General features: G+C 47.2%; 3 protein-coding genes across 9 annotated transcripts in view; 1 reads left to right on the top strand and 2 right to left on the bottom strand.

Moving 5' to 3' along the window:
- The first annotated feature begins 3,407 nt into the window (after positions 1-3,407).
- CALHM2 (calcium homeostasis modulator family member 2) lies at positions 3,408-15,542 on the top strand. Of its 5 annotated transcripts, none has more exons than XM_046655402.1 (4): positions 10,533-10,833; positions 12,195-12,228; positions 12,893-13,607; positions 14,940-15,542. In XM_046655402.1, exons 3-4 carry the CDS (start codon positions 13,053-13,055, stop codon positions 15,354-15,356), a joined length of 972 nt encoding a protein of 323 aa, XP_046511358.1. In that variant the 5' UTR covers positions 10,533-10,833; positions 12,195-12,228; positions 12,893-13,052; the 3' UTR covers positions 15,357-15,542. The 5 variants fall into 5 exon arrangements, with proteins under 5 accessions (XP_046511359.1, XP_046511358.1, XP_046511357.1 ...); XM_046655401.1 differs by having other exon boundaries at positions 12,147-12,228; XM_046655403.1 differs by lacking the exons at positions 10,533-10,833; positions 14,940-15,542 and adding exons at positions 3,408-4,717; positions 7,138-7,631 and having other exon boundaries at positions 12,147-13,050.
- A 1,974-nt stretch (positions 15,543-17,516) lies between these two features.
- On the bottom strand, positions 17,517-61,437 carry PDCD11 (programmed cell death 11). Of its 3 annotated transcripts, none has more exons than XM_046653499.1 (36): positions 61,317-61,437; positions 59,852-59,964; positions 58,452-58,583; positions 57,290-57,457; positions 55,617-55,778; positions 54,179-54,299; positions 53,503-53,684; positions 49,028-49,135; positions 47,455-47,661; positions 45,521-45,645; positions 45,278-45,338; positions 44,478-44,624; positions 42,912-43,163; positions 42,198-42,332; positions 41,473-41,667; positions 40,492-40,662; positions 39,279-39,498; positions 38,333-38,482; positions 37,802-37,917; positions 35,960-36,501; positions 34,987-35,049; positions 29,984-30,092; positions 28,506-28,595; positions 28,193-28,295; positions 27,587-27,764; positions 25,520-25,576; positions 24,797-24,919; positions 23,244-23,366; positions 22,539-22,836; positions 22,198-22,314; positions 21,374-21,523; positions 20,903-21,153; positions 20,000-20,168; positions 19,270-19,423; positions 18,651-18,816; positions 17,517-17,903 (listed from the first exon to the last, which is right to left on the bottom strand). In XM_046653499.1, the coding sequence occupies exons 2-36, from the start codon at positions 59,951-59,953 to the stop codon at positions 17,732-17,734; spliced, it is 5,619 nt and encodes a 1,872-aa protein (XP_046509455.1). In that variant the 5' UTR covers positions 59,954-59,964; positions 61,317-61,437; the 3' UTR covers positions 17,517-17,731. The 3 variants fall into 3 exon arrangements, with proteins under 3 accessions (XP_046509455.1, XP_046509458.1, XP_046509457.1); XM_046653502.1 differs by having other exon boundaries at positions 20,903-21,150; XM_046653501.1 differs by having other exon boundaries at positions 61,217-61,396.
- Positions 61,438-67,024: 5,587 nt separating this feature from the next.
- Positions 67,025-70,478, bottom strand: part of TAF5 (TATA-box binding protein associated factor 5) — a 14,263-nt gene continuing 10,809 nt past the window's right edge. The window contains exons 8-11 of the mRNA XM_046654906.1: positions 69,565-69,729; positions 68,732-68,909; positions 68,372-68,549; positions 67,025-68,075 (exon numbers count right to left, since the gene is read on the bottom strand). Of these exons, the coding sequence (XP_046510862.1) occupies positions 67,858-68,075; positions 68,372-68,549; positions 68,732-68,909; positions 69,565-69,729 (739 nt within the window). The 3' untranslated portion in view covers positions 67,025-67,857. The remainder of the gene's footprint in view (positions 68,076-68,371; positions 68,550-68,731; positions 68,910-69,564; positions 69,730-70,478) is intronic.

Below are 70,478 nucleotides of genomic sequence, written 5' to 3'. Positions count from 1 at the left end.
CTGGAGGAGATAGGATAATGGGCCCCAAGGCCCCGCTCCTGATTGCTGCACCTGTGAATGTGTTACCTACAAAAGGGACTTTGCGGATGTGACTACTTTAAAAATCTTGAGGTGGGGGCACTATCCTGGGTTAGCTGGGTGGGCCCGATATAATCACACGTCCCTATAAGAGGGAGGCAGGAGGGTCTGAGTCTGACAAGATATGTGATGGAAGCAGAGGTCGGAGTGCTGCAGAGCCACGAGCCAGGGAACACGTGTGTCCTCTAGACACTGGAGAAAGCCAGGAAGTGGCTTCTCCCCTAAACACAGCCTGCCGCCCCCTGATTTTTAGCCCCTCGTGACCCATTTCAGACTCCTGACCACCCAGGACTATGAGAGAATAAACTTGTGTTGTTTTAAGCCACTGAATTTGTGCTAGTTCTCTACAGCAGTAATAAGAAACTAATACAAATTTTCAAAATGTGCTACTAAAACTCAGGTGCAGAGATGGTATTTCTTACTGTTACGGGCGATAAAACATCATCGGTTCCTGGGAGCACGCTGTGGGCATGGCCCTGTGCTGAACTCTTTCCCTGCAGCATCTCCCCGACTCCTCATGACAACCTGAGAGGTTAACTCTTCTATTCTCCCCACTTTACAGATGAGAAGACTGTGGACCCAGAGGTTAAATTTGCAGCCCAAGGTCCCAGCTGGTGTGTGGCAGGGTTGAGACCTGAACGCAGGTCATTGGTTAGGTTGTTCTTAACCACTCCGTGACATGGTTTCTTGCTAAGAAAAAGACTTGACTGTTCAGTGAAAGAAACAATAAGAGAATGGGTGGGACCTTGAAGTGGATGTGGGTGGGCAGATGGTATTCCAGGAGGGGGACAGCACAAGTAAAGGGGTAACGGTTAAGGAGTCTCCCCCAGGCAGCCTTGTCCCCCCTCTGTGGTCACTGACACAGCTGTGGGCTCAGCTGCTGTTCAAGAGGCCAGCCCGCCTTCTCCCTCGAGGCACCTGCCCCCGCCCCTCCATCCTTCAGAGGCAGAGCTCCTAACCTTCTGCACATCCCGGTCCATCGGTACATGACTCTGGGGCAAACTGAGAGGATCTGGAGACATTTTTATAGAGCCTGGCAGAAAAAAAGTTACGTCTTCTTTATCTTATATAATTATGATAAGAACGATGTAGTGCAAAGCATTAGAAAAGATATTAAACACTGAGTTGGTATAAAACATCCAAATGAAATCTCCCAGACCTCTTAAAATGAGAGCCTTGGGCTTGCTTCCATGAACACAACTTTTTAACATCAGATTTTTTGAATGAAATAACTATGGGCTATTCCTAGTCAAGATTTTTTTTTTTTGTAATTGAGATATAATTGACATATTGTATTAGTTTCAGAGGCACAACGTAATGATTCGATGTATGTACCTGTTGCAAAATGATCACCACAACAAGTCTAGTTAACATCTATCACCACACACATAGTTACAAATTTTTTTCTTGTGATGACAACTTTTAAGATCCACTCTCTTTGCAACTTTCAAATATACAAAACAGTATTGTTAACAGTATTGTTATGTATGGTCGCCACGCTGTGTGGTACATCCCCAGCACTTATTTATTTTATAACTGGAAGTTTGTACCTTTCGACCCCTTTCACCCATTTTGCCCACCCCTCACCCCTCAAGGCTCTTTAATGATCATCTCTTCAATTGTGTGATAAACATCACCCACAAAAATCTTGACCCAAGGAGGTGATAAATTTAAAACTAATTTTTACAACTATTCAAAAATTTACAGCTGTTGAAATGGTAAGTAAAGACTCTAACACTCATCCTTTCCTTTCAATAACTGTAACCAAAATTCTTGTGATAATGACAGTAATAGGTTTAGAATCCAATCAAATTATTTTATATCAAAGCATTTTAAAACAACGTCGAAGTTGAATTTGCAGAGAGTGTATATGTGGTTAAAGCAGGCCAGCTTGGGTGCTACCAAAGGGCCGTCCACAACAAACAGGGAGCCATGTCCCCTACAGAAGACAGAGACTCCAAGCGGCCCCTGGAGCCACACCCCTCCTGGGCTCCTGGCCTCCTGCACCCCCCCACCCCACTACTCCAGACCTGGGGCCGTGTGCCAGGCTCTGTTAGCAGCTCAGAACCCTTGTCAGCCATGCACATTGATCTGCAATAGATGTTCAGGGGTGGACACCTCCCTGGCGGGATCTCCCTCATCCTGCTCTCCACCTGTGGGTGCCCCCCTCAGGAGTGCCCAACAAGGGTCCTCTAGATGTCCCAGCCTAGAGGCTTCAGTTGCCCCAGGGCCAGCCTGAGGGCCAAGGGATGCACTATCCTTCTCCACATATATCCTATTTGTGACACAATAGAGTTTCAACCCGGTCCAGTAGAACTGTAGAACCTGATTCAGCCGGAGGAGAAAAGCCAGAAAACACTTCCCTGCCTCCTCCTCCACCACCCCTACTCCCACCTAGCCTGGGTTCAAATCCACTCTTCCACCTACAAGCTGTGTAACCTCTAGCTAGTAACTTAACCTCTCTGAGCCTCAGTCCCCACCTCTGCAAAAGGGGACAATAGCACCTATCCCATAGATTGTAGGAGGATTACACGAGGTGATGTATGTAGAGTGTTGGCATAGGGACTGACACAGGAGAAGCCCTGGTCAGTGCCAGTTCTTGTCGGTCATATAGAGACTCATAGACACAGGACCACTCATGTGGTTACATGCACACATGAGGATACACAGACACTGAGGCCCAAGGCCACAACGAGCTCACACGGGGCACGCACAGGCTGCACAGATCTGAGGGCCCCCGGGAGTCTCCCTGTCCAGGCTCTTGCTCTGCTTCAGCCCCAGCCCCACGTGCTCACCTCAGGCCGGAGCTGTCTGGGTGGGGCTGGGTCTGACCTGCTCTTCTGGGAGAGTTGGCAGCATCAAAGGGAGCACTGTAAGCTCCTCCCCACTTTGATATGCCGAAGGAGGGGCCCTGGCCTGGTTCCCACAGGCTTTCTGGAGGCCTGAGCTCCAGGCATGAAAGCCCACTGCCCCACCCTTCAGTTTTTGATCTGGAGAGCAGAGGTAGGAGGTGGAGCCAGGAAAGGATTTGTCATCCACAATCCACAAACACACAGACATACCCACAGAGACACAAGCAGATGGGACACAAATGCACCTGCGTTATGCCTGGCAGGGATGGGACTTGGCCACCTCCTAAATCCAAATCCTCTGACTCCAAATTCAGTGCTTTTTACTCTATGCCATGCCACATTAGCACTATCTCCAACACCACCACCACCACCATCCCCGCTGTGAGCAATATCCCCACCACCATCACTACCACATCACCAGCATTACTGCCATCCTCACCACCACCACCACCACCATCACCACCACCAGCATCAGCACCACCACCACCATCACCATCACCAGCATCAGCACCACCCCCACCACCAACATTGCCATCACCATCACCACCACCAGCAGCACCTTCACCTGCATCAGTGCCATCAGCACCTCTATCACCTTTACCTCCAGCAGCAGCATCCCCGCCTCCACCATTATCACCCCCATTATGGCCACTACGCTGCCATCGCTTCATCGTTATACCATCTGAACTGATAGAGGAGACCTCTTCGACACTGATACAACATGGAGGAAAGACTCGATGGGAAGGGCAGAAGGAAGACGACATGCTTCCTAGGAGCCCAGGGGACAAGGCCCAGAAGCACAGCCCTCTGCAGCAGGCCTGGATTCTCCCAAACACCCACCCTGCTGGAGACAGTGTCTCACAGCTGTGTCTCAGCCTCCTTGCCCTCTCTTTCCCATCCCCCCGCCCCCCTCCCACACCCACAGAGAACTCGTCCCCACCAGGTGCAGCCTTCGTGGTTTCCCAGCACCAGAGACGGCCGTGGAGAGAAACCCAGGAGAGGTGAGGAGGGGAGGGGCAGAACCCTGGCTGCACCCATGGGATTGGCCAACCTGCGCCCTCTCTGCCAGCACCTGACTAGAAGGTTTCTCAAAGAGACAGTGACCTTAGCCACCACCCTGAGCTCTGCCCATCTCAGCCATGAGGTGGGCACCCCGCATGCAGAGAGGGCCACAGGGGCCATCCTTGAGGCAGTGGTGAGGTGGGAGGAGGCCACCGGGCCCCGAGGGGGCCACGATGGACAAGTTCCGGATGATCTTCCAGTTCCTGCAGTCCAACCAGGAGTCCTTCATGAATGGCATCTGCGGCATCATGGCACTGGCCAGCGCCCAGATGTACTCCGCCTTCGACTTCAACTGCCCCTGCCTGCCGGGCTACAACGCTGCCTACAGTGCTGGCATCCTGCTAGCACCACCCCTCGTGCTCTTTCTGCTCGGTCTGGTCATGAACAACAACGTGTCCATGCTGGCAGAGGAGTGGAAGCGGCCGCCGGGCCGCCGGGCCAAGGACCCTGCCGTGTTGCGCTATATGTTCTGTTCCATGGCCCAGCGAGCCCTCATTGCACCCGTCATCTGGGTGGCTGTCACCCTGCTTGATGGCAAGTGCTTCCTCTGCGCCTTCTGCACTGCCGTGCCAGTGACTGTGCTGGGCAATGGCAGCCTGGCACCCGGCCTGCCTCCACCCGAGCTCGCCCGCCTGCTGGCCCGGGTGCCCTGCCCCGAGATCTACGATGGCGACTGGCTGCTGGCCCGTGAGGTGGCCGTGCGCTACCTGCGCTGCATCTCCCAGGTGAGGGGGCCAGATGACCTTGGGCTGGGTCTCCCCTCCCAGACCAGAGTCCCTCTGGAAGGGCCCAATCCCCTTACCTCTAGAAACGGGGTTCCTCAGGGCACAGTCATGTTTCCCCAACAGATGGGGACTCCCCAGACAAGTCTGGGTCTCCTCGCTCAGACAGAGCTCTGTGGGGCAGGAGCGTATTTTCCTGACTGAGGTGGGGGCTTCTGAAGGCAGAGCCATGTATCTTCCCTCAGATCAGTGCCACCTGGAGAAAGCGCCATGGCTACCTTAGTCCAGAGGACCGTGCCCTGTCCTGAGGCTCCCAGAGAGGACCCAACAGCTCAGCCAGCCCCACATCCTCCATCCTGAGCTCCAGCATGGAAGCCTGGGGGAATTTGCATCCTTTTCCTCTTCCAGGTCTAGGCAGTGGTGAGGCTGGTGGATGGCTGGGCCATTTGGGTACATTTCCCTGGCAAATGCCCCCAGCTGATGCCTCCCTGCTGGGGGAGCGGGAGCTCAGGGTCTGGGTGCCCCTGGAAGGGAGGGCTTGTGTGAGGGGGTGCATTGTTGGGATGTGCCCTAAAGGTAGGGTTGGAGGGCCCACCGAAGGGAACTCCAGAGCTCGGGTCCTCCCCAGCCCCACCCCCACATCCTCTGCCCCTCTGGGCCCTCACTCATGGGAGCCCCTCAGGCCTCCCCTACAGTCATTGCAGCATGGGGAGGCCAGCCCAGGCAGCACCCCTTGCAAACTGTGGACCGGGGGCTGTCAGGGGAGGCAGAGGGGGCGCTGGACCTGCCCTGCAAGAACTAGAGGAACATATACACTCTGCTCTGGCCAGTCCAGACACCCTGGCCACCCCCTCCAGCCCAGAACTCTCTCCCGTGAGGCCTGCATCACTGCCAGATGCCCTGTGTGAGTTTCACACTCTGAGTGTCCGATCTGAACGCTGTGTCACTCCCAAACCTGAGCCTCCTCTCCCATGGGCCTCAGGGCCTGGGGCAGCTGTCCCTCTACTTGATCTGTAAACATCTTTAGCATCATATCGGAAGCTAAAAGGGCCCCCAGTGGACAGCCACCTGGCCTATAGACATGTTTCATTTGGCCCTCAGAGTGTGAATTTGAAATTCAATTTTAGAATTAGTTAGCATCATCTAAAGCCAGAAATTTTCACATACAAATCAGATTTCTAGCTTTACCTGAAACATCGGGAGATCCAGCCCCACAGTGCTCACATTTCCTCATTAAGCAGCTTTGGGTGTGCCCCCGCAAACTGAGCACATGCTCTGCGGCCCCCCACTTGGTGTCTGCTCTGCCCTTACGCACTGGCCCCCATCACAGGCTTTTGGGTTTGCTCCTTGTCCACCATCCTGATCTGGCCAAATGCTTCTCTGTGCAGCTGGGGCTGACCCTGAAGCGCAGGTTGAGGGAGCATTCTGCCCTACGCCGCACAGGGAGTTACTGGCAGAACAGAGCTAGCCCCCAAGCATCCAGTGCTCTTCAGCACAGAGTTTGAGTGACTGTCGGATTTGTCTCAGTGACCCCTGAGGGCACAGCTCGGAGCCCACACAGAGGAGGTTTCATTTAGGGCTGGCGACTGAAAGGCAGACAATACCAGGAGCCAAAGGAGAGGTACAGAACTCAGAGGAGGAAGGGCCACTACGGTCTGGGAGGTCAAGGAAGGCTTCCTTGAGAGAGGTGAGGTCAGCGAGGGCCCATTGGGGTAATAACAATGGCTAACAGCTGCTAACCACTAACTATGTCCCAGGCACTACAGCACATTTACTGTCACAGTTAGTACTCACAGCAACTGTAACTATCTCTATCACTAGCCCCATTTTATGGGTGGGGAAACTGAGGCACAGAAAAGTCAGGGACCTTGTTCCAGCCAACTAGTAAGTAGTGGAGCTAGGATTCAAACCCAGGCAGCCTAATCCAGGGTCTGCCCAGTTGACTCCTGTGTGTTGAGTGCGAGGCCTACACTTGGGCCTTTTACTCACATGATCTCATTTGCATGAGATGGTATTTCTGTGCCCGTTTTACAGAAGAGGAAATGGAGGCCAAGAAGTGAAGTCATGGGGCTGGCCCTGTGGCTGAGTGATTAAGTTCACGCGCTCCGCTGCAGGCGGCCCAGTGTTTCATTGGTTTGAATCCTGGGCGCGGACATGGCACTGCTCATCAAACCACGCTGAGGCAGCGTCCCACATGCCACAACTAGAAGGACCCACAACGAAGAATATACAACTATGTACCGGGGAGCTTTGGGGAGAAAAAGGAAAAAATAAAATCTTTAAAAAAAAAAAAGTGAAGTCACTTGCCCAGTTGGTACTCTTTTCCCTAAAGGCCCTGCCGTAAAGAGTGCTTTGTAGGGTCTGGACAGGCTTAGGAGGCCAGAGGGCAGTGTCTCGCTGACTCTCTCTTCTCTCCCCTGCAGGCCCTTGGCTGGTCCTTCGTGCTGCTGACCACACTGCTGGCATTCATCGTGCGCTCTGTGCGGCCCTGCTTCACGCAGGCTGCCTTCCTCAAAAGCAAGTACTGGTCCCACTATATTGACATCGAGCGCAAGCTCTTTGATGAGACATGTACGGAGCATGCCAGGGCCTTCGCCAAGGTCTGTATCCAGCAGTTCTTCGAGGCCATGAACCATGACCTGGAGCTGGGTCACGCCCACGGGGCCCTGGCCGCAACCCCTGCTAGCTCTGCTGTCCCGGCTACCACCAAAGGTGCTGAGGAGGAGAAGGAGAAGCTGCGCGGCATCACCGATCAAGGCACTATGAACAGGCTGCTCACGAGCTGGCACAAGTGCAAGCCGCCCCTGCGGCTGGGCCAGGAGGAGCCGCTGATGGGCAACGGCTGGGCTGCGGGAGGGCCCCGGCTTCCACGTAAGGAGGTGGCCACCTACGTCAGCAAAGTGTGAGCCGTGGCCAGGTGAAGAGGCAGGAATGGGGCTGTGCGCCCACAACCCCTCAGACCCCCAAACCAGCTGGAACAATGAAGGCTGCAGGTGTTGGGCAGTAGGCCCCTGCATGAGCAGACCCACATGCCCATGCATTCACCTGCCCATTGAGGCAGGAAATTTGCCTCCAGCTGCTCTGGATGGCCCTGGGGCAGCGGGGCCATGAGCAGTATTTGTCAGAGGGTTCAGACCTGGCTTGGAGGGGACAAGTCCCATCTGCCCAGCCCCTCCCAGGCCACTTCACCCCTGCCCTGGCGTCCACTCTTGTCTGGGACTTTTTAGTACCTCTAAAAGGCCCAGAGATTGGGTGGGGGAGGTGCATCCAGCCGTCTCATGAAGCAAGAATCCTCTAATTTTGGCCAGTCTCCTGAGAGAGGCTGAGTGGGCTAAGGTGGGCCATAAGGACGTGACACCCAGCTTCACCTGGTGTGACACGCCTGGGTTGACAGGTGACGAGACAAGATGGCAGAAGTTAGGTCCATTCGGGAGAAGCCAGGTGTGTGGTCACCATGGAGGTCACTCAACAGTTGTCAAAGTGGACCTCACATTTATTTAGCACCAAACACAAAAGGCCTCCTGTGCCAGTCTGTTTGGACTGCTGCCACAAAATGCCACAGACTCGGTAGGTTATAAGCAACGAAAACTCGTTTCTCACAATTGTGGAGGCTGGGAGTCCAGGATCAGGGAGCTGGCCTGTTGAGTTCTGGCGGAGGCCTTCTTCCTGCTCCACAGCCAGGTCCTCTCACTGCTTCCTCACACAGCAGACAGACAGGGCTAGGGATCTCAGAGAGCCGGGGCTAGGGATCTCTCTGCAGCCTCTTTAATAAGGTGCTAATCTCATTCATGAGGGCTCTGCCCTCACAACTAAGCACCTCTCAAAGGCCCCGCCTCCTAATATCAGCACCTTTAGGGGTTAGGATTTCAACCTGTGAATTTGGAGCCGACCCATTCACACCACAGCACGTGTCACGGAAGGACGCTGGAGACCACCCTAACACTCCCCTTACATCCGGTCTCAGGGGAAAATCAGACCACCCTCAGGGCTTGAGCAGTTAGAAACAGATTCATTTTCTCAAACACCCCACCCCCTGGGGAGGGAGCTCCAAGTCTAAGAGGCTCTGCCCTGAGGTGGAGTTGACGGTGGAGGGTGTGAGAGGAGGTAACTAGAGCGGAAACAGCTCAAGACTCCAGAGACAGAACTGGGTCAAATGCTGGCTCTACCACTTTCCAAACTGTGTCCCTTGGGCCAGTTGCTTCATTTCCTGTGCCTCAGTTTCCTCATCTCTACAGTGGGGATGCGGACACCTACCTCGTGGGGTTGTGAGCATCAAATGAGTGAAGCAGATAAGCCCACGGCACGTGGTGGGCACTGAGCACATGGTGCTAACGTGTGTGTGGATTTCTAAACTGAGGGCTTAACCCCCTGCTCCTGGACATAGAGGAGGTGGTCATCAGGAAATGGAGCTATCTTTGTTGAGGAGGAGGAAGCAGGGCCAAGAATATAGGCTTCTTGCCCCCTCAGATATCTCTGAGATGTAAGTCCCACTCATCTAAGAACTCATTTTGATCTTGATCCTTACAACATTGTTTTAATAATTCCCACTCTTCTTTATGCATCCTTCCCTCTATTCCCACTTCTGAGACCTGGTCCCCCTCCCGTTAATTATTTGGGAAGAGGGCGAGCCCTGTAGGCCAAGGTGGGCTGGAGGAGCCTCCAGGAGACGGGACTCGATCTAGGCCCTGAATCAGGGGGAAGATTCAGATTAGTGAGGGCCAGGTATATATTGGTGGTCGGGGCTTCCGGTGGGAAGAAAGCCCAGAGGTATCGGGAGGCACACGTGTGGAGGAAAGAGCAAAGCTTTGGGTCAGGCAGACCTGAGTTCAAGACTAGAGCCGAAGGACCTATGGCAAGTCACCAAATCCCTCTGAGCCTCAGAGTGTCTGTCTATAAAATGAATGTTAAAAGACCTGCTTTTCGGGATTATGGTGAGGATAGAGGAGGGGAACTTTTGAGGAAGAATCTGGAACGGTGTTTGGCACATTAGGTAGGATATGAAAAATAAGCACTGGGCCTTTTCCTTCATTCTGCACATGGACAAGCCCAGCTCAGGGAGGCTCCCATGTCACTCAGCAGTTCCACTGTCATAGAACCACAAACATCACAAAGCTGACAAGGGTCTGGGGGGGTGTCCCCCTTGATCCTAAGGGTTATCGAGCCTGTCCTTGCACAGGGCTCTCCCCTTCAGCATTCTTGACCCATGACTTTTCAGCCTCAGCTTGCACAGTCCCGCAGATGGGGAGCTCATGACCACATTCTGGGACAGGCTGGGCAGCTCTCATCATTATAAAGGGCTTCCTTCAGAGACCTGCCACCTTGTAATTTCCACCCACCTGTCAGAGCTCTGCCCACAGGACCTCAGAGACTCCCTAGACCCCAGAATTCACTCGTCAGCCCTCCCGAGATTTGAAGCAGTACGTGGGGAGTTAGCTGACATATGGAGAAAAGAGCCAGTAGGGGGAGGGTTTGTCCAGTTAGTGGCTGGAGGCTCTGAGGGAGAAGGGCCTGAATAGGGGAGGGGGGCTCCTGGCCTTGCGTCTCCTGCTAGGAGTCAGCATCGTGACTCCTGCCCGTCTCCCGCCGGCAGCTTCCGTCCGGTGAGAATCAAGCAGGGGTGCTGTTAAAAGTGGCCTGGAGGGCAGGCCCAGGCCAGATCTCCCTGAAGGCACCCCCCACCCCACCCCCCACACCCGGCCTGGCCCCTGAACTGGTCCCGCCGGTGTGGAACCCCCGGCAGGCTGTCCCTGGCAGAGTGCTCAGGCACGACTTCCTCTCCTCTCGCACCGCCCTCGCCGCCCCCCCCTCCCCCTGCCTGGCGCCTGAGAGCTGTTTTTCCATTCGTTGGATGCGTGTTCCATCCCCTTGATTCTTCTTTTCTGGAGTTAAACTTTCCTGAAGACATCGTCAGTCCCAAGCCCTGCTGGTCTCAAGCGCCCCGCGTCTGTGCAGCAGTGGGAGGGAGCCCGCAGAGGGTACTGTGGCGGCACTTTGGGTGGGGCCGCTGCTCTACCGGGTGGCCCGCCCTGAAAGCCCAGTCCCGGGGCTCTGATGTCTGCGTAGCTCCAAGACTCCAGCCCGCGGAGGCCAAGGCCACTGGTGCCTGCAGCTGGCCCCAGGTAAGGAAAAGCTCCTCCCTGGGGCGTGCCAGGTGACAGAGGAGCATGGCAGGGCCACCTGAGGCTGCCCAGAGGGTTTGTGCTGGGGAGAGAGGCCCCTAGCTGAGGCCCCCCACTCTGGGCAGGGCCAGTCCGACCCCACTTTTCCAGGGCCTGTCTCTTGTTCTGACTGTTGTTGGAGGAAGTCCCACCCGGGCCGGGGGGACAGGGGCAGAAGTCTTAGAAGATGGCCTGGTCCCTCCTCTGCCCACCACCCACCACTGTTCAGGCAACTTGTACCCGACTTTGGGTGGTTTATGAACCCAGGGTCCCCATGGGGAGCTCATTAGGAGCCTCGAATCCAAAAGGGGAAGGGGAAGAGGGAGAGGGGGATGCCTTTAACCCCTGCATCCCCAGCAATATTACAGACTCCCTTTCCCAAGGAGTCAGACTGGAGCCCCCGGGCTGTGAGTTGGGGAAGAGTCACACCCTTCCTCCTCCTCCATCTCCTGGTGCCCCACGTGGCCACCCGCTCTGCCCGGGCCCATCTGGCAGTCTTGGCAGAGGCTGCAAGGGGTGGTGGTGTAGCGAGGAGGCACAGAAGGAAATATGGGGAGGTCTCTCCAGCTTTGTTTGCTGCCACCCCATCCCTCCACTCCCCGCTGCGGACTTTTGTTTTTCAACCCCGGCATGAGGAGAAAGACATGGGGCCACACCCTGGCCCATCTCTTGGCTTGTGTGGGTGGAGCCTGAGAAGGGAGTTGGGGCAGAACATGGCTGTAGCCTGAGATCATGGCCACTTCCTGGCAGGTGGCCAGCCCCACTGCAGCCCAAACCAAGGCAGAGACAGGCTCGAGATGGGCTGGTGGGCATGGCCAAGGCTTAGCCTTCACCAAAACTTTCTGTCGCTGGCAGGCTGGGTGCTTCCCGGGCCCAGGGACCTCGGTGGAACAGGCCTGCTAGGAGAGGCTGCTGGATAGGGACGGGGTTATGGGTGGGAAGGTAAAGGGGAGGTTCGCCAGGGCTCTCATGGATGGGCACAGAGCAAGGTCAGTAGGAGACTGAGAAAACGGAGGACTCAGCTTGACTCACCCTTGTCCACGTCCCAGGCCTCCTGAGCTCGTGGTCCTGTCCAGGCACCTCCATATTTGAATGGCCTCAAGTAGGGTTTATCCTCTTTAGGGCTTAGTTTCCTGATCTTTGCAGGAAGGAGAACCATCCCTCTGTGCCTCCCCTCTGGGAGCGGCCCTGAACACTCCACAGGGTGAGAGACGGAGGGTTTCACACATAGGACAATTACCAGGCATCGTTTATTCCCTTTCTTTTCCCTCCAGCATCCGTGAGGAGAGCAAGTTCCAGAACGATTTATCCTCTTTTCACAGATGGGAACACTGAGGCCCACAGGAAAGTCATGAAGTATGTTGAGAGCCAGAATCTCCTAAACCAGTCCAGAGCCTGAGGTTTCCAACATGAGAAGCTTCTTATGAACTCCACGGATGCTGCCCCAGGCTCACCACTGACTCAGGGCCCCTTCCTCCACCCCACCCTACATCACAGGGTCAAGTCCAAGCCCCTTATCCACTAGGATACCCACTCCAGCTTTTATACCCATAGGGCTAGAGGCCTTGAGGACACAAGCTCCAAAGAGTCCTATGTCCCTCAGTATCTAGGCACTACCTGGAATCCCAAGGGGAAAGCCAGTCAACATCCCACATTCCCCAATGCCACAGGCCAGTTCTAATCTCCGCCTCAAGGGAAGCTTGTGGTACTGATCTTCAAGAACTTAGGTGTCTGAGGGAGAGAGACCTGAGCTAGAATCTCAGCTCTGCCACTTACATGTGACCCTGGCAAGCCACTCACCCTCAGGAAGCCTCCACCTCCTCTACGCACACGGGGGATGTGACAGCTCAGTGCGGGATCTCAAGGATGGGCAACCAGGGGTGGAAAGCAACTGACGCAGAGTAGGAGCTCAGTGAACAGTGGCTGCCGTCATTCTTCCCGTCTCCATCCTTTCTCACCAGCCAGGCCTCAATCCTTGTTCTCAGAAGCAAACATTTATCAGTCATCTACTGTTCCACAGGGAGCGCCAGGCCAGCCACTGTAGCGGATAAACAGCAAGGCTGTGCCCTGCCTTTGGGTGCCCACCGGCCTGAGCTCCTTCCTCGTGCCACCAGGAACCATCGATCCCGGTCTCCTCCTGCCTCCACCCCTGCCGTCGGTCCCCCGGTCGACCTGTCACCATGGCAGCCCTGATCGCAGAGAACTTCCGCTTCCTATCGCTCTTCTTCAAGAGCAAGGATGTGATGATTTTCAACGGGTTGGTGGCTCTGGGCACCGTGGGCAGCCAGGAACTGTTCTCTGTGGTGGCTTTCCACTGCCCTTGCTCGCCAGCCCGGAACTACCTGTACGGGCTGACAGCCATCGGTGTGCCCGCCCTGGCGCTCTTCCTCATTGGCGTCATCCTCAACAACCACACCTGGAACCTAGTTGCTGAGTGCCAGTACCGGAGGACCAAGAACTGCTCGGCTGCCCCCAACTTCCTCCTCCTTAGCTCCATCCTGGGCCGTGCAGCCGTAGCCCCGGTCACCTGGTCTGTCATCTCCCTGCTGCGCGGTGAGGCCTATGTCTGCGCTCTCAGTGAGTTCGTGGACCCCTCTTCACTCACAGCCAGGGAAGAGGGCTTCCCACCAGCCCACACCACAGAAATCCTCGCCAGGTTCCCTTGTGGGGAGGGCCCTGCCAACCTGTCAGGCTTCCGGGAGGAGGTCAGTCGCAGGCTCAAGTACGAGTCCCAGGTAAGGCCATGTAAAAGGAAGCTCCTCTCCTTTCCTCCCTGGGTGGTGGCTGGAGGGGAAGTGCCAGGATGGCCCAGCGTTAAAGCCGGAGTTGGTCCTCAGGGCTGAGGTCTCCAGGAAAGCACTAGATTATCAGTGTCAGTTATCAGAGCTGGGTAATCATGGGTTAGTGCTTGCTGGGGCAATTCCAGTCCCAAATAAGAGTTTTAAACATTAAAAGAAACATTCTTCTGGCTCAGAGCCTCGATCCTAGTCGCAGATTAAACCCCTCACTCCAGCCAGAGTGAGCACGAACCTCTGCAAGCTTATGAAAAGTTTGCTGTTAGCCATGAGTTGATAATGAAGTGTGGCTGGCTCTGGGGACGAGCATGTTCCCACCCTGGGAAGGACCCTGGCCCAGCACTGAGTCGGCCTCGAGTATTGCTGACATAAGGGGAGTGCCTAGAGCCAGGAAGGGGTGTCGAAGCAGGAAGCAGCAGCTGCTGCCGGGATCCTAGCTTTGGCCTTGGCTTAGTTCTGAAGCAGCGGAGGTTGGTCAGGGGAGAGACAGCCCAGGGCAGAGACCAGGGCAGAAGCAGAAAAACAGCTGGAAATGTTCACCTGGAGAAGCAGGGGGTGAGGGGGAGAGCGGAAAGAGCACAAGATTTTCTAAAAGGCCTCTCAGGTACATAAGAAACACAAGCAGACAGAGAGGCAGGGCTGGAGACAGCACTGAATGAGATGGAAAATGGTAGACGGAGAAAAAAAGTTTACTTGATGATGATCAAATGCCCACAGATCTCCGTACAGCATGGAATGGGGAGGGGAAGATGACCTTGAGGGTCCTAGCCCTCAAGAGGCTCACACACAAGTATTTGAGACCAGCACACGAGTAGATTTCAAAACGAGGCAAAGAACAATGTGTAAGAGGAACCAGGTCATGAGGGACTCAGAGAAGGCAAGATTGCTCCCAGAGGTGCCTTTGCAGGCTTCCTGGAGGTGGCCTCTGGGCTGAGCCTGGCAGTTTGAGCTGGATTTTGATGGGCTGAGATGCCAGGGAGGGACGGCCCTTAGGGCTGCAGGAATGGCAGCAGAAAATGCAGGAGGCAAAGTCTAAGAACAGAGCAAGCATGAGTTCCAGGGAGGACAAAGAGGTGGAATCACAGCCAGAAGGGCCTGCTTCCCTTACAGAAGCAGAAGCTGCGGCCAGGCAAGTGCCAGAGCCAGGTCTCCGGGGGTTCTCAGGCCCAGGTTCGGCCCAGCCCACCGGCTCCGACCAGTGTCTTCTTCCTGGGGCAGGTCGGGGTCAGGCAGCTCCTTGACTCTCCTCAACCCTGACCCTTCTCTGGCCAGCTCTTCGGGTGGCTGCTCATCGGCGTGGTGGCCATCCTGGTGTTCCTGACCAAGTGCCTCAAGCATTACTGCTCCCCGCTCAGCTACCGCCAGGAGGCCTACTGGGCGCAGTACCGCTCCAACGAGGACCAGCTCTTCCAGCGCACGGCCGAGGTGCACTCGCGGGTGCTGGCTGCCAACAACGTGCGCCGCTTCTTCGGCTTCGTGGCCCTCAACAAGGACGATGAGGAGCTGGTTGCCAAGTTCCCAGTGGAAGGCACACAGCCGCGGCCACAGTGGAACGCCATCACCGGCGTCTATTTGTACCGTGAGAACCAGGGCCTCCCACTCTACAGCCGCCTGCACAAGTGGGCCCAGGGTCTGGTGGGCAACGGCAGGGCCCAGGACAACATAGAGATGGCCCTGCTCCCCTCCTAAGGGGCCTGTTCCCATGCTCTTTGCAAATGACAGTACTTGGTCCCAAATTGAACCCCACTGCCTGCTCACATCAACATCTGAAGACTTTTTTTTTTTTGAGGAAGATTAGCCCTGAGCTAACTAGTGCCAGTCCTCCTCTTTTTGCTGAGGAAGGCTGGCCCTGAGCTAACATCCGTGCCCACCTTCCTCTACTTTACATGTGGGACGCCTGCCACAGCATGGCTTGCCAAGCGGTGCCATGTCTGCACCGGGGATCCAAACCAGTGAACCCCGGGCCGCCGAGAAGCAGAACATGTGAACTTAACCACTGCGCCACCGGGCAGGCCCTGAGATTTTTTTTTTTTAACCACAGCTTTTTGGGGAAACAGGCCAGGTGAAAGGAACACAAAGTAACCTGGGGTGCGGAGGAGAAGGGTAGCAGACCATGTGGTCAGCTCAGACAGGAAGGCTCTCAGACCTGAAGAAACCCCTCTCCTGTTGCCACCAGCCACTTGGTCAACAGCTTTGGAGAAGAGACCCTTTCCCAGAACTGGTCCTTAATTAACTACGATGTGGATGACCTTTAGCTGGTGGGACTCCAAGGCTGGGAAGACCGGCCAGCAGAGCCAGGTGACAATGAAACTCACCAGTAGGCTCCTTGTATAGGATATTGTGCAGTTAATTTGTGTGTAATTGCACATGGACAGCGCTGCTCTGCTGCCCTCCAAGGTATGCCTCTAGCTTTCCTTTGTATATTTGAATTTTTGATAAAGTTTTTCTTGGTATAAAGGATGATCTTGCTGTCTGCATGATTGGGTGGGCCAAGACACAGCAGGCTGGGGGTCATGGGACAGGCCCAAATCCCATCCTGTGTGGAAGCAAAAGGGACTGAGACTCTGGGCAAGACTAAAATGGATGGATGGGAGGGCAGGGGTGCAGGGAGAGCCGGGTGCTCCTTCCCACACGTGGGAAGGCCCTGGGGCCCATGATCTCTTGGCAATTGCATCCCATTATCTGATTTGATCTGGGAGACAGATAGAGCTTGGCCCTTCTCAGAGGGAAGCTCAGCTTAAATTTCAAGAGCCGGGAGATCGTGCACTCAGTAGGGCAGACCAGCTCTTGTAACCTAGTGCCGATGACCAGGAACCAGGCCGGCCCCAGCTTTGCCTCCCTCCCACGCCCATCCTTGCCCTGATCACCTCCACCACCTCCAAAACTGGAGAGGCCCTCCCTTGTCCCTGTCCTGCTTCCTGGCTTACAACGCAGTCATTTCCCATGGAAAAGCTCTCCAGCCCTCAGGACATTTAAAGCTCTGCTAAAGAAAATGTTTAATTCCCTCAAGACCAAGCCAAAAAAGCACTGGCTTCAACAACTAACTGGGTCTGTGCTGGCCTCCAGGGACTCTGGAACACACTGGAGAGAGAACATCTTCCTGGGAATTTTACAAGGGTCACAGGGAGGTGTGGGTGTGGTGGGTCCATCATGTCCCCTCTCCCTCAGGACTCAAGAACCACCACCAAGCCAGTCGATGCCCTCTGCCCAGCAACCTCTCCCCAGAGGAGCTACAAGGAGACACAGAGAAACCGTGTCTCTCCCCAAAGCCACACAGCACATTGGTCTAGGTCCTCCCTGAGCCTCCTCCCTGCCAGGCCTGGCAGCAGCACCCAACACTTACGCTCTCGTTTAATCCACAGAACCAGCCTTCAAGGTAGGACTTTTTAACCCCATTTCACAAATGAGGCACCCAATTTGGAGAGGTGGGTAGTCTGGCCCTGGTGGGCCTGTGAGGAGACATCACCAGGTGGTTTAAGCCAATACCTGTGGCTTTCCTCTAAGGCGCTCAGGTTCCCCAATTTTCCTTTCTGGGCTCCACCTCTGTCCTCCTGTCCCAGCCTCACAGCCTCCACAAAAGGGCACAAGGTGCCAGCTGAGCTGAGGCTGAGGGAATGCCCAGAGACTCCAAGATCCAGGGCAGGGGGTCCGCTCCCTGGACCCTGCTGACCCCCTTCTGGCCGGACCAAGAGCCTACCAGGGCCAAAGTGGGATCCTGACCTCACAAGGCTCAGGAGTCAGCCCTCCATTCCTGTTCCCCAGGGAACTGCCATGAAGGAGAGACCCTCAAGTCTTCTGGGGGTCCAGGAGCCTGTTGCCTGCCACCACTGAGCAGCCTCAGACAAGAAAAAAGATGGAATAAATTGATACTTAAAACAAGCAAAAAGTAATTACAAGAAATCTCAAGTTCTTTTTTATCCTAACAGGATTACCCCAAGGGTGCTGCAGAAAAAGCAGCACTTAAATAGAGTCCTCAGGCACCATAGTTTTTCAACTGCCCCGGCGCCTGAGGTTCCGCTGGGCGGGCCTGCTGCTGACGGTGGCCGTCCGGAGCCCGCCTGCCACTAGTCCTCCAACACGGAGCTCTTGGCCTCCACGTACTCCAGGGCCTTCGCCTTGACTGCCTGCACATCCTTCTCAGTGCCGTGCTGCTTCTCGTAGTCCAGGTAGCGCTTGAAGAAGAATTTCATTCGCTTGGGGGCCAGGCTCAGGTGAATGACCCGCTCAAAGATGTCCCTGTGAGGAAGAGCAGGCAGCATCTGCCTCCTGGGCCCTGGACACACGATTCCCGCTAACCTTCCCCCACTTGCTTTCTGGCTCCGGAGCCAGGGACTCTGTTAGCCAGCACTCCCACTTCTATCTTTATTTTTATTACCGTTATAAACTCCCAGCATGAGCATGGGGAGAGAAACACCACCCTCACCTTCCAGATGAGCAGACAGACACCCACAGGTGCTAAAGGACTTACTGGCCTGAAGTCACACAGGGAATCAAGACAAAGCTACTAAGATAGGGGGACACAGTGAGGTACGGATCTGTGAGAAAAGCCCTGCTTAAAACTCACTGATGGATTTGGGCGAGGCACTAGTTCTTTCTGGACTCAGTCTACCCATCTCTAATCCCCCCCACCTCGTGGGGATGCTGGTGGACAGCACCAGGATAAGGCCTGTGAACACTCTCTACAACGAGAGCTGGCACAGGGTTAATCAGGAGGGAAACCCAAGCCTCCTGGCTCCCAGGCCAGGGCCAGCCACCTCCCACCCAAGGTGCCACACACAGACGGGAGGCTGGCCCCTGAGGCAGAAAAAGAAGGTGGAAAAGTGAATGCCATAGGACGTGTTATGTCATGTCAAAGCTGTTTTTCCAGATAGAGGAAGAGAACCGGGGAGGCTGGGAGCTTCTGTGGGGCTAAACCTCATCTGCTTGGCCCATGTCCCTAACCCCTCACAGGGAATTGAGCCCTGGTCTGTTTTCCCCTCTCACCGGACTTCCTTCTGGCTGCCATGCTTGATGATCATGTCGATGTAGACCGACCAGACATCCGTGCGCTTTGGGTAGGTGCTTAGCGTGTTCTCAAAAATGGCTTTGGCCCGCTCTGCATCCCCCAGCTGGAACTCAAGCTGGGCAAACTTGGCAATCACATCCACGTCTGCAGGGAGGGGACACACAAAGCAGACAGACTCGTCGCCACAAGAGAATGTGCTGCAAGGACAGTCACACTCACGACTCCCTATTCGTGGGTCCCAAGACCTTGGTGATGACAAGAGGGACAGTGGGGTGGGTTTAGGGCCAAATACACAGCTGGGCTCTGATCTACAACTCCCATTGCAGACACTCTACTCTCTGGGCCCAGAAAGGGGAGTGGGACAGGGACAACAGAGTTAATGCTAATTGCTTTTTGTTCCTCCATCTTTGGAGTTTAGCATTTTAAATGCAAAAAGCATTATGTTCATGAGCATATAATCAACAGAGAGAGAGCTATGTACCCTCCACAAGGCTTTCCTAATACCCGCCTCAGACGAGAAGACCTCCAATCCCTGTGACCAGATAAGAGAGCCTAACGTGTTCAGGAATGGGCCAGTAGGAGGGAGTGAGCACTCACGCTCTTTAACGGGCAGGCACTCGAGGGCTCGCTGCATCACACGGTGACTGGCCCCAGCCTGGCCCCTCCGCAGAAGAAAGGCACCATATTTGATCCAGACAGCTTTCTCCTGCCGGAAACGCTTCAGCATCCGATTGTAGAGTTCACCAGCTTCCTGTGGGAAAGACGAGGTAAGGTGAGATGATACGACAGAGGCAGCAACAATAGAGACAAGCAGCTATGCTTGTGGGAAGTTAGACTTGGGCTCACAGACTCCAGTCACTGAGTAGGCCCAACTCTAGAAGCTGGAGGCAGCAGGCAGGCTCAGAGAGATGAGGAGAGCACACGAGGAGGCCTGACACAATGGGGAGGCTCTCAACTAATCCTGTGCCTGTAAGGAGGCCCTAAGACTAGACGAGAGAATGACAAGTGAGTACAGGAGAGATGGAAAGGGGACACTGGGCTGAGATGTCACCTTCTGTCTGTAACACCCCTGTCAGCAGCCCAAAGGATACACACCAGGGGCCCAGTGTCCCTTCATTTCTCTCATCTTCACCCCACGTTCCTAAAGCGTAGGTGGGGAGAAATGACTTCTCCCACTTGGAAGATGAGCAAGTTAGGGCCCAGATGTCATGGAGCAGGACTGGATCCAGAATGTGGGGCTCTTCCCAGATGCCTCTATGACTCCCAGGAGTTAGTTTCGAGTGGCTGAGGACCCCCTGGCAGCAGGCCACCTGGCCCAGACTCCTACCTGGAATTTCTCTGACTTGGTGTAGATGTCAGCCAGATGGAGAAAGACCTTGAGAGGCTCGTTGTACTGCACAGCCCGCTCGAAGACCTTGGTCAGTGACTCCTGAGAGCCGTACATGTTTTCTAGGTTCAGCAGTGCCACCCACACGTTCAGCTTCTCCTGCTCCTCTCTAGAGGGAGAGCAGGCAGCCCATGAGCTCCACCATCTCAGCCCAACGAGCCCCTGATGCCCATGTGGGCATGTTGACTGAAGGTACTTCTTCCTCCCCAAGCTCCATCCTGTCCTCAGTTCCCACCCCAAGTGCTCGTACTAAGAGACCACGTTCCCTGCAGCTCACACAGAAGCAGGAACCCCGCCCCCTCCACTACTGGGTCTGGGGCTCCCCTTGTTTCTGCCTCCATTCCCAGGAAGGAAGCCTATCAGATGTTAAACTGGCCTGAGGGTGGGCTGGAAGGAGCAGAACCTCTGGTGTGCTTCTCTCCCCACACTAAGAGAATGAAGCAAAGGATCGCCATCCTCTTCCCTAGCCTTCAGGAAACTCACTCTACTCTCTGCCTGGAAATGGCCACCTAGAGGGTTTTCACCCAGGTGTGTGCAGACATGTTTCCTTGTTCTACTTGTGCTCTAAGTTGGACACCTTATTTAGTGTAGGGACTCTGGTAAATATTACCCTTAGCTATTTCAGTGAAGAGGACTATAAATTATAAATGAGCAGATCTGTTTCACAGATGGCCCCTCTAGGAGAGAAAGCCTGGGAACCCAGGGGCCCCTGGTGGCAGCCACTGAAACTGCTGTCAGCCTGCCGAGGAGGAAATGACCCATAGGCAGCAAGCCCTGCAACCTGGGGAGACACGGCCCTCCCTGTCGAAAGGGCCCTCCCTACGGTGGGTGCAAAGCCGAGACCTGAAGGAAATAGTCTTGAGAGCCCTCTCAGCCACAGCCCGGGCCTTCTCGATCTCCGTGGCCTGCAGGTGGAAGGCCATGTACTGCAGCCACAGGATGGAGCTGTTGGGGGAGCTCAGCACGAGTCGGTCAAAATCATCTGCTGACTCTGGCTGTCGCCCGGGATCCATCAGGGCCTCCTCGATGCGGGACAGCTCTTTCTCTGCCTTCTGCTTCTCCAACTCCCTTTCCTTCTTGCTTTTCTTCTTCTGCTGGGGAAGGAAGAAAAACAAGTGAGCAATCTGCTCCTCAGACCCTGGGGAGGTCTGTGGCAGAGACCATGAGTGGGCAGGGCAGTCCACGAGCTCTATAAATACTTCTTGGCCTGAGACCGCCCCACCCGCTGCAAGAGACACCCAGGCTCGGACAAAGCACAGGGACTGGCACCAAGGGGTCCCTGCACAAAGGACAAAGCCCTACAAAATACGACACCATGGATTGCTGTGGCTTCTCGTCCTCCTCGCTGTCGGAGCTCTCTCCTCGAAGTGGCAAGGCCGGGGTCAGAGAGTCTAGCCCCACATCCCAAACAAAGCCAGAAGACAGCTGCAGCCGGGGCACTTCTGCTGGCCTGGTCGGCTTCCCCTGGAGGATCACAAAGGCATGTGAGGAAGGCACTCCTGTTCCCCAGCTCCGTCCCACCTGGAGCAGGGACCCCCACCATGCCCGGACACCTTTCCGCTCCTCCCAGGGCCAGGCCAGGTCCCGGTCCACTGGGGAAACTTTATAGTAGTGACAGAAAAGCTTTCTTTGTAAATAAATTCATTTAGGTAACAAAGTTTCAGAATAGGTATGTGTGCATATACACATCTACACACGTGTATAAAATAACAGTAGAGCCAGGACAGAGATATGACAAACGTTCTGAAGGTGGCAGGGCCGTGAGTCCCTCAAGTCTGGGAAGTCCTTCCATACCCAGTCCCCTCAGTTCAAGTAGAACTGCTCTCCTTTCTTCAGAGGGGGACAGAGGCGCAGAAAGGCCAGGCCCCCTCTATCTGCCCACCCCACTACTTAATTCTGCTCCAGCCAGTAACACTGATTAGAGTTTATCTTATGCAGCCCACTCTATGGGTAAGACGGGGTCCCTGTCCTCAGGGAGCCGATGACCAACTGAGGAAACTAGTAGCCTCACTTTTCCTATTTTATAGGAAATGAGAGAGAAGAGGATGGGGCCGAAGACAGCCCAGCTCCGAGGCAGGCGACTGAGGACTTCCCTCCCCAGAGCTGCCTTCTCTCCCCGAGCAGGTGTGGTCCCTCACCTTGGGCAGCACACTTGTCTCTTCTATCTCCTCTTCTCCTTCCCGATAATACACCTCGACACCACTGTCGTCTCCCTCTGATGGAGCGGCTTTCTTTTGCTTCTTGTTCACTCTCTCCTGAGATGACAGGTGGGGAAAAATGCCAAGCCACCCTCCTTGCCCAGGAGCACCTCCAGTGGCCCAGGGCAATGCCATCCCCGGCCCCTCCTGGTACCACCCAGTGCCTGGCCTCCAAACTCACGCTGCTGTCAGTCCAAGAGAAGGCTAGGCCGCTGCCTGGCCGAGTTTTGAAGGGCTCTGCTTTTCACAAGAGGCGAGGCCACCCTCCCTGAGGGACGTACCTGTCCACTTTCAGACTCCAGGCGCAGCCGCTTGCCCTGCTTCTTCGCTTGTGGTTTCTGGGGCTCTTTCTTCTTGCTGGGTAGCTGCGCCTCCTCCTGCCCCTTCTGGCTCCTCTTCTCTTTCCTTTTCTGATTCTTCTTCCTCTCCTTCTCCTCTCCTTCGCGGTCTACCTCTGCCTCTATTCTCCTCTCCTCTGGCTTCAGAAGCGGCAGTCCTAGGGAGGCGGGAAACACGTCCGGCTTCCCAGTGTCACCCGGGAGGAACGACAGCTCTACCAGGTTCTTCTGGTGGTTCAGGCTACGACAGGGAGAGAGGGAGGTGGACAATGAAGACGACAGACTACAGGCACCGCAAGCAGCTTGGGCCTTTCTCTCCTGATCAGCCCAGAATTTTCTGGGCCCTGCCCCACTTGCCTTGGAATCCACTGGGTATTCTTAGGAATGGTTTGTACATTTTACCATGCTAAGCAGAAAAATAGAGGGGGTGGTCGTGATGGTCCCCTGCTTTGTCCCCAACAACAGGTGCCTATGCAGAAAGTCTCCACATTTGCTTTTAGGAGCTTAGGTAGAAGGCTCCAAACAAAGGGATTTCATTTATCTGAACATTGCATTCACCACTACGCCTACAGTTTACCTCTAAATCTCCTCCCCGGGGCTCCCAGACAAAGGGTGAGAGACAGAAGGAAAGAGAGCTAAGGCACCTACCTCAGGACCTTGGCTGTGAGCAGCTTCCCTTCGGGGAGGTGTCTGTTATAAAGGGCTTTCTCGGTCGGGCTGTACTGGGAGACATGTGGGTACTGGGCCAAACCCACAACTGAGGGGCCGAGGCTGACAAGAGAGAGACAAGGGTCCTGTGGTCACAAATACAAAAACAGAGTAACAGAGTCCCAGCCAAGCCTAGGGTCTCTACTTTCCCAGACACCCAAGTTGTGACAAGGATTTAAACAGACGTAAGTTCCTGGCATTCAACAAGATCAAGAGGGCTTTGTAAACTGGAAAAAATTATCAAGCCTAATGAAGACATGATTGAAGGCTATTTCCTCCCCGCCCACCGCACATGTGAGCATCAGTGTATAAATCACCAACTGCTAGAAAGACAAGAAGAAAACGAGGAAACGTGATTATAGCAGGGAAGGGTGTAAGATCTGGTGGCTGTGACCACCACGTGATTTCACAGGACATTTACAAATCACGATCATGGACATGACATACTCTTTGTTGAAAACACCAAACAAGAATAATTCAACACTTTTTTTAAAGTATAAAAAAACTTGGAATTTCAACTCAACAACAAACAACCCAATCAAAAAATGGGCAGGGGACATGAACAGACATTTCTCCAAAGAAGATATACGGATAGCCAATAGGCACACGAAAAAATGTTCATCACTGATCATCAGGGAAATGCAAATCAAAACTACACTAGGATATCACCTTACACCCGTTAGAATGGCTAAAATAACCAAGACAAAAAATAAATGGAGAGGTTGTGGAGAAAAAGGAACCCTCATACTCTGCTGGTGGGAATGCAAACTGGTGCAGCCACTATGGAAAACAGTATGAAGAGTTCTCAAAAAATTAAAAATAGAAATACCATATGACCCAGCCATCCCACTACTGGGTACCTAGCCAAAGAACTTGAAATCAGCAATTCAAAGAGACCCATGCACCCCTATGTTCACTGCAGCATTATTCACAATAGCCAAGAAGTGGAAGCAACCTCAGTGCCCATTGACTAATGACTGGATAAAGAAAATATGGTATATATACACAATGGAATACTACTCAGCCATTAAAAAAAAGGATAAAATTGTCCCATTGACAACAACATGGATGGACCTTGAGGGTATTATGTTAAGTAAAGTAAGCCAGACAGAGAAAGACAATCTCTGTATGACTCCACTCATATGTGGAAGATAAAGAAACACATGGACAAAGAGAACAGATTAGTAGTTACCAGGGGAAAGGGGAGTGACAGGTAGGCACAAAGGATGAAGTGGTGCACCTACAATATGACTTACAAATAATAATGTAAAACTGAAATTTTACAAGGTTGTAAACTATCATAACCTCAATGAAAAATAAAATAGAAAAAAAAAAACCCAACAACTTGGAATTTAAAAAACTGAGGGGAATTTAGACTCTCCTTCCTTCATATTCCGTTCAGAGAAGCTGACTGAGGGATGCAGTGGACCACAACAGGACGGGCCCAGGAGGGCACTGGGTCTGGCCCTGTCCCCAGGCCCCACCTCACTCACCCAAAGAGCACACCGTGCGGCTGGACGGACTTCACATAGCCTCTCAGCAGCTGCCCTTCCCGAATGTCCTTCAGGGAGTTAATCTCAGGATCTGCTATTTTGCTTTTTGTCTCTGGGTTTGTCCTAAAGGAATAAAAGGCTTACATACACAGATACCGATCCCCTTTTCCCCACTCTCACCCCCAGCTCACCAGGGATAATCAAAGTTTGTTTGTAAATATATGACTCTGGCCCTGTCAGTAGGATGTAACCTTTAGAGCCCAGCCCTACTCTCTCCTGAAGTCCTGTCAGCCGGGAACACGTGTCTGCGAGCTGGCTACGCAGAAACAGGGAGAGGCTGACGGAGCCAGAGGGAGGCCAAACCTAAAGCGCTGGCCTCATAAACAGCCATTTCTGACCAGGGCACAAGCTGACCTCAGGCCAATCCACTCCATGACACATTTACCCCTCCTGTGGAACCCAATCATCTCCCCTCACCAGGGCCACCGTCTGTCAACCTAGACCACCGACATTTGGACATCGAACCTTTCCCTGGGAAACAAGAACCTGGCAGAAAGGTTCTTCTAGCAATCTGAATGTCCTCAGGTTTTCTGGGTAAAAGCAGGGCAGGGTACAAAGGGGACAAGCAGAGAATAAAGGTGGGAAGCCAAGGTTCCATGGAGCCTCTCCTCTGTCCTCTGAGTGGGTTCTCCCCGCTTTTGTCCCAACAACACAGACACTCACCTGGACGATCGCAGGGACAAAGTCAATACATGGCCTGCAGTGGACAGGACATAACACCTGGAAGGAGAGCAAAAGAGAAGGAAACGCTGACTTTTCAGCACCTCGGGAGACAGCAGAGGGGCCCAGCTTCCTCTCCACAGGCTGATCAACCAACAGGCAAGAGTGAGGAGACATAACACCTGGGCTCTGGTTTTCTTTCTGTTGCAAACCTGCTGAGGGACAAGTCACCTCTCGGGCCTCAGTTTACCCGTCTGTCAAGTAAAAATAATACCACCTGTTCTTCTTACCCAAGAAAGGTACTGGGAGAAGAAAATAAGAGGAGACACGAAAGCGCCCTGGAAGACAGAGAGAGCCACGTGGTGAGTATTTAGGAGATGAAACAGCCCCGTGTGAGGACCTGGGTATGTGTGATCTCAGTGGAGAGAGAGACTAACCACAGGAAACTGTGACCAGGGGACGACCCATGTGCCGGTACAGACTAACAGCACTAGTTGAGGAGGCCGATCAGAGAGGCCTGAGCAGGGCAGCTTCCGGGAGGAAAGCAGGGTTTACTTTTTGGTTGCATTTCCAAATTTATTTCATGTAAAATGTCAGTTAGTAGCCCAAAGTTGCAAAGTCTAGAATCTTAGCGTAGGAAGGATCTCAGCAACAATACAGTCCAAATTTTCCCCACGACAGGTGCTTGCCTCTTATAAGATGGCGTCATAGCCCTTAAAGTGGGAAGGGACCTTTAGGCAATTAACTTATTACCCACATTTGACAGATGAAGGAATTGCAACTGAATGCTTCTCACAGGTGTGGCTATAATACAATGTATTTAAAATAAATACTTTGCTAAAAGTCACACTTGCATTTTGTAAGCCTCAAGAGACACAGCGGAGAGATCCCGGTCTCTCTGGGCAGTCTATTTCTTCTCCCAGGCCTGGGTATCTTGTGCTGTTTAGCTCTGACAAGTGGTGGAGACTTTCGGCAGGTGCCAGTGGCTGGAATACTCAAGATGGGAAGGAGCAATTACACTTTTCAGTCTCTGCCTCCTGAAGGCGTCCACTCCACTGTCAGCTAATTTTGATCCCCAGAAAAGTCTTCACTGCATCAGGCTGAAGTCTGCCTCTTTGATGCTAATTTATTCAGGCTATCAAAAGGGCTCAAAACTCTGAGGTAGTTCACTTTTGTGCATCGAAATAGTTCATAAAGAAAGCCCCCCAACTATAAAACGCCCCTTTCCTCTGACAGAACTCCTACAGATCAATTCTCAGAAAATTAAAAAGATGACTGCTTCAGTGTAAAAATGAGCAAGCAACTTGGACAAGCAAAGCACAGAACAAATGTCAACAGCCAATAAAGGGGGAAAACGACCAGTTAGAGAAACGCCAATTAAAATGAGAGATCAATTTTTGCCTATTCAATGGCTAAGATTAAAAATGAAGAATACCCAGGGTTGGTAGGGGTACAAGAAACAGAGAGTCACATTTATTGTTAATGAAGATAAAAATCAGCACAGCCCTTTGGGGGGAATTTGGCACAATGTATAACATTGCTTGACCCGTTGACTGTACTCCACAGATATACTCGCACTAGTATCGGAACACACGTGCAAAGATATTCACTTCAACATCACGGTCCATCAGCAGGGAATTGCTTACATAAATTCCGATAAAAAAATACACAATGGAATGCTAAAAAAATACTAAAAATAAGGTAAAAGAACAAGGAAGATTTAGATACACTAGCATAGGAAAAGAAAAAGTCCATGAGAAACTGCTATGAGAAAAAAGAGAGTGCAGAATAGTATATAAAATGAAATTCTATTATTACATAAAGGAAAATTATTCCTATGTATGTGTTAAAGTCTTGAAAGTTAGAGACCAAAGTATATAACGGTGAAAAGTGGTGGAAAAAGAGACGAGCAATAGAAATTTTCACTTTCTGTTTTATATACTATTTTTTTCTGGTACAAAACCATGCATTACTTAGATATATACGTGTGTATATATATGTACACATGTATATATATTTTAACTCTACCAATCCCACAGACAGGTGAAAAGAGGAAAAAACTTGGCCTACCTGACAACCTTCTGCGGGATGAAGTCTTCCAGGGGCGTCTCCGAGTAGGAGTCACTCACGTGAAATATGCTGACTCTTCCGATCTTCCCAAAGGGGAAGGAAACAGTCAGCCCCTTCTTGGGAGTCACCTTCACCACTCGGCCCATGGCCACTTCCCCTTTCTCGAGATTGTGAGGACCTGGTAAGAGAATGAACCTGATTCAGGGAGGAGGAAAAGAGCCAAGAAAGAGCTGGAATGCTGCACAACCCCAGGCTGGGGAAGGGGGAGGCTGTCCAGACTTGGGGTGTCTAGGCTGAGCGGACCAGAATGACCACGAAGACTCAGATTACCACACCGTATTCTCAGGGCCATGTAGTGGACAACCCTTTCTGAGGGACTTGAGAAAACCAACTGTGTAGGTAAAGGTGACTCAGACAGTAGAAGAGTGACACAGGCCAGAGAACAAAGTCCCAAAAGAAAAACTGTTCCAAGAAGGCACCAACCACACTAGGCTTTCTGAGGCCTCCAATACTGAAGGCATCCTTCAACCTGGGCAACAACTGAAGACCCCTTCCCACTCCTTTCCACTCTTCCCTTCCCTGAGCAGGCACCATTCATCACCACACCTATGAGCGAGAGACACAAGAAAGCCTTGGAAGAATCTGGGTTAACCACGGTGGCCTTCAGGGCCTGGCCAATCTGGAACTTCTTATCTGGATGTTTCAGAACCTGGAAGGACAAGAAAATTCCTCTAATGTTTGAAGAAAGATGTGTCATTTATCCAAAATCACATCATTTAAGTCTCTACAGTAAGTCTCCCCCAAACCAAGCTGTGCATAAGCACACGGTTCCTTGTACCCACTGTGAACACACCCACCAGACACTGAGTTGAGCTTAGGGAGCCCGCGTTTCCTCTCCAGGGATCTCAAGCACACTGACCTTGAAGCTGAGAGAAGTGAGCAACAAGGGAATTCTCCCCCGGATGTCCGGAGCAATCTCCACCTCAAGCCATTTCTTAACCACATTGTACTGGGAGAAAAAAAACCAGAAGAAATGGAACAGGACAGATACAAGTCTCTCTTCTTTTCTCTTCACTAAAACACAGACTCTCCTAAAATCACAGCATTGAAAGGGCCCTAATCCTGCATTTCTCCAAGGGACAGGAATCCACCCCGACATCCCACTGGCCCTGGCCAACCTCCACGTCCCACGCTTCCCTCAGAGTTAGCTCAGACTCTTCGCCAGCCTACAGAACATGCCTCCCTCCTGGTGCCCCAGCTGATGAGGAGGCAAAAACGACCTCAGAGATGTCCTCAAGAAGTAGGACCAACCCCACTGATCTCTGCAGCTGCCTCCAAGCTCAGCTGTGCCCAGTGATTGTTAATCATCTCCAGGAGCCAACCTCTACTTCTAAATAAATTTAAGATTTTTATCCTTCACTGTTTGCACAGGGCCCTGCTCTAAACACACCCCCCAATTTTCAAGTCAATTCAACAAAACATTTATCAAACAGCCACTATGCATATGGCATCATAGTGATAAATAAAAGCCAGGCCCTGCCTTCAAGGAGATCACAATCTACAAAGAGTAAATGAGTATGCAAATAACTAGAGCAGTGGAAGTACAATAGGGAGAAAAATATGCTATGGGACTATGTAGAACTAGTAATAAGGGAGGGTTATCTGGGCTGGACCTTGATGGGCTGGAGGCAATAGGAATAGAGGGTACTCCAGCTGCAGAAATAAAGACAAGAAAGGAAAAAGGTTTTCAGAGTGATTGGCACAGAGGGTGCGTGAGGTCCGAGTATGAAGAGCCTTAAGTCTCATTCTAAGGCATCTGGGGTTTAGGAACCCCACCTATAGACAACAGGTAACTAAGGGGACCAAGCCTCAGTGACACGCTCACACAGTGCTTATGGAAGAAGAATCTGGCAGCAAAGAAGAGGAGTGATCCCTCAAGGCCAAACACGTCCAACTCTCTCTGATATATTCCAACCAGCACAGCTCTTAGCGATCTCCTCCCTTTCTTGAACTCCTGTTCCACTTGGGGTTAGAACAAATACTCTGGCACCCCGTTATGTATTGTTTTGCACTGCACCTGAGTCTTATGAAAGGTAAGGACGTAAATCCAATACTGCATTGAAGTCTTGCTCTATGATATATTTTTCTTTGTAATTTGTACAATTAATCTACAAGCACGTTGAACTGTGAGTTGCTGGTTAACTGTTTTGTAAACCCTAATTTCAGCTCTTTGATTAGACCAGAAGTTTTCTAGGAGCAAAGGCCTTATATGGTCTCCCACAAACCAACACAGCAGCGAACAGAATCAAATGCCTAGTGCCAGTGCCCTTTGTCTCCAGCTTCTCCCCCTTTCCTTCTGAAAGGATGGCGTCGCACTGCACGGCGTGCACTACTCACCTTCTTCAAGAAGCAAGTCACGGTCTGACCAGCCTGGTACTGTTTAATCTTCTCCAAGGGGCTGACAGAGTGCGTGTTGAGAGCGGTGTGGCCATCCTTCTCCAGCTCGCTGTTGGCAGAAAGGCCAAGGAAAGAGTAAAGCAACCTCTGGAGAAGCTTCTAGCTTAGAAAACATCTCCCCCAAGTGGTCACGGATCGATTGTACAGGACTCCCCTAACTCACACACACCTCCCGCACCCCCATTTCGCTCCTTAAAGAGGAATGTCCACAATACTTGAGCTAATCTTTGCCCTCGCGCTCGCCTAGATATGAACAAGCTACAAAAGAGGTAGCAGCCTACAACAATCCATAAATTTAGGAGACAAAACTGTTTTACTTCTTACAGAAGACTTTAGCTATCGCTTTACAGTTTGCAGAACGGCTTTCACAAATAATCTCTCACTGCATGTGACAACAGTGTCATGTGTGAATCAGGCAGGGTAGATATTACTAAACTCATTTTATGCTATTAAACCAGGAGCTGAAGTTGGGGCTCTGATTCAAAACTCCAGGGCTCTGTCCCCTAGGCCCCTTGCCACCATCACCTTCTTAACTCTCTTTTTCTTCTCAGAAAAGCAACAATGGGTGTGGTCTGAAGGTTATCAGTCCACAAATTACTTCAAAGGCATCACAAAACTCCCACCCTTCCGACCCAGCCCAGCTTACCAATTCAGGTAATTTCTAAGAGAAAACAAAACCCATCAATAAAATGGTACAAGTACTACCAATAAAAGTGTAACATATAATAATAGCAAGTATTGGTGAATATAGAAAAATGAGAACCTTCACATACTAGTAAAGTTGGAAATGCAGATATCCTATGACCCAGCAATTCCACCCTAGAGAAATCCTTGGATGGATGCACAACGGAACAAGTTCAAGGATGTTCATTGTGGCATTGCTTATAAACGAGAAAAACTGGAAACCACCTTATATGTCCTCCATCAGTTTGAGACATACATAGTTTGGCACATTCATAGGACAGATTACTACTTTAATTACAGGCACAAAAATGGATAGATCTCAAAAAACAAAATTTTGAGTGAAAAAAACAAGTTACAAAATATTAAGTCAGCATCGCAGTAAAATTTGAAAACTACAGAATTTTTTGTAGATATATATGTACATATATATGTGTATATATAATTAAAGTATAAAAGCAAGAGCTGGATATACATGAAATTAATACTGGGGAATTCATCCTCTGGGACGAGGAGAGAGAAGCCTAGGGAAGAGAGCATCTGTAAACTGTTATTTCTTAACACGCGCACACACACACAACTTCCGTGTGCCTGGCACTATAACAGACAATGTACACACGTTATCTCTAATGCAGTTTACAGTTGGGATGAACTTATATAGTTATATAAGTTATAGTTCGGATGAAACTTACATAGTTAGGTGACATTAGAATGTCTGTTATGGGCTGAATTGTGCACCCCTCTCCCCCTCAGATTGACATGTTGAAGTACTAATCCCCAGTACCTCAGAATGTGACTGTATCTGGAGACAGGGAATTTAAAAAGGAAGAAAGTTAAAATGAAGTTGTCAGGGTGGGCCTTAATCCAGTATGACTGGTGTTCTTATAGGAAGAGATTAAGCTACAACTCAATAACAAAAACCAAATAACCCAATTAAGAAAACAGGACTTGAATACACATTTCCCCAAAGAAGATACATATGGCTGAGAAGCACAGGAAAAGGTGCTCAACATCACTAAACATCAGGAAAATACAAATCAAAACCATAGTGAGATATCACTTCACACTTGTAGCAATGTAACAGAACAAGTGTTGGTGAGGATGTGGAGTAAAGGGAACCCCTCCCTGTACACTGTTGGTAGGACTGTAAAATGGCACAGCTGCTATAGAAAATAGTACGGAAGCTCCTCAAAAAACTGAAAATATAACTACCATACGATCCAGCATTCCTACTTCTGGGTACACAGTCACGTGCCACATAACAACATGTCAGTCAACGATTGCATATACAACGGTGGTAAGTACGCACTATGATGTTTGCACAACAATGAAATCGCCTAACAATGCATTTTTCAGAATCCCCATCGCTAAGCAAAACATGACTGCACATCCAAAAGAACCGAAGAAGATCTCAAAGAGATATCGTACACCCATGTTCACTGCAGCATTATTCGCAATAGCCAAGATGTGGAAGCAACCTAAATGTCCATTGATGGATGAAGGGATAAAGAAAATGTGGTACAGAGACACAATGGAATATTACTCAGCTTTAAAAAAGTAGGAAATCCTGCTATCTGCTACAACACGGATGATCCTTGAGGACATTATGCTAAGTGAAATAGGCCAGTCACAGAAGGAGTGTGCATGACTCCACTTATATGAGGTATCTAAAGTGATCAAACTCCAGAAAACAGAAAGCAGAATGGTGGTTGTCAGAGGCTGCCACCTCGTGGGGGGTGGGGCAGAGAATTGTTCAATGGGTATAGAGTTTCAGTCATAAAATGAAAAAATTCTAGAGATCTGTTATACAATAATGTGCATATAGTTAATGATACTGTAACAAACACTTAAAAACTAGTGAAGGATAAATTTATGTTATGTGTTCTTACCACAATAATTAAAAAAAAGGGAGATTACAACACAGAGGTATACAAAGGGAAGACCACATGAAGACACTGGGAGAAGGTGGCCATCTACAAGCCAAGGAGACAGGACTCAGAAGAACAAACCCTGCCGACACCTTCATCTCAGACTCCTAGCCTCCAGAATTATCAGAAAATAGATGTCTGTTGTTTAAGCCAAAAAAACCCACAAAAAATAGAACACATATACATATAACGAGTATGTTACCCTTTTTTCTTTTCCCAAAATGACTTTAAACTGCCGCTCCAAAAAAGAATAACCACAAAAAAAGAAGGGTGGGCATAACTGAAGTAATGCTAACAGAAAACTCAGCAACTAGCAGGAATCCCAGAGATACAGTTTAAGACTCTTGAACTGCTCTGCTCCCTGAACTCCTACCCCTCCGAAAGAGCAGCTGAGAAGGAAGCGACGGCTCTAGCTTGAATGCCCTCCACGATCCTGACCTCAGCTCTAGTACAGACGGCATTCCCTTCGTGCACAAGACCTCCACGGATACGCGGGAATGAAAATACGACTACATTTCCTCAATAAGTCAACACCGTCAATTAAACAAATTTCCTCCTGACTTCAAAATATGTATTTTAAAACATAACCATTAGAGAAATATGGCAATAATACCACTATTATATTTATACTATGTTTCTCAGGGGCCTTGATTAAAATAAAATAACTAACAGTATAACATAGGGGAACAGAGGAAGTGGAAGATGTGCTAGAGTTTATCTGTCCATCTGTTATTTTTATTTATTTATTTTAGTATTATTATTTTTTAGGAAGATTAGCCCTGAGCTAACTGCTGCCAATCCTCCTCTTTTTGCTGAGGAAGACTGGCCCTGAGCTACCATCCGTGCCCATCTTCCTCTACTTTATATGTGGGATGCCTACCACAGCATGGCTTGACAAGCGCTGCCATGTCCACACCCGGGATCTGAACCAGTGAATCCTAGGCCGCTGAAGCGGAACGTGCGAACTTAACCGCTGCACCACTGGGCCGGCCCCTGTCTGTTGTTTTAACTCTCCATTCTCCACCTCCTCAATAAATGCACTTGGCCCACACTGCTACAGCCAAGTACCACCACTCTGGTTCATAGCACAGTCCCCCAAGACAAGGGGGTGGACCAACAACAGCAGTGTTAGTTCATGAGAGGTTCTAGCACTCTGAGGGTCAAGAACCATTTAGGATCCCAGTGGGTCTTCCCACAAGTTCACTGCCTTGTCCCTTGAAGTATTCATTAATTTAAGATATCCACCCTTAGCCTGAATAAGCTACTTGACCTCAACCCTTAATTAAACAAGACATCACACCTCAGAGGTGAAGAAACGGCAGACTAAAACGACTAATATGATGAGATCTCTTTATTTTCACAGTGAAACTGGAGGGGGACACAATGAAAATCTACAAAACTAAGGAAACCACAGATGAAACAAGAATGAGTGCATCCGCCAAATTTCATTATCCTGGAACTAAAGGGCTTACTTTGAAGTTCCAGGAGTGTTGTTAGCATTTAGAACTCAGTCTTCCAGGAATATATCCCTGCCTCAGACACAAGCTTTCTCAGAAACATTCCACTTCTATCCTGGTCCTTTCAGTACACTGACCAAACCCCACTCTCTGAAAGTTACTTAAGAGGCCCTTCCACAACATCCCTAGGCACTTAAGACGTACAACCTGGAGGGGTCCCGGGGCTGACTCTGGAGAGCTAGTCTCACGGTCACGTGTATCCAGCTTTGATGGATAATTAAGAGGCCACTCGTTGATGGCCTATCAATTCTGAGAGGCTAGGGTTTTTTTAATGGAGGAAGCAGAAGCAGATAGGCCCATGGATCAAAATGTTTAAGATCATCTGAAAAAATGATCCCAGACAAACTGGATCCACCACTACGTGGAACCAGTAGCTCTCCTCCACCCAGAATCCCTCACAGAACCCCCTGCAGAGCTGACTAGAGCACGCCCTGAGATCCCAGTCACCAAGCAGGAGTTCACACTCAAAGAACACGCATTCTTGGCTACACGTTGTTTATTTAGGGAACTACTGAGTTCTAGAAAACTGGGTTGAGAGGAAAAAATGTTTCCTTTTATTATATGCCAATAAACAGAACCGTAATCAGCCTTTCAACTGATACTTAAACCCTGAAAACAGCTTTTACATTAATTTTCATATAATCCCTCTAACTAGCCCTGTAATAGACAAATATTCCTACTATAGAAATAGGACAACCAGGACAGAGAGAGGCAAAATAAGTCACAACACTGGCAGAATCAAGACTGGAACTCAGGCTCCTGAGGCCAGAGCCCAGTGCTCTTTCCATGAGACCACGGTCCTGGGGGTTCCCCTCACCTTGGCCGAACACTCAGCTCCGGGATGGTTCGAATAAATCTGGGATGACTTATTGGGAGAAACCTGGAGAAACAAATAAAGCCAAATCATTTTCCTTAATCTCTGTAACACTACAATCTGGAGGTCAGAATTTCTCTCTACTCCCCACCAAACCAAGCTTAAAAACACCACCACTCCATCTCAATACCACCCATTGGTGATGTGCCAGGCCTGAGGGTGTCTATTCTCATCCTTTGCAATAAATGTTAAGGAGCTGGCTCATCTGATCTTTTAAGATCATCATATTAAACCCTGAAAAGAATTCTCCTTAGAGACTATGTACCCCAACTCTTTCATTCCAAAAGTAAGGAAGCTGAGGTCTAGAGAGAATAAATGACTTACTGAAGATCCCACAATTACTTACTGAAATTATGCAAATTATTGGCTAGACTTTGAATTCATTTTTTGCTTTTCTCATTGTAGCAAGGATTTCTGCTACAATAACACACTGTAACTAGATTTAAAGTAGATGAGTATAATTAAGCTATGCAGTGGAGAATGGACAATAATAATTCTGATGGATACCAAGCAACAACTAAGTGTCAGGCAACCTGCGAGGCACATTACATACTAGAGGTTCTTTCTTTCAATCCTCACAACGGCCCTAAAAGGTTGTCACTCCCATTGCTCTCACTTTACAAATTAGGGAAACAGAACTCAGAGAGTTAAGTAACTACTCAACTCATGATCATGGTCGCATAATTTTAAGTGCCAATTCTGGAATTCAAACCCAGGTCTGACTCTAAGCCAATGCTCTTAACCACTACACTATATTCCATTAAAAAAAAAAAAGATTCTTTGTGAATGTTCTTGTTAACTAAAAGAAAATCTGATCTATGTGCAACTTTTGGTAACCTGCCTCAGTTGCCATTCCTCCTCCCACAGTTACAACAATCTCCCCTCAAAGCCGGCCCATCCCCAAAAGCCTCCATACTTGAAGGTCTTCACGTCTCGCCCACCAATCACTCGGGCAGTGACGGTCTTCCCAACTTTCAGCTTGGCAGTAGGAGAAGTGCCCACTGGAACATCATCTAGAATGTGGGAGGCATGGATACAGCCAATGATGCCATCTGCCAGGGTCACAACCACATGGGTGGGCTTAATGGACTTGACAGTCCCTGTGACCATGTCCCCAATGGACAGGGTGTGCTTCTTCACAGTCCCCACAACCAGAGTTGCATCCACTTCCTCATCCTCGTCGACTGCCTCAGAGTCCTTCCGGGTCTGTCTCATGGTCCTCTTAGCAGCTGGCCCCTCAACAGCCAAGAGAAGACCAGTCACTCCTGGTTCTGTGGTCTTGAGGGTTAGGGAGACACCCTGTCCCACGTGCAACTTCTCTGAGTCAAAGCGGAAGGTGTCATTGAGGTGAGAGGTCAGGGAGAAAGCTGCCAGGTGGCCAGTTTCTACTAAAGAGGCAACGGCAAAGGACTCCTCCAGGTGCTGCACAATCGCCTGGTGTTCGCTGCCTTTCTTCAGCTGGAAAACAGAAAGCCCACATCCCCGCTTCATACAGAGGACAGGTGCTCGTCCATCACCCACTGGGCAAGGTAGGGCTGGGGAAACCCTCTGGGGTCCACAGGACCCAAGGCTAGTCTGAGCTGTAACCAACTAGCCTTCGCTCCCTCGACCTAGCTACCCCCTCTTGTACACTGAGGTGACTTTGACTGAGCTCAAGGTGCCACATCAGAATCACCTGGAGATAGCATTTGTTTTGTTTTGAATTCAGGTTCCTAGGTCCTATCCTAGAAGTAGTAGAATCAGAATTTTAAAAGTTACTTAGGTGATTCTCATGCATAACTAGGTGACCTCTAACAGTTCTCCAGCTGTAAAACACCGGTTCTCGAGCCTCTCAGTCCTGCAGCTCTCCACCCAGTTTATTCACTCTTTCAATCATTCAACAAATAGAGTCATTACTGAGAGCTTATCATGTGCAGGCCTTTAGCCTGTCTTTCCCCCAAATCCAACTGTGCTGACATCCTTATATGTTCAAGCTTTCATGTGGATGATAAAATGGAATAGGGACCTGCCAGAACCTTAGTAGGGGGTTAGTGTTGTTTTCTAGTTCTCTTTGTCTCTCTTAAAGTCTTAAAATTATAAGAAACAAGAAGTTAAGAATTATATCTACGTAATTCTCTATACCATACTCTACGCAATTAGGTACTTAAAAAGTACTATAGATGACGATCAAATATATACATCATCCAGAGAAAAATACTACTAATTTTGAGACTTCCCTTGAACTCGTTCTTCTGTCACACAACAGCATACAGGAGAAGGTATGGATGAGCAGGCTGGAGGTCAGAACCACCCACAGCCATGTTTTGCTTGATTCATATGATGTTTTAAAAAAACAGTTTCTAACATTTCCCACATTCTGCATCTTCTTAAAAATCAAAGACATTGGATGCAGATGTTCCCACCTGGCAACAACCAGACGGAGCTGAAGAGTCCCTACCCTTTGTGGGAGGGCATGCGGTCTGTCAGAGTCCTACCACTACAGCTTCCTAACCGGCCTGGCCCACCTCACTCATTTACGTTACCAGCCTGGCCCTAAAGACATGGTGACCATATAAGTTATCCTCTGAACCAGAGTGAAAGTCAGTGAGTTAATAACCACACCAGGACGAGAGGTAGAAACTAGGAATGTCCCAGACAAATCTGGGTATACGGTCACCCTATCTAAAGGAATCTGCATTAGTGCCCTGAGCCAAGAGTGTGAGAGGAAGGGTGGGTGACGCATTTGAAACCATGGAAATGGAGTCCTCAGCAAGCTTACCTTTTTAGCTTTTCTATTCACCAAATCGTGGCAAAGGGAAACGTGTACTTCCAACTTTAACATATCAACATTTAAGATGACAGCCTTCTTTTTCTGCCCAGATTCTACCTCCTGCCCTGCAGTGCAGAACCAAACACAACATGATCACCCCGTGGAACAGGGGGAAGGAGACAGCATCTCTCCAAGCCCTCAAACCCTTAGGCATAAAAAAGAAAAGAGGCCACATGTCTATATGGGTTGGGGAAACCAAGGGTCTAGCGCCCACAGTTCAAGTTCAGGGGCGCCTTAATTCATGCTGATACGTCAAATCTCTATTTACCCAATTATAACCAATGAAAAGATTCACACCTAAATCTTCTTTAGTATGCTGTCAGTTGTTCTGATTTGCATTCACACAAGACAGGCACGCCAAAAATTTCTACTGAATCATCCCATCTACCCTCTGAATTTGGAACTCTTGTAGCCAGGAGAGGGAGCAAAGGGCAAAAGGTTTCCTCCACCAACCATGATGGGTGAGACACAAGCACTCACCTGCCCGATGATATCTGTTGGCTCTCAGGACCAGGCCAGGCACTGGGCCCTCACTGAACAGCACAGAGCCATCTTCCAACACTTCCTGTACCTCCAAGTCAAGGACCATTCCCGGGGTCATCTCAGCCAGCGTCTGGATCAACACAGAGTCTGCCAGAATTCCAAAGGAAACAGGGATTAGCAACAAGAGTCACACCACTCTTCTCCTTTGGAAATGTCCTGTTCACGGAGGACAGTGGAGCACTGCGAAGGTACAATCAGTTTGGGTAAAAATGTCCAATAGCCATGAAAACTCCTATCACAGGCAGAGACCTGTACCCCTTGCTAGTCCTACCTGGCTATAATTCATGAAAATAGCCAAACAATACCAGAAACATGCTTTCTTCTGGTTTCTGAATTTTCATTCTTTCTGTTTGGAATCTGCCCTCCCATGCCTCCTGTTCTCAAATCCTACCAGGGTTCCAGCAATCCTACACAATGGTTCAAAGCTTAGGAGGGTCAGAGTAATAAGCCCTCACGAAGTGTTTTAGCAAGTCCCTGCTGCATTTTATCACCCACATACGACCCACAGATAAATTTGCTGAATGAAAAAACAAAAGCGAAGCAGTGAATAAATTCCACAACAAATGCAAACCTGAGACCACAGAACAAAGGGAAATTATGATTCTGGACTGGGAGGGAGCACAGAGGGGTCTGGGATGCTGGTAATGATCTTTACCTGAATCTGGGTGGTAGTTAAACAAGGGCGTTCATTTTATAAACATTTACTGAGCTGTACACTTAATGATTTGCGTACCTTCTGCAGGTCATACTCCCATTAAAAAGTTTACCAATTTTTTTTTTTTTTTTAAATTCTGGGAAGCCCAACAACTCATCAGAACAGACAGGCATTACTTAAAACACACACTCTCCACCCAACCCTCATCCTCTGCCCTCCTGCCCCCACCTCGGTTGCTCATGAGGCTGCGCACACCCTGCCGCTCCTCTAGGCACTGGCTCAGGAGGAGGAGGCTGGTGGTAGCCAGGTCCCCCAGGGTGCAGTCCGAGAGCCGCAGTGACAGGAGCATCCGCTGCTTCTCCTCGTCCACGTTGGTCACCTTCGCAACCACTGTCTGCCCCTCGACAAAGTGGTCACTTGTGGAGGTCACAAACTTGTCACTCATGATCTGACGGGAAGAATGGGCAGAAAATGGAGAAAGCAAAGGAAGTTTCTATTAAGACAACCCACTTAATGCACCCAAAATAGAGTGTGGGAGGGGGAAGATGGGACCCAGGAAGTTCCCCCCAGTCCTAAGTAAAACTCTACTCTCCTTCCATAAAAATATAGGAGAGGCCCTGGCTGCCCAATCCAGCCTTCTAGAGGGCACGTAGCCGAGAAGGCACATTAATGGCAAGCCAGAGGGACACCTCACTGTCCACGTCTTTGACACCGAATGGCAATCCTCACTACGCATTTTTCTGAGGTCCTCCCCGCTGTTCCCATTTTCAAAATTGTTCTGGCAGGAGACGTAAATGAGATCTGCCCAGGCAAAACATCAGGGAGACAGCCCTCTGAAAAGGAAGAAACATTTAGGACTTATCTGTGGCAGGAATGAGAGAGAAGCCATTTGCTGACCACTGTCTTACACTGACTTTGGTAAGATTCCTCCCCACTCTGAGTCTCAGTTTACTCAGCAGGCATAAGAGAGGGTTCAACTATGCAATTGCTAGGATCTTTTCTAGTCCAAAAGTTATGATTCAATGACATGGACGGGGGAGGTAATAATTTGAAGGGTATTCTGGCACCTTAAAACCTCAAAAATTCCAAGAGCTACAAAACCTGTACACAGCTGCTCGGGAAAATCAATTTCCATGTCTAAACATGCTGAGTACAAAAAACAAGCTCAGTATCACCACAGTGGAGAATAAAGCCTTCTTGGTCACCAGCTGCCTACCCAATGTTGTAGAATGAAGTAGAAAAGGTGCCCCTTTCTCCAGGAGGACACAGCCCTGAGCCAGGACACAGGACTGGGCAAGAGGAACAAGGACTGAATCTCAGCTCCTATATCACGCCCCTGACAAATGTTCAAGGATCAAAGCATCCTGCTCTTTCCCACCACCCTCAGGTTCCCCGACTCTGTTGTCTCCTCAAAGGCCTTTGTGCATGGAGCTGAACTTACAGCTTTGGGGGCCAGTCCACTAAGACCTGAGGGGAACTGGACGAACACACCATAGTCCTTGATGCTCTTCACAAAACCGATGAGCAGCATTCCAGGATGGATTTCTGAGAAGCTCTTGGGATCCTGGCCACCTTCTACTGTGGAGACCAAAGCTGGTTTCCTGCAAAGGAGCTAGTGGCACCTCATTAAGGAATGTCCCAGAAAGGACTGATGAAATGTCCATCTCTCCCATCTCCTTTCTCCACTCCCCACCATCTCCTGCAGGATTCTCTAAGTGTGCAGATCAGCAGCAGCAGCATCACTTGGATCTTGTCAGAAATGCAAATTCTTGAGCACCACGCCCAGACCTACTGAAATTAGAAACTCTGGGATGGGCCCAGCAAGCTGTGTTTGAATGAGCCCTGAAGGTGATTCTGATGCACACGTAAGTTTGAGAACCACTGTTTTATTCCTTTCCCTATTAATTCATCCCCAGGATTACTGGAGGGAACCAAACAGGGAACGGCTCATCCCTGTGGCTTGGCAGCTGGATCTGCCATGACACAACCCTCCACTGTCCCCATCTTCAAAGTAACCAACCCCTGGTGGGGGGAGTGGGGTGGAAGAGAGAAAAAGGGGAAAGAAAGGAGGAGGACCACAGCTACCTTATTCACTGTTCCAGCTCAAGGGGCAAGCACTGAGTGCAAGAAGGCTAGACATGCTACTGGGAATATCCTCCTGGGCCCGGCAGGCCACACTGCCGCCTCCCCAATACCCTGGACTCCCGCTCTGCCCTTACCACCAGTATCTGCTGGCAGCACTTCAATCCTGTTCCTACTTTCCACCAGAAGAACAGATGGAAAGTGCAGGCTTGGCCACTGGTTCAGTTTTATGGAGGTATTTCCGAAGTCAAATAGCTGACTTTTTCCCATGGAGTTTCCAACTAAGAGCAGAGCCTGACCCGCCAGGGCCCAGAGCTCCCCAGATACCAGTAAAGGATACAACATGTCCCTCACTCTGGCTCAGACACAGGACTCTGTGCAGGGTGTCGCCAGCCTGGAGCCAGTGATACAACAGTGGGCCGTTGGCAACATGGTCTGACAGATGAGGTGTGGGGAGAAAAGCAGGAATGTTGTGGGGCAGGACAGCCACCTCCAGCCCATCTTTGGTCTTCTCTAACACCTTCACGTCCACCAACTACCCAGAAAAGAGAAAGACAGAAAGCAACCTCATCTGGGTCAGGTAGAGACCAGAGGCATCAAATTCCAGCACCAGGGATGATTGAGAGGTCAAGATCAGAGAAGCAGCTTTCTTCCACACCCCACACCACCCTTCAAGGACCCAACATGCATGCACACCCGCGCCACACCAGGACCCATCTGTGCGCTCACGTCACTCCTCTCCCAAGTCCCTCCACTGGGTCCCAGAGGAAAGACAGTCTTGCAGGCTGGCCCTAGGGACCAGAGAGGAAAGAGGGCAGCAGGATACTGCCAAAAAGCCATACCACAACAGAACTTTCCTTTCCTAGACAACTTCCATTGGTTCTGACACACAGGAAAGAACATATATGACATCATCTCTCAAGAAACTCAATACTCTCCAGTCCCAGAATCTTTGCTAGCTACCTTGATCTTTCCCCTCCACGGGTTCCAGGACCCCATGTGTCAGTAGCACCCTGCTCTCTGCCACTGTAAACTAAAATAACTTGTCTGGAGAAGTCCAGGTACCTGCCCAACATTTACAGCTCTTCTTTTCTTCTGATTGTGTCCAGCACACTCTTTCTTTGAATCACTCAACAGCTTGAAGGACAACAGCATCCTCTCCTTGGACGGCTCACAGTTCAGCACCACCACCTTCACCACCTGGTGAGAAACCACACCTGCCTGGCTAACTCCTCCCAGCAGGCCCGTCAGGCCCTGCAGAGAGGGGCCCTCCATGAGCACTGTGGAGGCCTTGGGAGCTCCACCAAGACCCTGGATCAGATCAGAAGGCAGTGAAAAGAAACATACCACGAGCTGCACACAATCCCCACAAGTGAGCCTTTTGGGTGAAAGGAAGACATGAATGAATGTTTTTGGTATAAACTCAAGTTTTAAAAAATTATTTTTCCTAGACAGACCCAGGCTCACCAGTTTTATGGCAGTGCCCCCTTGTGGTGACAGTGGCCCCACAACACTTTCTGATGTGCCGGACACCAGCGTATTATAGGTAAAGACTGACTGCTTTCAGGTTGTGGGCCTGAGGTTCATTAGCTTACTGGCTTCCGTTGAACCCCCTTAAGGATTTCTCTCTACTCTGTTCCCATCTCCTCTGCTTAGCTGGCTCAGGCCCACTGCCCCACATGCTGTCTTCCTTATCCCTTAAACAGTAGCCCTCCTACTACTTCAAATCTGTGTTCATGGGGTCACTAAGGGTAGGAGCTCGTCCACGGAAAGGGTTACCTGGCCAGCGTAAAAGACCCTCTCTGGGTCAGGGACATACTCGGCACTGAGCTCATGCTTGGGCACTAGTCCCTGCACATCATTGTAGAACTTCACAATGCAGCCATAGTCCTTGACCCTGAGGATAAAGCCGTGTGTCTGCAGACCAGGCTTGGCATCAGCATAGCAGGTAATGGCAGGTAGTTTGGACTCAACCAGGGTTTTCTTCAGGGTCATCATCAGCTTCCTGGCTTCAGGGTCACAAAGCAGAACCTAGGGAAAGGATACTGGCTGTCATCAAGTCACCATTACCAAGAGAGCCACTGAGCTGGTGGTCTCCACAACCCCCTAACCCAGGGGCCCTAGTCTCTAAGAACCTGCTCTTCCCTCTGAGAATAATTTCAGCCACAGATCCTCCCTGCATCCTGCTGGATGACAATCTAGAGAGTGCTCACCTCTATTTCAAATCTACTTCCTCCCATAAATCACCCCCCCTGGGCCTGCAGTGACACTCATTATCTCACTTCTACGCTGCCTTAGCTCCCTCCTAGACCACCTGCATCTCGTCCAACAGAATGAATGACTAAACCAATTTACCCCCTCAATACTGCTGAATATTAGCTACAAACTAAGACTGAGAGAGCCAACCATCTCTCATCCCTCAGGAGGTCATCTCCTTGAGGGCAGAGAAATCCCTCCATTTCTAACCTCCTGACCCCACTACTATAAAATTTTGCACAAAGGGATAATCAATATCTTTGTCGACTCAATAGTAATGAGATAAAACGACAATAAGAAAATCTAACATTCTGAATGCCTACACACACTATGCCCTATGCTAAGCACTGTGTATCATCACACTTAATCTTCACAACTACGAAGCTTCTCTTGGGATTCAAGCCTTTGCTATAAACCACTCAAGTTCTGGAAGCTTTGTCTGGGCTATTTCTGTGCCTGGCACACCCTTTACTCCTCCTCACCCTTCCAAATCCTACCCATCCTTTCTAGTTCAAGTCCCACCGCTGCCAGAAATCAAGAAGACATCATTGTCATATAGAGCTGATTTGAAAACTGGTTCTGTCATTTATTAGCTGTGTGACTTCAGGCAAGATACTTGGCTTCCCTGAGCTTTAATTTCCCCACCTGAAAAATGAGGACAACTGTTCTTACTCTATAAGGTCGTCTTATGAATTAAATAAAATAATGCACATCCCATGCCTAGCACTGTAACTGGCACAGAGCACACATTACACGATAGTTGCCATTGATATATATCATCAGTGATCCTTTCTGCCCCAGCCCACCCTCACCTCCCCTTTCTGAGGTATGACTACAGCATGGAGCCTGCACCAAACCATGTGGCAAAAGGTCACACACTGGCCTGGCTCTCTTCATTATGGATATTTTAATTCTCAATTATACTACATAATTCTCAAGAGCAGGGACTCAGCTTCCTCCTCCCAATGGCAGGCACAGCACTGCAGATGTTAAGGTCATTTAGTGGAAAAAGGCAGAAACTTCAGCTGAGAAGCACTACTCTCTTCCCATGTGGTCAAAAACCCACCAGAGACCCTTCAGGAGGCTCACCCGACACTTGACCTCATCCCCAGTGTGGTACTTCTTCTCTGGATTCTTCATCAGGATGTCAGCCAGGTGCATGGGAGGTACCAGGCCCCTGATTTGCTCACCCACCTTCACCAGCATCCCATATGGCTTTATGGTCAGTATCGTGCCCTGGTGAGTCCAAAGAAAAGATGGCATGATGACTCAAGAATGCTCATTCCTCCAGCTCTTAAAACAAAGCACGTCACCCCTCTTTCAAAGCCCAGCTTCCTGGGCTAACTGTGCCAGTTATTCCAGATCTCACAGGGGTAAAGCACATACCCTACACTGATCTGGATGCAATTGGGTTTATTTATGGCAACCTTCACCTCTTTTTGTGTGAGCATGTCTTGTCTCCCTTACCAGTACCTTCTCCAAAGGAAGGGACTATGTCTTCTAAGGAATGAACTCTGCATATAAAGAGGAGCTGCTCAACTAGGGCTAAATGATTGGCCTGGAGAGGCCACTGGAACTGGCTTCTTACTAATATCCTTGGTAGCTCAATTATCACAGAACTAATTTTTGACCTGGTCTAAAAAAACACCATCAAATCCCAGGAGTTATGACTTACTGCCTCTGTGTTGTTGGGTGGTGAGAGTAAGACCTTCCCTTAAAATTAATTACAAATTATCCAAGGGAAGAAAAAGAAATTCCAGTTAGCAGGCAGAGACAAGGAACATGACTTTAAATGTGCTCACACGAGGACTAACAAGCTGACCGTTAACCTGTGAACTAAAGAATGTCTGAAGTTGGGAGGGTAACTAACTATATGTTTGAGGCCTTACCTTTACCAATGCCCCAGGTTTAATGTCATGATATCTAAGATACTGAGCTTCAATAACAGACCTAAAACAAAAGAAAAATACAAGATTAAATGCAGTAGGATAGAGGCTGCCTAAAATTCAGGGCTACTGAAATCATGCCGGCAAGAAACGACACCCTCCCAGGGCCAGGCCAGGAGAAAGTGTGAATTTGCACCTGCCCAGCAGCACAGCTCTACAGCCCACACGTGTTAATGACAGACTTACGTCCGCAGAGACAGCAAAGCCAGTTCATCCATTTGGCTGTAGTCGATGATTCTACACTTGTGAGTGTTCCCTGGCTTGAAGGTCTCAGGATTGAAGACATTCTTAGGATCGGAGAGATGGCTGAGCTATGAAGTACCAAGTGATTAAGGACAAGCAAGAGACAACAGATCTGAGGCAATCAGACATCAAAGTACACCAAGATGACACAACACATTTATCACCTATGATAAAAACAGTACTCTGATTACCTGTTATTCCTCTAACTAAAAAACTGGTGTTTACTATCATAGAATCTCCATAAGGTCAGAGGACACTCTAGATCATGGGTCAGTAAATTAAAGCTCACAAGTCAGTGCCTATTTCTGCAAATACCGTCATGCACTGCGTAATGATGTTTTGGTCAATGACGGACAGCATATATGACAGTGGTCCCATAAGATTAGTACCATGTAGCCTAGGTGTGTAGGAGGCTATATCATCTAGGTTTGGGGTACTGTAGGGAATGAAGATATTTTCTTCTATCCTTCTAGGTTCTTCTGGCTGATCTAAGAATTAAATTGACATGAGACAGATTAACAGAAGAAAAAGGGAAGTTTAATAACATGCATACATGGGAGAAACTCAGAAAAACCAAGTAACTCGCCAAAATGGTGGAAGCCTTCATCTTAAATACCATCCTCACCTAAAGACAAAAGAACATATTGGCAGTGGGGAGAGTCAGAGACTTCAAAGGAAAGGCAGGCAAATCAGAGGTAGGTAAAAAGGAGCATATGTGTGAAAAACAAGTGTTTGGCCACACAGAAACAGAACACAGAGGGGAGCCAAACAAATATGCTTTTCTAGGTTCCTCCCTGTCTACCATCTAGTTCATGTCATGCTAAGGTGATAGCCTGCTTCTTGAGACAGAAATTTTTTTTTAAGAATTTTTTTAAATTTTATTTTATTGAGGTCATAATAGTTTATAACATTGTGAAATTTCAGTTGTACATTATTTGTTAGTCGCCATATATATATGTGCCCCTTTACCCTTTATGCCCACCCCCAACCTCCTTCTCCTCTGGTAACCCCTAACTGAGGCAGAATTTTTTATCTGAATTCTTTTAAGGCATTAAGGAAAGGTAATAAGAAAAACTTTCTGAGTCTTTTGTTTCTTAAAAATAATCAGCCTAAAATAATCTTCATGTTAAAGAGATACATTTTGGGGTGACAAATTTTGTTCCCCTTCAGTACATTTTATGATGTTCACAGAACAATAAAATTGCCTAACAACGCATTTCTCAGAAGTATCCCTGTCGCTAAACGACGCATGGCTGTAAAAGCTGTACTGGAGCGTACCAATGCCCGTTCATTCACGTACTGTCTATGGCTACTTTCAGGCTGTAACAACAGAGTTGAGTAGTTAGGACAGAGACTGTATAGCCCAAAGGTCTAAAATATGTACCATCCAGCCCTTTAAGAAAAGCTTTGCTGGGCCAGCCCCGGGGGCCTAGTGGTTAAGCTTGGCGCAGTCCACTGAGGCTGCCCAGGTTTGGTTCCCGGGTGCTGACCTACATCACTCGTGTCGGTGGTGACGCAGTGGCAGCAGCTCACATACAAAAAGAGGAAGACTGGAAGCAGATGTTAGCTCAGGGCAAATCTTCCTCAGCCAAAAAAAAAAAAGAAAGAAAGAAAAGAAAAGCTTTGCCAAGCCCTGGTGTAGATCCTAATTCATTCTTATACCTACTATCGACTAGTTATCAAACATGTCAAACTGATTCTAAGACATCCTAACATAACAAATAGACACTGTTCTAGTCCCTGTGAACAGTCTGCCTCACTTGGGGATATTCAGAAATAGGAAACTGATACCAAGGGATGAAGAAAGCAGAAGAGGACCTATGAGTCCCAAAAGCTTCTAGTGATACGATCCCTGACAAAACAAAGAGCCTCCTTACCCGGGCATAGGCCAGAGCCCCATCCTTCAGCCTAAAGGTGGCCCCGGCCTTGCTGAAAAAGCCCTGGACAGGAACGTCATCCAGCACAGCTCCCAGATGCTGGCAAGAGAGCCGGGTGAGGGGGCGCCCAGGCTGCAGGAAGACGGGACGCAGGCTCAGCCGCACAGCTCTGGTCCGAGGATGGACACAGAGGACACAGGCCCGCACCTAGACAAGGGAAAAGGCAAAATGAGCAGGAGGAGGCAGACAGGAGACAAGGCACCTGCAGCAGACTTTCTGAGGTTAAGACTCGCCATGTGCTGACCAGGTTGTGGACATAAGCACGAAAACCGGCTTGTGCAAACAGCATGCAAAAATTCAAACAAAGTGTTCCAGAGGGACTATGTCCAACTAAATCAAAGCTTACTCAAGGCCAGGAAAAATATACCAGCGTCCCCTCAACACCACGAGGCTAACTCATATGCAACAGAAACCATGTACTGGCACCACTACATCAGAGCTCATCGGAAACACCAGAACAGCCTGCTCTGACTGCAAGGTTAAAGCATGTAAAATGTCTCAGTTCTGCAAATACAACTACAGGGAGAAAAAAATGACTAGAAAGAGATTTACCAAAATGTTAATAATATTATCACTAGGTGGTGAAAAACCTTATTTTTATTTTAAAAAAAAGTCTCTATAGCTTCCATTAGCATGCATTACTATTAAAAACAAAAACGAACAGAAAAAAAAATCATATTAGGATTTTTTAAAAATTCTGAATAACATATATTGGGATTTTCTTCCCAAAATCCATATTCATTGTAGAAAATTTGAATATTAGATAAGGGTAGAAAAATCACCCAGAGTTAAATCACTATTAACTTGATGGCATAATCTTCCAGTATCTTAACCAGGTGTACTCCTTTTAAAGCTTTTTTTCAAAATTGGATCTATATTACTCATACCACTTTTTAAACCACATTTTCCTATTTAAACATATATGTAGTTCTCTTATGTTCAATATTCTTCTAAATCACTTTAGAGCCAGCCCCATGGCTGAGTGATTAAGTTCACGTGCTCTGCTTTGGCAGCCCAGGGTTTTGCTGGTTTGGATCCTGGGCATGGACTTAGCACCACTCATCAAGCCATGCTGAGCCGGCATCCCACACAGCAGAACCAGAAGGACCTACAACTAGAAGATACAACTATGCACTGAGGGGCTTTGGGGAGAAGAAGAAAAAGAAAAAGATTGGCAACAGATGTTAGCTCACGGCCAATCTTTAGACAAAATTAAAAAATAAAAAAATACATCACTTTAAACTATAAAAGCAAAAGATTCACTATCAAAAAAGGGAATCAAACTATATAAAAGAATATGAAATAAAAACTAAACGTTGCCTTCTTCTCCACGGGCTTCTTCTTTAACCACTGGTAGTTTCTTGAGGTCCTTCCAAAACACTTCTTATTGCCCTCGCCTCCTCTCTGACACTTGCCCACAGGCAGCCCTAGGACCTGCCCTGTAGCTAGCTGTCTTACTGGATTGGGACACACTGGAATCAAGAAAAGAAAAGACAGGAGCAACATTTCTTACTGCTTGATTTGAGAAATATTTTCCAGCTTTCTTGGGATCCAGGTGCATAAAGTCAACCAGGCCAGTGAAGAATGAGAGGAAGTTTAGCGTAAGGCCAAGCGGAGTCACCTAGAAATAAACAGAACAAGTTATGAAAAACATATGTCTGAAGGAATCAAGAATGTGAGAGATGCTGTTCATACTCAATGCCACATTTTCCATGATAACCGTCTCTCTCTTCCCCCAGCTGAACTATATCAATCTTTCTTCCTATAAAATTAAGTGGCAGAACAACTCCTAGCACTGCCTGCTTCTTTATTCAGTAAGCTCACCCCCTTCCAGATTGACAGGACATCAGCCCTCCCACCCTCAGGATTTCCCAAAGGGATGGAGGGAGCTTTGTACAAGGATCCTCGGGGAACTGCCAGCCTGATAACTTATACAAATTATTGCTAACTTGGTGATTTGCCCAGACTAAGAAGATAAAATCCAACTGCTTGCAAAAGGGAGATACTGACCATGAGCGGGCCAGTTCACCCTGCAGAGACCCCAAAAGCTAAGGAATTAGAGATGAGAAGCACCTCAAAAGAGAGCAATGAGGTAGATGACTGAAATCAGGGAAACTAGGTCAGATCCCAAGGTCCTCTTCTCACCTTATAGATCCACCCCTCTCCTATCTCCACACGCAATGGGAGAGTTATTCCCCAGGAAAATGGTACCAGACTCAAAACACAGCAAGAGTGCAAACACTGAAAATGTGGATTAAGAAAAATTCTGGGGGCCGGCTCCGTGGCCGAGTGGTTAAGTTCGCACGCTCCACTGTGGCGGCCCAGGGTTCGGATCCTGGGTGCAGACATGGCCTTGCTCCTCAGGCCACGTTGAGGTGGCATCCCACATCCCACAACTAGAAGGACCTGCAACTAAGATATACAACCATGTACTGGGGGGGTTGGGGAGATAAAACAGGAGGGGGGAAAAAAAAAGATTGGCAATAGTTGTTAGCTCAGGTGCCAATCTTTAAAAAAAAAAGAAAAAGAAAAATTCTGAATGTCGTATGGATACAGATACGGAGACATCCAGCCCCTTTCTCCCACCTGGTCTCAGGCAGTCAGGCTTATTTATACCCTTCTGGGTGGAAGTCAGTAGATCCTTTCTAGAGAAATCTAATATGCCAGAGGAGACTTCTAACAATGATATTTGGAGGTTGCCCAGAGAAAGTCTGCTAGCTCCAGATCCTGACAGTGAAGTCAGCCAGTCAGCAAGTCCCACCAAGGCACGCAGACTTCCTAGGAGTTTTTCAGTGCTTCACTCATAGTACGACAGTCAAAACTAAAATTCAACAGAGAATGGGAAGTTAAAGTTGAGAGATTCCCAGAAGGTAGGATATAGACAAATGCATGCATATATCAAAACAAAGATAAGAATAGAGGAAAAGATAAGAAAATTAGAGAATTAATCCATGAAGTCTAACATCATATTAACAGGAATTACAGAAAAAGAAGAGGAAATTATACTTTAAAACAAACAAAAACAAGATCTGATAAGGGGCTAGGATCCAGAAAATATAAAGAACTCTTACAACTTAACGATAAAAAGACAACCTAATTTTAAAATGAGCAAAGGACTTTTGAATAAATATTTCTCCAAAGAATATACACAAATGGCCAATAAGCCCACGCAAAGATGCTCAATATAACTAATCATTAGAGAAATGCAAATCAAAATCACAATGAGGTACTACTTCCCACCCACTAGGATGGTTATAATAAAAGAAGGACAAGAACAAGTGTTTGTGAGAATGTAGAGAAATTAGACCCCTCACATTGCGGGTGGGAATGCGAAACAGTGCAGACACTTTGGCTGTTCCCCAGAAAGTTAAATGTAGAGTTACTACGTAACCCAGCAGTTCCATTCCTAGGTCTACACCCAACAGGAATGAAAGCACAAGTCCACACAAAAACGTACACATGGATTCCACAGCAGCATTAGTCACAAAAGCCAAAAGTAGGAACAACCCAAATGTCCACCAACTGATGAATGGACAAACAAAATGTGCTATATCCATGTGATGGAATATCATTCAGCTATAAAAAGGAATAAATCATTGACACATGCCACAACATGGATGAACCTTGAAAACATGCTCAGTCACATAACCAGACACAAAAGACCACATATTGTATGATTCCATTTATAGGAAATATCCAGACTAGGAAAATCTAGAGACAAAAAAGTACACCAGTGGTTGCCAGGGGCTGGAGGGAGGGAGGACTGGAGAGTGACCACCAGTGGTTTCAGGTTTTCTTACTGGGGTGATGAAAATCTTCTGGAATTAAATAGTGGTGACGGCTTACACACCTTTGCGAATACACTAAAAAAACCACTGAACGATACACTTCAAAACGGTGAATCTTACTACAACTATATATGAATTATATCTCAATTTAAAAATTGAGAAAAAGAACAACAACAACAACACAAGAAACTTTCTCAGAACTGAAGGATCTGCATTTCTGGATTGCAGGAGTCTAGCACAAATAAATGGAGAGAGAGCCAGAGTGAAGCACATCATCATGGAATTTTAAAGTAAAAAGGATAAAGACAAGCTCCTTGAACTCTTCCAAAAAGAAAAAACATATACAAAGAAGGAGGAATCAAAATAAAATCAGACTTTTCAACACAAACAGAGGCCAGTGACAATGGGAATACAGACTTCAAAACTCCGAGTTACCTTTGCCCTAGAATTCTAAACCCAGCCTAATTACCAACCACACGTAAGAGCAGAACAAAGACGTTTTCAGACATAGTAGGTATGCAGAAAAGAGTTAACATAGCCAACGGGAGACTGCGCTCCTTAGAAAAGCCTGCTTGCGAGGTTGGCCCTCGGCTGGTGTGTGGGAACTTAGATTCCATTCCCAACACTCCCAGAACTGAGCAGCTCACTGTACTTAACCTGTTTGTGCAAACAATATGTCTTATGTTAAACACTCACTCTCCTTCTGAGAGTCTGGATTTTGGTAGATGCCAGGCAGAGGGTGCCTACGTGACCAGCCCCAATAAAAACCCTCAGGCAGAGTTTCTAATGAGCTTCCTTGCAGACAACATTTCACATGTGTTGTCATAACTTGTTGCTGGAGGAATTAAGTACACCCTTTGTGACTCTGCTGGGAGAGAACTCTCAGAGGCTTGTGCCTCGTTTCTTCCGGGCTTCACTCCATGGGGCTTTCCTTTTGCTGTTTTTGCTTTGCCTCCTTTCACTGTAATCAATCACAGCTGTCAGTACCACTATGCTGGGTCCTGTGAGTCTTCCTAGTGAATCATCCAACCTGGGAGTGGTCTTGGGGATCCCCAACACACTAGGTCAAGAAATTAACCTCCCATGTACCTTTCTGAGGATGCTTCTGAAGAATGTGCCACATTAAAATGAGGGAGCAAATTAAAGAAGAGAAATACATGGAATCAAAGAAGGCTCCAGTACAAGAGAGTGGCGAAGGATCCAGGATAACAGAAGGGAAGTCCCAGCACACCAGCTCTGCAGGAGCTCTACAGAGCAACCAGTCCAGGCTGGAGAAGGATGACAGTAAAAAGGACCCCAGGTCGAAAAAAAAGTAACTAAGAGATTATTTAAAGGGTTTGAAAACACAGAAAATTGTAGTGAGAGGAAAATAACTACAGGATGTGTGAAGAAATACTGATAAGCAGGAATACATTTTGGTAAATGACTAAAACAAAGCTGATTATCAACAACAGAGAAAAAAAGCTATTCAAGAAAGTCATATTATATTACCTAGCTCAACACTGCACAATATGTACACAGTCATCCTAATTTAAATACTGAATACTGATTTAATCAAAGTTTTAATATGCCACTGTTGGGAGGTTGGGGAAGGGAAGGGAAAATCAAGAGAGCCAAGTCTTATCTACCGTGATAAGAAGTTACAACTCAATGCCTACAATTGATAAACCAAGAGACGCCAGCAGAGGCCAATTACTTAGAAATACAGAGGTAAATTTCAAAAGATAAACTAACAGAGTTAAAGATGGGGGTTAGGGGGGATGAAACAGTTCTTCATTAAAAGTCTTCTAATACTATTTGATCTTTTAGAGAAGATCTGTCCAACAGAAATCTAAGCCACACATGAAATTTTCTAGCAGTCACATTTTAAAAACTACAAAGAAACAGGTGAAATTTATTTTAATAGTTTATTTAACAGTCTGGAAGAAACCAAGTGCAAGCTTACAAGAGTTCTCTCCCAGTGGAGTCACAAAGTAACTCCTCCAGCAACAAGTTATGACAACACGTGAAATGTTGTCTATCAATATATCCAACGTATGACCATTTCAATATGTAGTACTGGCTACTTTTCAAGTGCTCAATGGCCACATGTGACCAGTGGCTACCTTACTAGATGGCACAATTTTAGACTGTGTGCAGGTACTACTTCAATAAGAAGTACTGTTATTTTAGAAAACAGTAGTAACAATGAATGGCTTACCTTCTGTACCTGGGCTTTGACTACCAGCCCTGGTAGCAAGTTATTAAGGGTCCAGTTATGCTCCTCAGTAGCAATGGCAGTAGAAACTTCTGAATGACCAATAGACAGACTAACAACTCCTCCGCTGCCTTTTACCTCTTCAATGATGCAGTTCAGGTACTGGCCCACCTTCAGTTTAGCACCTGCAAGCCCAGCCCCAAAAAGGAAAAATACCTCTATGAGAAGGACCTTTAACGTGGGCTCAAGCAACACCTGAAAGGATGCATGGCGACCTGCCCAGCTACCACATAATACTCCCCACATTCCTAATCTCTAAGGGACCAACTACAAGAAGGGAGGGAAGTGCCCCTAACTGATCTAGAATCAACTACCCCACAAAAATATGAAAATCTCAGTGAGGCAAGAGAATGCTTGTTCAGAGGCCCTGGGGGCCCAAATTTCAGTAGAATCTTCTAGGTGAGAAAAAGTGAAACTGATCCATCAGATCTTGGTGAGAGATACCCTGGCCCTTCATACATTTTCCCTTTTCTATCAGCTGTATTAACCACTCATTTTAGCAAAACCAAACAGCCTCGGGCTCACCAGTCAGTCATTTTACTCACCAAAGTGGCATTTATATATAATCTCCATATACACCACCTCACTATCACGCACTGGCCCCTCTTCCTCCCCTCACCTTTGTTCTGCCGGATATACTCCTGTGCTTTCTGCAGTGGCAGAAAAGCTCTGGCCCCAGCAACACCAATGTCCACTAGATAGCCATGGTCTTCTAGGCTGGACACGGTGCCTGTGAGCAGCTGAAGAAAGAGAAAGCATTCCAAAAAGTTCAAAAGTCGAGGTAACGGGACACACAGCAAACATGCACAACCAAAGGCGAATGCTGCCACCATCAATCTCAACATCATCCCATAATCCTACCCGACCCCCCTCAATTTTCACTTTAAACCTCAATCCCACTAGAAGATAGAAGAGGGAAAGATATTAACTTGAATTCTCCCAGGGTTTGAAGGATCTTATGGTTTCCAGACAGTGAGGAGTGTCGTACACAGTTGAACAATGAATGACAGAGAGGTCTCTCCCCTGGAGAATTTTCAGAAGATAGGAAAGACCTTTATGTTACTCAAAGAGAGAGAAACCAGATGGCCCCGCAAGGTCATCCCCCAGCACCATGACTAGTGAGAATCCAGAACTACCCCTCTAGCTGTCATCATGTCTTTTCTAAGCACCTCCAAGACATCAAAAAATAATCTTGCCAACCTCCTTTAGATTTCATGGGAAGCAGTGTGGCATTCAAATCTGGCTCTGACGCTTACTAGCTATTTGATCCTTGGCAAGTCATTTAAACGTTTCTGAGTGCATTTTCTCAAACATACAACAGTGATATCTATCTGCCTCACAGGGCTGCTGTGAGAATTTCCTCAGACGACGTGTGTAAAACAGCACCTGTCATACAGCAGGCTCTCAACACCTGTCGACTTTCTACAATTTGGTTTACTTCTACTCCCATTTCTACACAACTTACAGGGCCTGTCTCAAACTCCACCACTTCTAACTGAATGTTTACAAGATCATATTGCTCTCCTTCCCTTAATTTACAAGAGCGCTTATATGAGTGTAGCTTTTGTACCTACTGGACTTGCAGGCTCTGAGCTAGGTCACAGGACTGCGAGACTCAGGAGCGGGCCAGCCACTAATGCAGCTGACAGACTAACTGCCCTGTCTACCCTGTCTCTTGCTCCAGAGAGCAGCCTTCAAGCATTCCCCACAAATGCCAGATGGCCTTTGAAAAAGACTTCATCTGTGAAGAAGTCTTGGTAAGTAAGGCACTTCCAGGAACTTCTTCTCAGCAGTAGTAAATCCCCTGATAAGGATGCTTAGAGTCACTTTTTTTGCCACTAGTAAATTTTGGACTTCCTCCCCTCCCAGGTAACGTGATTAGGTTCAAGTCTTCGATTTCCAGTAAGTACCCAAAGCATCCTGGAGACCTCCCAGGAAAAGACCCACGCCCATGTGTAACAGTTAAGCTGAAGGAAAGGCGGTCTAGACACTCCCCAGGAGGCAGGGCAGGGGGAAGGCACATCGTCTACTCCTCTTCCCTGAGCCCAGATACGTACCATGCCTGGCTTCAGGGCCTCAGCACTCAATACTTCGTTGACATTTTTGGGGTTCAGAGATAGCTTGACATTCTTTTTGCCCTTCTCTGTGACGCTCAGACTGCTCACCACACATCTCACCAGCATCCCAGGCGAGAAGAGTTCAGGCAAGCGGGCCAGGTCCTGCATAATACAAATGAGAAAGATGTGATACATACCCCTCCCTTGAAGCAAGAATCCACTGCTCACATCTGGCTCAGTGGTTTTTCATCCTCAGACCTTAAAGAACCCAAAAGGCGGATGAAGAGAGTAACCACTTGCCCACAGAGGAAGAAGGGTCTGTGGCCGAGTTACAGTCTTGAATCTCAGCAGAAGGCCTCCAAATACCTCCACACAATGGGCAGATGTAAAATGACTTGTCAGAAGAGTTGTCTGTATTCACTGTCTCCACTTCTTCATCTCCTACTTGCTCTTCAGCTCATTGCATCTGTATCCCACCTCTCTCACCCCACCACTTTCTCTCCCAAGAAAATCACCAGTGATTCCCACGTCGCTAAACCCAGCCCATTTTGCAGTCTTTCTCTTAGGCCACCTTTAAAAAGCGTTTAACACTGGTGATCACTCCTGCCTTCTTTAAACATTTTCTCCCTGGTTTCCAAGCCCCTTCATTTCCTGGTTGTCTTCTCTCTCTCTCTGGCCGCTCCTGTTTCTTCTGACAGCAACTCTCCTTCTACTCAGCAATCGAAATACAGTATTTACTCCAGGCTCAGTCTTATAGTCTCTTCTCCCTCTATTTGCTCCCTCTAAGCAACTTCTTCCCCCTTGATAGCTTCAATTACCACCCACACAAAGAAGTCTCACACATTTATGACTCTAGCCCAGACTTCCCTGAGCTCTGGAATCACCTGTTTACCGAATGTCTCAACTGCATCTCAAACTCAGCATATCAAAAGTTCCTATCACGATCCTCTCTTCCAACCCAGGACATCTTTTAAGGTTTCCTATCTCGGTGGCATGGCCAACTGTCGAGTCATGCTCAACAGAAACCTAGGACTCCTTCCTGACACTTCTCTCTGCCTCACCACCCATATCGAATCCATCACCAGCCACTGACTTTACCTCCTCAGTCCCCAGTAAATCCTGACCCCAAGCTGCCATCCATCTCCAAGCCTGGACTACCACAATAGCCTCCTAACTGGTCTCTAGGCAACTACTCACACCTCTTCCATCTCTTCTCTGTGCTGTCTACATGTCACTCACTCCAACGAGAATATTCCAAGAGCTTCCCATTGATTCTAGAATTAAAAACCAATCCTAACTATGGTCTGGCCTCCTCCCAGCTCTCCAGCCCCATCCCACACCACACTCTCCCTTGCTCTCTCTGCTCTCGCCACAGTAGCCTTCTCTCTGCTGCGTATCGAGCTCCTTCTGCTCGATTCCCTTCCTTCTTTACACAGTAAACCCTCAGCCTTCAGACCGCAGCTCAAGCATCTTTTCCTCAGGGAAGCCTTCCACACTCCCTAGACTAAGTCAAAATCCCCTTATTTAAAAACAAAACAAAAAAAATCCTCTATTATAAACTCTCATGGCACCTTGTACCTTTCTTTCTTAGCACTTAGCAGTTGTTAATTATACATTTATTTGTGCAGCAATAATTTATTTCCAGTCACAGGTTTCATCCAGATTTCCCTCACCTTTAGAGGTTCTTCTTGCGCCACTTGCTCACTCAGCTTTTTGGTGTAAGCATCACAGATTTCAGTCACTTGCACAAACCCCTGGAGGCCATTGGGGAGACTAATCACCAGTTCCAGTTCATTTACCTCTTTCACACAACCCAAAATCCGCATCCCCTCACACAGGGACTAGAAGAGAAAAAGGGGAAATGTGTACAACAGGGAAGAGAACAATGATTGGGGAGGTTAGCGGGTCTGGCTTTCAGTCCCAACTCGGACATACAAAAGCTACAGGAAATACCTATGTGGATAAGTCAGTGTGCTTATCAAACATCCGACTGAGCACTGTAAAAGGTCTAAATCATACAACAGTGTTAACAGCACTATGGTGCTGGAGGGCATTTTTGCCTTTTATCTTATTCCAAGCAACCCAAACTCAAATGCCTGGCAGGCAACAAAATGAAGGAAGCAGGCCAGTGGAGCCCACAGCCATCTGGAGCGTGTAGGCCAGGTCTAAAGGGTGCAACCACTACTCAGCTCCAGGGGACTACAAACACGAGGGAATGCGTGCTTGTGTAGTTGGCAATTTCATATTTTTACTAGAAGCCAGAAGTCACGTTTTTATATGAAATTTTTTAGTTTTCTAATGTTGGCACCAAATTAAACAACTGCTTTTTTAAGTATCATATAGGACAAACAAAACACTTCTGCAGGCTGAATCTGAATCTTGCCCTTCAGAATCATTTGACTATTATTCTTTTTATAACATATATCGGAGTTTTATAAAAATTTAAGGAACATAATAACCACTTCACTTTTCTGAGATATACTTTCCACAATGATGAAAGGGTAGAATGAGAATGATCGCTAAAGTTATTGCCAGTTCTAACCTATGAATCTACTAAAATATAAGTTCCATGCAAGATGGGGGACTCAGCAGCTAAAAAGAAAAACAGATAAACCAAAAACCAATACATGATCCCAGGCACTGTTTAATAATTGAAGGAAATAATGCTCAATTCTGAGCACAAACTACAAGAATCTCTATAGACACAAACATACACTATATATACAAAGGAAGAAAGGAATGAAGGAAAGAAGGAAGGAAAGAGGGAAAGAAGAATATATACACACTTAAGCAACCCGGGTAGTTTGTTTAAAACAAAACCAAACTTCAACAAACCTCAATACTAAGGATATCAAATTTCTCTCTTATAGACTTGCTGCTTTCTCTCTTTTCAATTTTCAACTTCTTTGTTTTTGCTGGTCCTTTCTGGTTCTTTTTCCTTTTGGTGGATTCTTGTTCAGTAGAAATCTTAAAGGGAGAAAAAAGATGCAAAAGAATGAAAAGCAGCAATCCTGGCCTTTCTCTCCAATTTCAGGTTATCCGTCACCTTGTCTTGTTACTCCTCCACTCCACCCCACTCCCAACTGTTCCTTTAATTCCTGCTTCAATCCCGACTCTCTCATTCTGCCATCAATGCTCCCTTTCCCCAAAGTCGGGGCCTCCTTCATGTTCTCAAAAGCCCCTTCTCTCCTGTATTCTTCCTCCCTTTACTGGAATGGGCATTGGGGTTCCCCAGTCTAAGAAGAAATTTGGAATAGAGCATAAAAAATGGAAGGTGGAGTCATGGAGACCTGAGTTAAACTCCCAACTCCACCATAACAAGCTGTGTGGCTTCGTCTAAATTATATAACCTCTCTGAGCCTTAGTTCCTCATCATGGAGTGGCAAACTCTACTTCATAGTATAGCTGGAAAGATTACATAAAACAGACATAAGGCCACACAATCAAACATTAGTTCTCTTCCCTCTAGCATTTGGAACACAGCCTACTCTAGGTAAAGACTGCAAATTCTGGCCATTATACATGGCAAGGACCCCATTCAAAAATTCAATGATCAAACTGCTTTCTCTCCATCCTTAATCAACATGGCACAAAGTTCCTAAGAATAAGGAACAAAAGCATTGCAAACTTAACTACTAAATGCCATACTTCAAAAGATACAGCTTTGTGGTGGTATGGACTCTCTAACAAGGTCAATTTACAAAAGTAGACTTCAGAAAGAAACAAATCTGGGGGCCAGCCCCAGTGCACTCTGCTTCAGTGGCCCAGGTTCAGATCCCAGGCGCAGACCTACATCCCTCTGTTAGTGGCCATGCTGTGCTGGTGGCCCACATACTAAAAAATAAAGGGGGGCTGGCCCTGTGGCTGAGTGGTTAAGTTTGTCCGCTCCACTTCGGCAGCCCAGGGTTTCGCTGGTTCAGATCCTGGGCGTGGACATGGGACCACTCATCAGGCCACGCTGAGGCAGCATCCCACATGCCACAACCAGAAGGACCCACAACTAGAATATACAATTATGTACTGGGGGCATTTTGGGAGAAAAAGCAATAAAAAAAAATTTTTTTAAATAAGGGAAGATTAGCATGGATGTTAGCTCAGGGAGACTCTTCCTTGGCAAAAAAAAAAAAAAAGAAACAAACAAATCTGGAAAATAACACATTCTCAAACAAGGCTCATTCTTTACAAGGACACTAGGGAGAAAATGTTCACTGAGTCTTACCAAACACACTACTTACATCAAATAAGTTGTCTTGTTCAACTGACTGCTGGAAAGCCTTCTCTGATTTGTGGGGCTTTCTCGTACCCCCTCGGGGGAAGCTTTCTTCCATGGCTGCCATGTTTGGGTCTCCTAAAAACAACACAAATAGTGACAGTGAGACATGTAGCCCTAGTGCCAGACTTCCTGAAGGCTGTCATCAATGGGCAAGAGATAGAGCCTTCTAGCACCAATGTGCTAGACAGCATTCAGGACTGAGAAATAGATGGTTTGATGCCAGGTCCCCGATAATCCATAATTCACCTTTCCAAAGATCTCTACTTCAAAACCACAAGTTCACACATTTTCCTCTGGGAAAAGAAGTTCTAGATTCAATGTAGTAAATATCATTAAGCAGCTACAGTTAAGACGCACACACATAAACAAATGTATAACCCCTTACCTTCAAAAAACACGCACACTTTTAAGACGAAACAATTACACAAATAATTTAAAACACAAATTAGATTATAAACTATCAACAAAGAGGTAGAAAGTGATGACGCTTCAGTAAAGGAGGTGAGCTTCCTAAAGAAGATGCTTTTGAGCTGAACCGTTAGAAGACAAATAGGATTTTGACAGGCAGAAAGGGAAAAGGAGAAGGAACGTGAGAAAAGGCATGGAAACAGGAAAAGCCAATTATTTCAACGAGCAACGAGCAAGTTGTCTGTCAAACAACTGCTCAAAAGCTTGCTGTTCCCTTTCCGTGAAGAAGTGTTCAACTAGACCACAGGGCAAATAAAGCATAATAACCGAAGGTACATTTTAAGACAGATTGGGCTTTTTTATGGAAGATCTTGAATTAGATATGAGTAGTTTAATGTTTACTTTGGTAAGTCAGAGCCTTAAGTACGGGAAGAGATAGAACAGTAATCAAGAAAAATATCCTGCAGGCTATAGATTGGTCAGGACTAGAGACAGGACTGAAGGAAGGTAAACCGGGCAGAAGGATTCAACCGCAATACAGCAGAGAAATCAGGAGAACCAGAACTAGGTAGAAGTGAGAAGGGAAGACAGGAGGGGATGGTTCTGAGAGACACTTGGGAATAAGAATCTAGAAAGGCTTGAGACTACAGAAGAGGTGACAACCGAGGGGAGCCTAGGATTTGGAATCAGGAATGGGTGTACGTTTCGTAGAAACAGGAAAGTGCAGAAGGATTCAGTTTGCTGGGAACTTGACCCTTAATCTCATTTCAGACAAGTTGGAAACTGAAGCTTCAAAGCGTAAAGCGATCCAGCGGCAAAGAAGAGACTTAAACTACTTCCCGGGGACAGAACCTGATGTTACAGGGGCCACTGGAGCAGAGCGGCTTCTAAGCCGGGCTCGGGTGGCCGAACCACTCACCCGGCACTGCGGGTTCATGGCAGTGGCCTGGAGGACCCAGCCCTGTCACACGCCTGGAAGCCGCGAGGTTTCCTCCGTTCTCGCCTTTGCCCTCACTCACCGGCCCCGCAACGCCAGCACCTCTCCACTCCGGAGCCCGCGCCGCTGTAATCACACACGCGGAGACTAACACATCCGCAGCCTAACGCCGCTCTCCCGGAAGCTCGGGCGGGCTCAGCGCCCTACTTCCGTTACTATACTACGGAGTCCTACGGGTCCGGGGAGGGGCTTTAGAGACAGGAAGCGGAAGGGCGGGGCTTCGAGCCGTAGCGAATCAACGCAGAAGGCCGGATCGCTGTCGCCTTTTGGACACGGGCGCGGGGGGAGGAGGTTTCTTCCGGCCGGACCGAGGGGTCGCTGAGTTCGTTGAAGGACGCAGCTGCGGAATTTGTGCGTTTTCTAAGGTGCGTGTGGAGGGGACGGCGGGCTCGGACCTCGCGCTTTGGCTTTGCGGCGCCGGCCTAGAATCCGGCCGTGCCTGGTCCGGGAACCCTGCGAGGCCTTCGCTTTGCGGGCCTGGGGCGGCGGAGAAAGGAAAGGAACTAGAGACAACGAGGGCCAGGGCGCGAGGTGGCGGATAGCATCTGAGAAACCTCGGTGCGAGGCGGGTAGATGCTTCCGTAGTTCCCGAGGACCCTTAGATTGCATTTTCCAGTGGAGAAAAATGAGGCCCGCAGCAAAGGGAGTCCCCCAAGGTCACCCAGTGACGTAATGTTGGATGAGAACTCGGGCTTATAACCCCCACCTCTGGCCGAATTGACCTCTTTTCGTCTGTATGCGTGTAGCCGTTTGTTTCCTGAGCTGTGCTTAGGAAGCTGGCCAGCCAGGCCGCCCCTAGCTGCGCTGCACCCTTTGTCAAAGCGAGAGTGAGCGTGGCCCGGCCCCTGCGCTCGCCAGGCCCGCGGGTAAGCGGGTTAGATGTCGATCTGTGTACGATCAGCGGGAAGGCCTTTCTTAGGTGGTCGCCAGAACAGAGAGCTGTAAACTTGAAGTGCAAGAGGCTGCTTCTGGTATCTGAGCAGCTCTCACTCGTCTTTGCCTCCTTTCCCTCCTGATCTCACCATTGCAGGTGGGTGTCCGGTCAGACAGGAGACAGCATTATCGAGAAACAAAGTAGCGAGAAGTAGGGAGGACACTTGGCCGCTTTGGGCCTTCTCTTTAATGTCCGTTTCACAGGCGAAGAGAAGTATGGAAGGATTAATTACATTTAATAGCCGTTCACCGTTTAATAAGAAACAAAAGCTAAGACCCCATCTCTAGACTTTCCCACAGGCTACCATTTAACAATTCGTAGAATTATTTGTCTTAGGTAATTTTCTTCTTCATTAATGTCTTTCTGAATTTAAATATGACTCAAAAGGAAATAAAGGTTCAGCTCAATTATTCCACAAAGGGCCCTCTAACACAGGGGTTCCCCATCTTTGCCCAAAAGTAATCTGCGGTTTGCTGAAAGGTGCAGTCCCAAGTGTTTCCAGGCTTTGCTCCCGTTTTTTATCTCACTAGCAACATCCCACTCCCTCCCCTCCCCTCTGTGTCAGCCTCACGAGTCTCCAAGACCAAGACTAAATTTCAGTTCCTTTACCATGCCCTTTCCTGCAGTCAGAATGAGTCCTCTGTGGAATATCCCAAACATCAGCCTTCCCTCTATATTGTGAAAAGTAGAGGGAAATTTAAAGCACCTTAATATTTTTGCAGTTGGACACCACATCCTCCTAAAACTTTTTGTTAGACATAAGATAGTGGGGGTTATCAGTTAATAATCTGACAAAGTTAAGCTCTTGTGTTCTGTAGGGTTTCTCTTAGAAACCTACTTGATACTGTAAGAATCCAAAAATGTATCATGAAGATGGATGAATGGAAAAAAGAGAATACCTTTAATAAGTTTAATAAAATGAAACAGTTAGTATAAGAGCTACATCATAAAGATGTTGGGGTTTTTTTTTCGGTGAGGAACATTGGCTCTGAGCTAACATCTGTTGCCAATCTTCCTCTTTTTGCTTGAGGAAGATTGTCCCTGAGCTAACATCTGTGCTGATCATGCTCTATTTTGTGTATGGGACACCGCCACAGCATGGCTTGATGAGCAATGTGTAGGTCTGCGCCTGGGATGGGAACCCATGAACCCTGGGCCACTGAAGCAGAGTGCATGAACTTAACCACTACACCATCCGGCCAGTCCCTAAAGATTTCTTTTTAATGGAGATTTTCCTACTTGGGCTGGACAGACCAAGGTTCCTGAGGGGGCCCAACCATGTTTGGATTTCCTTCATTACTCCAAGAACCTTCGTGAAACAGTGTTCAAAATTAAGGTCATTTGTCCACATTTTCATTGCCAATTCTATGCACGTGAATGCCTCTGAAGGCCTTTGAATGGTAAACAGAGGAGTGCCAGTTTCCATAGCAACTTCCTCACAGTTCTCTCCCTCTTCCATTTCATCAAGAGCCAGCTGAGTTACTGCCACTGCCTACCAATCTCGACCGGACCTCGACCGGCTCGTCTATGTTGCCAATCGACTCGGCGTGGCGTCGGTCGTGGTAGATAGGCGGTCATACATACGAATTTTCAAGTGTTGTTCTGGTGACCTTTGAATGTGCCTTTGCTGTTTTTTATTATAAAAGAAATACATGCCTTTGTAAAATACATAGGTACTATAGATACAACCCCTCTTAAAAGTATGCTATATATTCATCCAGGATTTTTTCCTATATAATAAGTATTTGGCTTTCTGTTTCTGTTACTGCAGTGTTTTTTAAACTTTAGCGTGCATCAGAATCACCTAGAGGGCATTTTAAAACAGATTCTGGGGCCCCCCAGTTTCTGATACAGTAGGCCTGAGGTAGGGCCTGAGAATTTGCATTTCTAACAAGTTCCGGTGAGGCTGATACTGCTGGTCTAGGGACCAGTGAGAACTGTTGTTCTCTATGTGCTGTATAATATAGTCCAGAAATAGGATTTTTTTTAATATTTAACATTACATGGGGACATCCTTCCACGTCAATACATAAAGATGTACACACATTCTATTTCCCCCAATAAAAACCATCATTTATCAGTCTTCTGGAGTTGGACTTTAGTTTTTCCAGTTTTTCTTTTCATAAACAGTACTTCAGTCACCATCTTGAACCATATAACATGCTTCCACTTTGTAGTATTTCTGTAAGGCTAAATTCCTGGAGAACAAATGAATCAGCTAGATAAAAGGGTATACTAACCTTCTAATTTGATAGATATTGCAAAATTGCACTTCAGGAAGGTTGTACCAGTTTATACTCCAGACAACTGAGGGAATGCTTATTTTCCCACATTCTTACTACTACTTACTATCATAATTTTATTTTTGCCAGTCTGATGGTTAAATATCGATCTCATTTTACATTTCTTTGACTGATCATGAGGTTATCTTTTAAAGTTTCGCCTTTTTTGTTTTTGGCCTTTATATTTTCCCTTCCCTGAGATGATTAAAATATTTGCCCATGTTTTCTTCCAAGACTTTTTTGTTTCACTATTTACATTGAAATCTTTTATCTATTTTAGTTTAAGAAGGAAGGATTCCAACTTCCCCACCACCAATGCTAGTATGTATCAACTACATTTCCATGGAGGTGCTAAATTATTTATAAGAAAAATTATAAGAGGAGGGGTTGTAAGTTGACCTTTAGTTGGTAGGTACCTGTCTGAGAAACTTTGAAAAGTATCACAAGCGCCAACTTTCAACTAGTCTTAAAACTGATTAATTCTATGTACAGTCTACCATGGTAAAGATAGTGCCAGGAGTGAAAACATCAGGCAGTATTGGGTCAGAAGATAGACATGGAGACTCTTTGCTGAGTGGTTTGATGTATATTCTGAAGTGTGTAATAGTAACCAAGGTAAAGTCCTCCTTCCAAAAATTTCTCATATCAGCAAGGCTTTTTCCACTGTTCTTTGCTACTGCTGTGTTGGATACAAAAAAATTTAACAATATTTATATGCAGTAACTTTTAAAGTTTTTAAACTGAAAAAAATAATTGTCTTTTAAATTATACCCAAATCAATTTATCATTGCCTTCTTTCTTTTTCTAAAAGATTGAAATCATGGCAGGTCCAGAAACTGATGCCCAATTCCAGTTCACTGGTATCAAAAAATATTTCAACTCTTATACTCTCACAGGTAGAATGAATGTAAGTATTAATGATACCTTTAAACAGTTATATTTTAGAAGAACAGAGATGTGACAACTCATTTACTTTTTACTTTCTTTTTCAGTGTGTACTGGCCACATATGGGAGCATTGCTTTGCTGGTCTTATACTTCAAGTTAAGGTCTAAAAAAACTCCAGCTGTGAAAGCAACATAAACGGTAAGGAGTTGACCTTTAAAAGTTTATAACTTGGCCATTTTGATGTTAGGGTTTTTTCCCCCTCTATAAAAGTAAATTGTTGTCACTGTGCATTACATAAACAAAAATAAAGAGGAAAATATTGCCCATATCCCATTACCCTGACAATTTTTAACATTTTAGCTCTTTTTTTATGTATTTTACTTGGTTTCCATTGGCTGTGATTCATGTCCGTAATTTTGTTGTAACACAAGTCTGTCCTCTCTAATTTGAATGCAGGGGTGCTCATGGATACATGATTTACAGTGGAAATCTATTAAAATTTTTTAATATAAATAAAATTACAGTGAAGACTTTTGAGCATGAAGTGCTTTCCCAAAGGGTTGTGGGGCATCCAGCTTTGTTTTGCCTCAGACTATTTTGAATATCCCTTTCTGATTTTTGTCAATATGATGAGTAAACATAATTTGTCTTTTAGATGAAGTTGTACATTTTTTCCATTTTTTCTTAACATTCTCGTCATGTGCTTTTCTCATTTAACTATTGGGGCTTTTCTTTTTGTGAAGACCTATTTCTCTTGTGTAAGCTCTTTATGTAATAATTTTTAACCTTTTAAATCAATTGCAAATATATCCGATTTTTCCCAGTTTGTTTGCTAGTTTCAAATTTTTATATAAGCATTTCTGTCTTTTCTTTAAATTTCCATAGGCTTCGTTTACTTATTTTGCCCCTCAACACCCATTTGCCCATGCTTGAGTGAATAAATATTTGTTGTGTTGGCAGATGATGTTCAGAAAACCCAAAACGAGATCTTTATCTGATATAGCTCTCCACAGACAGAAAGTTTTTCCTCTGCTCTGAAAGAGCTTTTGCAATCCCATAACCACTGACTTTAGTGGACTGCATGTCCCAGAATGCAGTGGTCCATGGCTTATTCCTGACAAACAGGTAGTATTTTGCACAATTTTCCATATTAGGTACCTTCTAATTTTGGGAGGGTGGTAGTAACCCCATTATAAAAATGGAGAAATTGTCTCTCAAATATTAATTAACAGATGTTTTCTACTGTTTAAAATGTTGCTTTATCTACTAGACTTTTCCAATAGTATACATTTAGGATGATACTGAATTGTTGGCAGCTCTTTTGGTCAAGGTGGAATGTTAGGTTAAACTGTATTAAGTGGAGAGACACCTTAATTTTGCAGGATTACTGACTCCTTTGTGAATCTGATGAATTTGCATTCAATTTCAGGGGGTTCAGAAGACTAGGTAGTCCTCTACTAGTAATTATTGAATGTCTTGAAAGTAGAGTTGAACTCGTTTGTGTCTAAACTATTTTGTTTTGTTTATAGGATTCTAGACTGTACTTCATCTGTTAAGTTTCCATGGCTGAGAAGCTAATGTCAACTCATCATGTGATACTCAATTTATACAATAAATTATGAACCTGGAAAATCTGGTTGTCTTTATTTACAAGATATCAAAAATATAAAAACTGTACAAAATGCAACAAAGGCAAAAAACTGGCAGTGACTTGGTCTAAATCTTTTAGTTTCCCAAAGCAAGGCTCAGTACTGGAGGTAAGCAACTGAAATGTCTGTCTGACTTCAAGTGTACTAGGTTGTGTGTAGCCATTTTAGCTGAAGTAGAACATGGAAGCTAAACTTCTTCACCTGGTTAAAGAGTGTTGGGTGCACTCAAAATCCAACAGGTGTAAATTCAGAAGTTAGCGGATGGTTGTACTTCCCCTAGTTCTTAGAAAGGAACTGTAGTTCACCCTACCCAGTTAACGTACATTCCACTAATCATGGGCCAGGCAAAAATGTCAGTGGATCATTTAACGTAGTACTTGAGTGCCATACAGTAACTACATTTTTACAGCAGAAACATACATGCTCGTTGAATTCTTCAGCTAAAATTCAAGATGGTATTATATTACTCAATTTGAATCTTAAAGCAGGATGAATTATTGAAATCAATTGATTTTTTCTAAACATAATAAATTAAAATAGCATTTGAACAGAAAATGCATAGTTTCCACACAATCCAAAGCACCGTAAATGTCCCTTCCACGAACATACCTCTTATTCAACTAACGGAAATTAGTTAAATGTGGTTGCTATAGAAACGTGGAACTGTCCTGTTCAGATTTTCCAAGCAGCATACTTCCAGATCCATATAGACAAAACATTCTTTATAGCTTAAATATTAATTACTGAGGTATTTGCTTTTAGTCTCCCTTTTTCAAACAGTAGCTTCCAAAAGGTCTTTAATACCGATGGTTTATTGTGGACTATAGGCTCCTGCAGCTAGAACCAAGTTTCTTCGAGTAAAATGGAGGTGTACAACTGGTGTTGATTTGGTCATATATGTTCCCAACAATAACTCCTGTGAATTCTCAGGTAAATTTATATGCCCAGTAGCTGTAGTAAAGTCATCAGTCTCTAAGTCTTCAAATGCTTTGACAGCATCCCATAACCGGACTGTATTATCCATTGAACCTACGGGGAAGTCAAAGGAAACCATTTAGTAGCATCCACAATTGAATTCTGACATTTTGTCAGCTATACTTTATGTATTTACTGTATATTTCTCATGAAAGAAATCTAAACTGATTAACAACTCTCTTCCTTCTAAAAGAGCATTTTAAGCAGTAGTTTAACCTGAGAAGTCAATATACAGGTAGGGTGACACACTAGAATCATGGCTAAGGAGAAGCAAAACCTAAAACAGCAGGACTTAATTTTGCAATTGTCAACACTCAGTGTTTCCTTTTAACACACTTCTAGTCATTTACCTGATGCCAAAATTTCACCATCTCTACTAAACCTAAGTGAACAGACTGTATCAGTGTGGCCTTTTAATTCTCCAACCATCAAACCATGTCCAATATCCCAAAGGAGTACTCTGCCATCTGTTGCTCCTGTAGCCAGGAATCTCCCATTGGGAGAAAATGTCAAGGAATGAATTGGTCCCTAAAAAAGAAGCCCATGGAAAAGTAGTGTTAAAAATATCTAAGAAAATAAGACAAAGTTAGAATTGTAAAGTTTAGTGTTATAAATAATATCTTTAAAATGTATGTGTCACTGGTTAATTTTAAAAATATTTTCTCTCAAAAGCAACCTTCTGTTCTGGAATAATGAAGATATAAAAATACCTTGTGTCCAGTAAAGATCCTTACACAGTTCCCATTCAGGACATCCCAGAGGCGCACAGTTCTATCTGCAGAGCCCGTAGCAACATAATTAGAATTTGGATGGAATCTGGTACAATTCACATCAGCAAGATGGCCAGCAAATATCCTTAAAGGCTGATAGTGGTCTGTAGCCCAGAGCCTTTAAAAAAATTTATTAAAAGCACAAGATGATAATTAGTAGTTAAGTATGAAATGCCAAAATTCTATCCAAAATAAATACAGAAACATCCATGTGAAATGTTAGTTCCAAATGGGTCTTCCTCACTAGTTACCCGAGGGAAAGAAGGAATGATTGAGACTAAATAGCATTCTTAGTTGACGTGGTACAAAAATTTTTAAATTCTAGAATTCTTCATAGTTCTCTGTATGAATCCCCTCCTCTCCTGTCCCACCCCAACTACTAGTCTAACCCATAGAAAAGTATTTTTTTCCCCTAGTTTTGACCACCACATATAATTAGTTTCTAACCTGGGCTACCTCACCCTGAACTTTTATGGAGATGACAGGAAGACAAAGGTGCTCACAGTGGTAGTGAAAGATGGTGTTAAGCAAGGAGAATGTTAATAAGCTAACTTGGGAAATAAAAGCAGGGCTCAGTATACACATAATTGCAGACATAGTTAATACTCTTGTCCCAAATGCATTTTCAAAGAAGGAGTTTTCAGTGTTGACATTCTAAAAAGTTGACCCTGAATAACAGAATGGAAAATGAGTTTGGCTGAAGTTTGTAATTCTCAGCAAGAAACCATTCTGTTCCTTGAATAGACCCCGTCGTAAAATCACAATGTCCTTACCGAGCCACTCGGTCGTGGCCGCCTGACACAAAATAATATCCATATGGAGAAAACTGTGTGTCCCATACTGGATAGTTGTGTCCTTTATAGCCCACTAAGCAAGTAAATGTTTGAAGACTCCACAGTCTAACAGTTCCATCCTCTGAAGAGGAAAGCAGGTAGTTCCTGAGAGAAGAGAAGGTGATATATTTGATTCCCAGAATACCTTTTAGTTACCGCCCAGTTTCTCTATACTTTTGAATATATTAAATATAGCTAACTGACATGCTATATCTCACTTTTATACATGGAATTCACAGTAGATAGTAGAGTTGAAAGTACTAACTAAACTAATGCTAGCCATGACACGTCCATCTACTGAGCACTTACTGATGAGGTTAGATTATAAAAAAAAATAGAAGGAAAATCATAGTTCTTTAAAAAAGTAATAACAATACCAAGGGGTAATAACAAAAAGTATGGTCAAATAAGGTCAATTGAGAAAGGCTTCTAAGAAATATGACTAAGATGTCACTTAAAACTCAAGTTTTTACTTTAAAATGGAGATGCTATTTTCCTAGCCTATGAGTTGCATAAGAATTTAAAAGGAAAGCCTGTGACAAAACAAAAAAACACTATACATGTGAATAATACTCTTTTTCAGGGATAAATACAATAGCTGAGCTACTCAGAAAGTAAAATGGTTTTCAATGAAATCAGAAGTTTCCCTCAAATAAAAATGTATCATCTGGCTAAAGCCTATCAAACAACAAAAAACCTCATTCTCAAAGTTTCATAAAGACGAAAATCTTGATGGATTGAAAGCTATTATCTATCCAAGTAAGATACATATGGTATTATGAATACAAAATACTCCCCCATTTCTACAGAATGTTAGAGATCATGAAAAATAGGCAAATACCTATTTGTGGGTT

Source organism: Equus quagga, chromosome 2 (assembly GCF_021613505.1).
Source record: "Equus quagga isolate Etosha38 chromosome 2, UCLA_HA_Equagga_1.0, whole genome shotgun sequence".
NCBI classification, from domain to species: domain Eukaryota; kingdom Metazoa; phylum Chordata; class Mammalia; order Perissodactyla; family Equidae; genus Equus; species Equus quagga.
The sequence above is the reverse complement of the archived record's forward strand: the minus strand, read 5'-3'. Positions and strand labels throughout refer to the sequence as shown.

Bases quoted from the DNA above. Each gene is read 5' to 3' on its own strand.
- CALHM2 (XM_046655403.1), top strand. From the start codon at position 4,166: ATGGACAAGTTCCGGATGATCTTCCAGTTCCTGCAGTCCAACCAGGAG. The intron at 4,718-7,137 runs GTGAGGGGGCCA...TCTCCCCTGCAG, and splicing joins ACCTGCGCTGCATCTCCCAG to GCCCTTGGCTGGTCCTTCGT.
- PDCD11 (XM_046653499.1), bottom strand. From the start codon at position 59,953: ATGGCAGCCATGGAAGAAAGCTTCCCCCGAGGGGGTACGAGAAAGCCC. The intron at 44,625-45,277 runs GTAAGGCCTCAA...TGGACTCACCAG, and splicing joins AACCTGGGGCATTGGTAAAG to GGCACGATACTGACCATAAA. The intron at 20,169-20,902 runs GTCTCGGCTTTG...CTCTCCCTCTAG, and splicing joins CTCAAGACTATTTCCTTCAG to AGAGGAGCAGGAGAAGCTGA.